This window comes from Tenrec ecaudatus, chromosome 4 (genome assembly GCF_050624435.1).
Source record: "Tenrec ecaudatus isolate mTenEca1 chromosome 4, mTenEca1.hap1, whole genome shotgun sequence".
Classification (NCBI taxonomy): domain Eukaryota; kingdom Metazoa; phylum Chordata; class Mammalia; order Afrosoricida; family Tenrecidae; genus Tenrec; species Tenrec ecaudatus.
This window is the reverse complement of record NC_134533.1, coordinates 20579429-20651517: the sequence shown is the minus strand read 5'-3', so window position 1 is coordinate 20651517 and position 72089 is coordinate 20579429. Positions and strand designations below refer to the sequence as shown.

General features: G+C 39.1%; 2 protein-coding genes and 2 pseudogenes across 2 annotated transcripts; 1 reads left to right on the top strand and 3 right to left on the bottom strand.

The window, feature by feature from the left end:
- Positions 1 to 13158: 13158 nt before the first annotated feature.
- Positions 13159 to 14081, bottom strand: LOC142446496 (olfactory receptor 4C11-like; annotated as a pseudogene).
- A 25125-nt stretch (positions 14082 to 39206) lies between these two features.
- LOC142446495 (olfactory receptor 4P4-like) lies at positions 39207 to 40145 on the top strand. Its single transcript, XM_075548243.1, has one exon. The coding sequence runs from the start codon at positions 39207 to 39209 to the stop codon at positions 40143 to 40145; it is 939 nt and encodes a 312-aa protein (XP_075404358.1).
- Positions 40146 to 53854: 13709 nt separating this feature from the next.
- On the bottom strand, positions 53855 to 54798 carry LOC142445732 (olfactory receptor 4S2-like; annotated as a pseudogene).
- A 15308-nt stretch (positions 54799 to 70106) lies between these two features.
- LOC142446494 (olfactory receptor 4C11-like) lies at positions 70107 to 71036 on the bottom strand. The gene has a single exon (XM_075548242.1). It carries the CDS (start codon positions 71034 to 71036, stop codon positions 70107 to 70109), a length of 930 nt encoding a protein of 309 aa, XP_075404357.1.
- Positions 71037 to 72089: the final 1053 nt, after the last annotated feature.

Sequence of the window (72089 nt, the reverse complement as noted above, 5' to 3'; positions counted from 1 at the left end):
TTTGTTAATCAGGACCCTGATAGAGAAAGATAGAGACTCTTTGTGCTAAAATGGGAACATCTTTTTGAGGAATGTGAGAACCATGGACCCAAATATTCTTATATCGTGGGTTGGCACCCTCATGCAAGAGAAGGATAGTCTTCCTTTGCTTTGCTGTGTTTTTGGTTTCCTGAATTGAAAATTGGTCATGAATCACTACTTACTCTCCTCCTATACTTCCAAACAGGTAACCAGTTAAGGCTCAGAAAAGCCAAAACAGTAAATTATAATTTTACTCTTTCATAAATGAGAGTATATAAGGCAATTGCAATTTACAGCTAATATTTACAAAGAGAAATGGGAAAACATTTAACTATAGAAGATGATCTTAGGAATTCCAGGAACATGGCGACTCATTATCACATGCCAGAGGGACTAGGCAGAAATCAGCACAGGAGAGATACTAAGAGGGAAATTCAACACTGGCAGATCGCAGGAGGAGCATCATAAAGATCAATAGGCACAGATCCAAAAGGTTTTGAGGGGTTAGGGGCTTTTGGCTTATCCGAGTGGAGGCTGGCTAAGTTTTGACCTTAGCCACACCACTGTCTCAGTTGGAGTCAGTATAATTTGGAACCGGTGTAGGGGCTTTATCTCAACAAAACCCAGCTTGCCTCCTCCTCAAGTCAGGGATTAATCCCTTACAGCTCCAAGGATCAGGGCTCAGCTATATTGTTACTTTTGTTTCCCTCTCTTCTCTATCCCCTTCATTCTCAGGAGGCCTAGTTGTGTTTTGTTTTGTTTGCTTTCTTTCCCTCTCTTTGTCTCTTTCCTTTTCCTTCACATGCAACTGCTGACATCCAGGCCAATCCCCTTAACCTAGGGCATTTATGCCAATCCTGACCCAGCAGGAAGAGCTCAACCCTGTGCAGCTTAGCCCAAGGCTTGGAAAAGACCACCTGTGCTCCACCAGGGGATGTTTGCCCAACTTTTTCCCAGGGAAGTCCTGCCTATGTCCTCTGTGGTCCCATGTGACTGAGGAAACTTCCTTCCACATGCCTTAATGCCTCACATGGCCTAAGGCAGCTGGCCAACACGCACTAACATTCTACTCTGCTGCGAGAACCTCTTCCTAATCTCCACAGCAATAAACATGACCAGGGAAATTTCACCCACCATTCGTGGTGCTCTATACCAAAACAGGCAACCCACCATCCTTCTGCGGCACTCCCATTGCAGGAGGTACACCCATATACCCTCTGTATCACCCCAAGCTTCCATGGGCCACATCATCACATCTTCTTGGGAGATCACCCAGTACTGAACCATCCTCGTGGGTTCACAACAATCCAACCAGTGCACCCTGAGAGGATCATCCAACTTTCCTTCCAAATAACAAATGACTGGTTAACTAGGGAAAGAGTGAAGCCACAGCAGAATATAGTGATAGACCAATTCCATAGTGAAATTAGCTGCAAGAAGTTTGAAGAAACATTCCTATGAGTCTCCCAGAGAGAGTCAGTGTTCTTTTACTCTGTGGAAAATGGCATCTGGGTCCTCTAAAACAACGCAAGGCAAACAGCAATCAGCACCAATGACCTCAACGAAAAACAGAAGAAACAAAAGGCAATGCAGAAGAGGTCCTGAACCTAATAACATGCATAGAAGCGGACATTATTCTGTCTCCCCATATCTCTATTTATGGTTTTCACTTTGAGGTCAATTTTATCTGAGATTAAGATTGCAGCCACTGGTTTTGGAATTGCTGCTTGCTTGATATGCCTTTCTCTAGACGTTGATTCTCAGCTTATTTTTGTCTGTGGCATTGATAAATATCTCCCATAGGCAGCTGATTGATGGGTTGTGTTTTCTAAGTCTGTCAGCTAGTCTCAGTCTTTTAATGCCTGAGTTCAGGTCATTGATATTCAGGATCATTACCTCCATCTGCGGACTCTGTGATGTCATCTTATACATTTTGTGTTGAGTGATTGCCTACCTTCCTTTCTTATTTGTGTGTTTCTCTGTGTGTGTGTGTTTGTGTGTGTGTGTGTGTGTGCATCATCCTTGACTGCTTTCCATCCTTAAGCCAAGACTTTATTGGGGTCTGTTTTCTCTTTGTTACCCTCTGGGTGAAGTTGTTCTATGTGGTGGTCTCATTTATGCTTGGTGAGTGTTGTTCTTCTGCCCATAGTGGGTCAGCAAGGGTCTTTTGTAGGGCTATGTTTCTTCTAACATATTCTTTGAGTTTGTCTTTGTTTGGGAAGACTCTTACTTCGCCATCTATCTTGATTGATAATATGGCTGGGTAGAGAATTCTTTGGTTTGTGTTATTTTTCTTCAGTTTCTGCTGATAGGTCTGAGCATATTCTTATGTGGGAATATGTATATGTGATTGTTTGTTTTCCCTTTGCTGCTCTCATTAATTTCTCCTTTTCCTCAAAGTTCGATACTTTAACTATTATCTGACTTGTTTACTTCTCCTTGGAATGCTGTCTAACTGGTGTTCTTTCAGCCTCCTGATTGGTTGTCTGGTTTTCATTCATTAAGCTGGGGAGTTTCCTCCAAGAATTCTCTCAGAATTATTTCAGATGACTTTGTGTTGTCTTCTTCCGGTATTGCAAATATTCTAATGTTGTTTCTCTTCGTAGGACCAACCATAGATAGCTCTAAGGTTTTATTCAGGTTCTATGATCATCTTCTTAGATATTTGTTTGTGTTTGTTAAAATCTGCTTGGATGTCCTCCAAGCCACTTGTGCGGTTCTCTGCTTCCTCCAATCGATTCTCGAGGTTCCCTGAGTATGCTACTGGTTTTTGTTATCTCCTCCCTAAATTTTTGTATTTTCCTTTGTTGTATGGACTTTATCTTCTCTATCATTTCATCTTTTTTGTGTATTGTTTCCCACATATCCTGTTTGACTCCAAGCAGCATTCTGAAAATTTCTTTTTGTGGCAGATAAAGTCTGCTTCTTCTAGTCATGTTGTTAGGTTGAGGTCACATTCTGCTATTGCCTTTTGTTTCTGCTGTTTTTAGTGAAGTAATTGGGGCTGCTATATCTTTGTGCTGCGTTGTTTTAGAGGAGACAGTTTTTGTTTTCGAGGGAGTCTAAGATAACTGGCTCTCTCAGGGAGAATTGTAGGAATGCTTCTTCCGACTGCTTACAGCTCATTTCACATTGATTTATCCTACTTTATCTCCTGTGGCTTCCTTTTCAGAGGAGTGCACCAGAAGACTGATAGGTTGCCTACTTTGGTGTAGAACACAGTGAATGGTGGGCACAATTCCCCTGGCCAGGTAGATCCCCTGTGCTGATTCAAAATGGTCCCAGCTCAGGCTTAAATAGTGGCAGGGCCAAGGTCAAACCCTATTAAACCTCCACTTTTATAAGACAGAAGCCCCGGCATTCAAAATCTTGTGGTTCTGTCCCTTCTTATCTTTAGGATGCTCCTCCTGTGAACTGGCAGTGTTGAAATTCCCTCTTAGTAATTCTCTTGCACTGATTTCTGGGAGTCCTTCTGGTATGTGTTACTCAGTTACCCTCTACCTGGAAGTTTTCAGTAACACTTATATGTGTGCTATATAAAGAATAACTTTATATCAAAAGTCATGTTATATCAAAAAGACATCTCGCCCAGCCCAACTCAAGTCTATGTGTCTGATGCTAGCCTGAGCCCTCTTCAGACTCACATAGCTGCAGGCCAATGAAGCAGCAAGGTGACGTTGAAAGGAGGACATTCACAGTCCAGTAGAGTTAGAGCCATGTGCATAAAAGTTTGATGGGACCGTGGCAGGGTAAAGACTACTCTCAGTCTCAACAGCCTATATGGAGATCCCTCTGGGGGGGAAGAACCAAATTCAAGGAAACAGGAAGGAGGAGGGCAAGAGAGAAAGAAAAAGAGGGGTTCTCAATGACTCTCTTATAAAAGGCCACTGTTAAGAGGCTGTGACTTGATTGATAGTCTGGACTGCACAACTAAACTTTCATCCAGGTGCAAGTTCATATGAAATCTAACCACTACGCTGCTCAATATCTCTTTCTCAGTAGCAGTTTCCCTTTCTACCTCTCCTCCTGGTTCTAAACAGCCTACTTAACTTACATTTCTTTTTAGGGACTCTAGGATTTACATACATTGTAGAGGCCAACTACCTTCCCTCTTTCATGAGCTACTATCTCTAAAGTCTGAAAGATCGCATATACTTGACCCTTCTTCAACCACAATACTTTTTCTTTCTCTTCTGCCACTTTGTTCCACTGTTAAGGCTACCTGTAATTACATCTAAGTCACCTGGATAACAGAGAGCTATGTAATTATTCTAAAAATATTTTATTTACAATTTTATTTTTGCACGTGATCTTAATTATAAATACTTGCTGGAAACTATTCAGATATAGATTGTGTGTCTGTCTCTACCATGTTTCCAAGTAGACTGATATTGCAAGACTTACATAGTAAGTGATTCATTGAGTTTGTAACCTACAAACATTGCCTGGGATACACTACCTGTTTGTGAGCAACAGAAAATTGATATTTTTCTCATCATCCCAGACATAATTGATATTTCTATGTAGCCCATCATTCATAAGCAGCCAATTTTATAGAAAAGATCGGGAAGAGATCATTAGCTACTTTTGAATTGACTCTTTTCATGGATAACTGTGCACAACAGAATAGAATATTTTCTGATCTTGCTGTCAGGTGTGAGTTCTTTGTTGTGGTGATTGTAGCAATCTACCTCAACATCTCTATCACCCTTGCCCATCTTATATTCATCAAGAATGTTTGATTCTAGTAATTAATCCCACCTGGCACCATGATTATATGCCTTGGAGTGCTAACTGCAAAGTCAGCAGTTCAAAACCACCAGCTTTTCAGTAGGTAAAAGACAAGACTTTCTATTCCAGTAATGAATCAAAGCCTCAAAATCTTAGGGGTGGGGGGAGTTCTGCGTCGTTCTATTGATCATTGTGAGTCAGAATTGACTCATTAGCAGTGAGTTTTGTTTGGTTTGGTTGGCTTTGCTTTCTGATATGTCCAAGAGCTTTTGGCTACAAATTGGACTACTAATCCCACAGTGAATTATTTGAATACTTCAGACACTCCACAGAAGAATGATGACGCTTTCTGAACTTGTAAAGATGCACAGCACCAGAAAACCTCAGGAATAGTTCTGTTCTTTCTTACAGGGATGTCAGAGTCAGAATTAACTCCATGATGGTTTTTTTTTTAATTAGTAACAAGAAAATGATGACATATCCAAAGCAAACAGATCAAATGGTTCCCGTTTGTGATTCACAAAGATTCTTTGCCTGAATTTCAGAAAAAGTATCTTATTTCTAGTTTAGTGTTGAAGCTCAGCAGAAATGTGTCCACCTTTGGTTAGAGGAGTATCTCCAAGATATATGGAATATAGCTTAGAAAAAAGTAATCTTCTGGTCATTCGGTATCTATTTATTCCTTCCATTTTGTGGAAAGTGATGCTTCAATGTTGTAGCATCTCAAAATTTTCAGATAAATTGATGCCATTTTTCTGCTTTTTTTTCTCTGATGGTTGTACCTTTCTCCATTCTGGAAAGCCAGTTACCTAACACTATGTTTCAAAAATACATGAAACTCTTTCAGAAATCAATATGTTAAAAATGTGAGATAATTAATTAACTGTTATATATATGAGAATACAGAAGTGATAGAAAATAACAATATTGGTGGATTGCTCACCTCATTGAACAAAAAAATTTGCCTTATTTTTAAATATGGATTTTTAATTTTTGTAATGTGAACACTTATAAAGAAGAAAAAGCAGAGTATGATTTCATCATGTCGATATTGCCACTTACATGAAAATATAGGCTAATTCATCAGCTTATAAAGACATATTTAAATGCATAAAAATAAAATAAATCTAATTGTCTCTTTCCCATGATTTTGTAAAGCAATAATCCCTATAGGCCCTATGTTTTCTTCCCTTAAGAAAATAATATTTTCTAGCTATAGGTAGTATTTCTAGGTGGTCTAAGTGTGTAAGTGCTCTATTCTTAATGAAAATTTTTTTTTGGAAGAAAAATCAGGAAATCTACTTCCTAAAGATCACAGTTATTGGATTTCCAACATAGCAGAGTTCTCTGATAAACATGGGGTTGCAATGAATCAGAATTGACTTTAGGGCAGCTTTAGTTTTTGAGTCATGAACACACACACACACACACACAACCTGCTGTGTTCTCAGGTGCTGTCAAGTTGGTTCACACCATATCAACAGAACAAAGCACCACATGGTTCTATGTCATCCGCATATATTTTTTAACAAGTACATACAACCAACTTTCTCTGGTCCTCAGCCTTTCAGCCAGGTGGGCTGTTGACTTCTGTCTTGTTCCATGGGTTAGGAAAACTGTCATCCTGCCTTATGATCTTGACACTGCTCCTCAGCTCTGTCCCAAGGCTTAGTTCAGGTCTTCTGCTTGATCTCATGGTTTCCATGTGGCAAGATCTCTGGTGTCTTTGCTGCCTCCTCCACTGCAGGTGAAAAACTTGTAGGTTCTTGGCTATGCTTTCTTGATGATCATGGTTTTTTTTGTGTTCCTGATTCTGAAGTGACTATCTTATATTTAAAGAAATGACAAAATCAACTAATCACCTCTATGAGTGTTTTACTTGCCTGATTGGCATGGTCCCACCCAATCACTTGGTGGGAGTCCCAAAGACTGGGATAGATGAACCATATTTGAATGGAAAATTTCACTCTTTTCCAAAAAATATTATGACATGAAAATAAGACCCTGACTCTAAATACAGGTGTGCTGGTAACTAGTGGTAAGATTCCTTGATTGCTAAGAATGAAGACCAGGAGTTTGAATGCACCCACTGTTAGGTGGGAGAAAGATGTGGCAATCTACAACTATAAAAATTTACAGGCTGGAAAATCCTATAGGACAGTTCCATTCTCTCTTACCAAGTTGTCATGGGATAGATTTGACTTGATAGTGTTGGAAATGTAAGGATGGTATTAAAAAGCAAGCTTTTAAAAGCATTCTAAAGAATAAGCTTATAGGAAATAGAGGAAAGAATTAGGAGGCAAAGGACATTTTAGAAATCTAAATACAGGCATGCACAAATGTAAATATATTTTATATGATAATAGGGAAATAAAACTATGTACTTATATATATTTATTAAGTATTAAGACAACAGATGGACATCGGGCCTCAATTTAAGTACTCCTTCAATGCAAGAACCCTTTGTCGTAATAATCCAGCACTCTGTGATGCTCACCTTCCTGACCCATCATCTGATGACAAAATAGATGCATAAGTAAATGGAGAGAAGAAAGCTGATGTTGCCCAGCTATCAAAAGTTATAGTGTCTGGTGTCTTAAAGGCTTGAAGGTAAACAAGCAGCAATTTAGCTGAGAAGCAACAAAGCCCACATAGACGAAGCACAGCATCCTGTGTGATCATGAGGTTTTGACAGGACCAGGTATCAGGGATCAAAGAACAAAAAATCATATCATTGTGAATGAGGAGGAGTGCCAAGTGGAGACCCAGAGCCCCTGTGTAGGCAAGTGGACATCTTTTACAGAAGGGTCACAGGGAGGATATGAGCCAGTGAGGGTGCAGTATAGCACCAGTGAAACTATCTAGTTCTTTAATGATTCCTCCGCTTCACTATCATGACCTTAATTCTACCTTAGAAATCTGACTAGACCAGAGCATGTACACTGTTACATATAAAAATTCACATCACAAGGAATCCAGACAGATAACCCCTCAGAACCAATAATGAGTATAGAGATACCAGGATGGGAAGGGAAAGGTGGGCGGAGAAAGGGGAAGTGATCACAATGATCTATATATACCCCTTCCTATGGGGATGAACAACAGAAAAGTGGTTGAATGGAGACAGCACTTGGTGTAAGACATGGGTGTTGGGATTTTTAATTTATCAAGGGTTCATGAGGGAGGGATGGGAGGTGGAAAATAAGGAGCTGATATAAAGGGCTGAAGTAGAAAAAAAAGCTTTGAAAATGATCATGGTAAAGTATGTACAAATGTGCTTGACATATGGATGAAAGTATGGATTTCATAAGATCTGTATGAACCCCCATTAAAATGATTTTTAAAAGGAAGAATAATAGAGATACATCTTAAATAATAGGGGTGAGTTGATTTTGTTGTTGTTTTTGGGGGGTGTTAGGTATTATTCAATCTTTTATCATTAACATCTTAAATCTATTTCTTATACTCCAGTTTGTGTATCTCTTTCAGTGCAGTAATTTAATTATTAATTGAATGAAGTAAACTACCTTTTGATTTAAAGAAAACTAAAGTGTAAGCTTAGAAATCCACAAGGATCTCTGTTGTTTTGCAAATTTTAAATAGTTTCAGAATTAAAAAAAAAAAAGGACGTGTGTCCTGTACTCTTTTGGGTACATTATATTTCTCCTGTGTAATCTGGACTCAACCACATCGTAAATCAGAACAAGGTAATTTAGTTTGCATTTTGGGGTGATAGGGAACATAGAGAACAGAGCTAGTACTCTTGGCCTTAGTCCGGCTCTGTTGCTTCACTGTTAATGGAGAATGTCATTATTTTACTCATAAGCATTTGCAGCCATCTAATTGAAGAATATACGTGCTATAAATTCTGCTACTTCTCCCTGAAAGGCTTGTGCCAATCCACCTCTGTGGTCCTCTGACTGATCAGAGAATTTACTGATAGAGGGAAATATGTCCTGTAACAGCTGTATGCAGATCATCACTCCTATTCACTAGCAAGGGTGGGAATGGTATTTTGGCATTCATGGCATTTGAGAGCTGTGCTGTGTATCAGCAAGCGTTATTTACATGGTCCTTATGAACCATCTGGTCACAGAGGTCCGGGAGAAAGGCTTTGGCAATCTCTTGCTGGTGGTTCTCCATTTACCTTTCTGTAACCTCAGTAAAGTAACCTGCTGCACATACAAGGTGTCCCCTCTTTTTTATGTGATGTGCAAAGGTAGTCACATTGTCAGTGTCTTATGATTAAATGATGCCAAGTTAATTCTGACTCACACTGACCTTGTGTACAAAGGAAAGAACTACTATTTATTCCTAATCATGTTCACAATTGTTATATTTGAGCTCATTGTGTAGCTACAATGGGTTACAGTTGCTGTTATTAGCTTATTGCCAATTCCAGGAGGGTGGAAGTTGTGTTTGGTGTTGTTCTATGGATTCTTACATACTTTCATTGTATCATTTGGACCCACTGCTTTGCCAAATGGTAGAGCTATCTTGACCTGTAGTTCTCATATAGAATTATGGTTTTATTTTTGTGACTCATCTATACTTCCCTTCTCCCTCCTGGAAATGAGAACAAGATTGTAAAAAGTGTTACTGATTTGCATTGGGACCATACCCATAATCTATTCCCTGAGAAAGTGGAGATGAAATTTGCCATGAGGTCCTTCAACATGATCACTCAAGACAAAATGGATGCGTAAGCAAATGTGGTGAAGAAAGTGGATGGTGCTGCGCCATCAAAAGATAAAGTGTCTGTTGTCTAAAAGGCATGAAAAACAAGTGGCCATCTAGCAGGGAACTAATAAGCCCATATAGAGAATGTTCATCAGCCTGTGTGAACATGAGGTGTTGACAGAATCAGAAATCAAATGATCCCATACAAACAATTACATTGATGTACATGAGGGGGGTTGCAGTGAAGACCCAAATCCCATCCATAGACAATTGGACATGTCCCCTTAGAATGGTTACAAGGAAGGGATAATTCAAACAGGGTTAAGTATAACACAAATGAAATACACATCTGTCCGGAGTCATGAGGCCCGGCCATTGTCTTGTTCTTTATTGCCTGAGCTCTAACTTTCCACAGTTGCTGTTTGTTCTGTGGTCATTGTTCTCAGGGAAACACCTGTGGCTTGCTTCCCCCATTTATTCTCAGGGAAACCCCTGCGGCTTGTTTCCATTTTTCTGGCCTATATAAGCTATAGCCTTTTATTCCATAAATGAGACTTGATCAGACTGCTGTTTTGTCTCCATTTCTCGTGTTTCTTGTCCCCCCAATTCCCACTCCCTCCTCCAGGGTCCGCGTTGAAGGTCCCGCAGGACTATCCATAGACAATTGGACATCTTCCCACAGAATTTTTAGAAGGAAGGGATGATTCAAACAGGGTGAAATATAACACAAATGAAATACACATCATTTCTCCAGTTGCTGAACGCTCCCCCCACGCCCACACTACCATGACTCAGTTCTACTTTACAACTGTAGCTAAACCAGAGTACACACATTAGTACAGATAAGAGCTATTGACACGTGGAATTCAAGACAGGTTAAAACCCCTCAAGAACAGTAGTTGGAGTAGCAATACAGAGAATAGGGATGGGGGACGGGCTAGGAGAAATGGAGAACACATTACCAGGTTGGATATATAGACTCCTTCAGGGGGATGAATAGCAGAGATGTGGGTGAAGGGAGACAATGGACAGTATATCATATAAATATGATAATAATATATATATATTCAAGAGGGTGGAAGGGCGAGAAAGAGAAGTTGATACCAAGCACACAAGTCGAACAAAGTGTTTCGGAAATACTGATGGCAGCATATGTCCAAGTGAATGCTGGATTGCTAAAGGAAGTGTACGAGCCTCCCGATAAAATGATTAATTAAAAAAGCAGAAAGATTTGCCATGATTCACTGAGGTAATAAGCACTATGTGCTGTTTTTATATTTTAAAAAGAAGCATGTTTTGTGTGTATGTGGGCAGAGGGTGGTGGGTGATTATGGGGGTTGGGGGACTTGGAGATCTAGAGGAGAAGTTCAGAAAGGAATCAGTTACATCAAGGAATGCCACCCAGCAGAATCAATACGCTTTTCATTTCTATTGAACTTTATTTAAAAAGGAAATGAACTTTATTTGGAGAAAACATGATGAAATTATATATTAAGTCAACGAAGAAAATCTTTGAACAAAAATTATTTGCTAGGCTTTCTTTCTAGTATTCTTTTAGCACATATCTTTTTGAGTTGTTATGAAAGAATTGATCTGCTGTTTTGCTCAGCTAATGAGTTTAATGTGTAATTTAAGAAATTCTGTTCCTTAGTACATGATGTTATTAGAAACAGAAAGTTACTAAAGGAATGCCATTTTTATCAAAAGAATACTGTGATATACCCTATGAGAATGCATATGCATAGGGTCATCGTTGGAATTGCAGGATGGTAGGTAATCACCGGCTGGAGGAAGTGTAGAAGCCATGAGTGAAGACAGCAGGAGAGGTGGAAGGCCATGTTAGATTGCGGGTGGGACAGTTCTTCGACATGACTTCATAGATCAGTGATGCTGCTTTCCTTGACCCATTTCTTCAGCTCTGCATCTAGGTCTGGGGAATTCTCCATAGGGAACAATTTAGAGGCTCAGAGGAGCCCTTGTGGCATAAAAGGACACAAGATGAGTGGCATTCCCTTCTGTGAGGATTCACGCTCTCAGAGACACTCTGGGGCAGCTCTCTTCTGTCCTACAGTTAGTGTGCGTCAGAGTCAGCTCGATGACATTGGATTTTTGTTTCACTGTGCTTAGGCTTTCTTTTTATCTACTTTAAGATCTGAGAGTTACCTATGAGAAGGTCATAACATACCCAAGATATTTCCAAGAATATCTAATTCTAATACATGTTGCATTCTACCCTACACAAATATAACATTTACCCAGATACATTTGATTGCACTAAAAATCACTTAGACAAAATGTTATAAAAAATTATGCACATTGTCTTATTTTTATTTGTGTTCTGATAATTTCATTATAAATATGGCACAAACTACCACTTATGTACCATAAGGACCATTGGACACACCTGCTTTCAAGGATCTAGGCTATACCAGATGACAGCAAAGGCCTTGGCCTTTAGGCTTCCTCATTGGAGTCAAGTACATGGAAACCCAGTAAAAGAAGCACATAGGCTTGGATCAGGAGCCCTGGGGGCACAGTGGAGTAAGCTTGAGCTGCTTCTGGTAACTGCACAGAAAGTCAGTAGTCTGTCCCCGTCATTTCCAGGGAGAAAGATGAGGATGTCTGCTCCTGTAAACGTTCTTAAAGGCACTAGACCACTATTGTGGACAGGAGACCAGTGACATGTGCTAGAGATATGCTTAGAAATACGTGGTGGGAATGATTCACTTGAGCATCAAAGACATTGATTCATTATATTTTACTATGTTGTTGTCGAGAATAGGAGTATACACAGTCAACCACACATTGATGCCAGAATTTTGGATGCATACACTGTTCTATTCTTTAAATCATGCTACCATTCTTGCTCTCCTTTTCCTAAGTGTTCTTCCATGATACTCTTAATTCCAGTGCACCCTAAGTTTCTGATACACTCTTCCTAGTGGTTTTTCTTAATTTGGTCCCACATAGATAGTTCAATGACCTATTAATATTTGTCATAAAGTTAATATTGTGCTCTTCACAATAATTTATCCTTCACAAACAGGGAGCTGACAGGTGATACCTAAGATGAAATATATGCGTTCTATTTTAAGAAACCTTAAAAATTATCTTAAGTCCGAACTATTTCTAAAATGCATTTACATTCAACATCCCTTATTTATTTAAATATCCAAAGATAACACTGAGAAATAATTAGTTTACAATATGATGCAAAAATGTCTTTGAATCATAAACATGGAAAAATATAAAATCATAAATCATTGATAAAATAGAAGGAAAGATCTAATACACTGTGTTGAACTGACCTACAGATGTCAAAATAGATTGTTTTTAAAAGCATTTTGTAAAAAATGAATGATTATAGAGAATTGAATGCTCTCATTAATGGATTTTCCCAAGTTTCCCTGGCTGTGACTGTATAAAGTACTATGTATCAAAGAGTGTAGATTCTGAGTTATGATGTATTGTTCATGGAAATCGATGGCAAAAATGAGGTTTCAGGAAAAGATTGAGTCAAGGTGATTTCACATTGGTCCATAATGATCTTACTTATTCTGTCACTGTAACTTACTCTGACATAAAATTCTAGACATCTATATTGTCAACAATAAAAACAATTGCAATTTTATATTGGTTAACTATTGTATAATGATACACACAATTATATCTGATGTCTGTCCAGATTTATTATATTATTGAACATGTCTTCATATCCTCATGTCATCATTTGCTTTATGAGATAATCTTGATGCGCCATAGCTTCCTCAAGGCATTCTTTACTTCCGCGTTCCGTAAGGTGTAGATGAGGGGGTTGAGAAAAGGTGTGACAATGGTATAAAACAGTTCCACCAACTTGTCCACGGGAAAAGTGGTTGGTGGACGTGTGTACATGAATATACATGGACCTAAGGATAAGATGACCACAATGATGTGAGAGGTGCAAGTGGAGTGGGCTCTTTTCCTCCTTTCCGCACTGTGATTTCGCAGGGAGTACAGGATGACAAAGTATGACATCATCAGAAGTAATAAACTGTGCAAATGGCCCCACTGTTGGCCACTAATTGGAGGTTGATCACATAAGTGTCCATACAGGCAACTTCCAATAAGGGCTGGAGGTCACAGCAATAATGATCAATCAAATTGGGTCCACATAAGGGCAGTTTCAAGGCCAGGAAAATCTGAGTAATAGAATGTATAAAAGAGACTATCCACGCAACAATAATCAAGATGATACAGACCTGTCTTCTCATGATGACCAGGTAACGCAGAGGTTTACAGATGGCCACGTAGCGATCAGCAGTCATGAGGATGAGGACAAAGACCTCCATGGCCCCAAATAAATGCAGTGCAAACACTTGTGTCAGGCACTCATTGTAGGATATGACCGTCTTTGCAGAGAGAGAATCTGCAAGTAGTCTCAGGGCAGTAGAAGTTGAAAAGCAGATATCAGCCAAGCATAAATAAAATAGAAAGAAATACATGGGACTCCCTAGAGATCGACTGAACTTGATGGTCACAATAATGAGCAAATTTCCCACCACAGTTCCAGAGTAGAAAACTAATAAGATTATGAACACCACTTTCTGCTTCATGGGATCCTGTGTCAATCCTAAGATTATGAACTCAGTAACACTATTTTGATGCATTGCTTCAGTAGACGTGGGGAAGTAGATATTAGAAATAATTAATCTGGAAGGAGAAATTAAATAGTTTAAAAAATGAATATTGCATTTGTAGTTCAAATACCTGCGCCACATCATGGAAGTTCTTCTTACCTGTTGGTTATTCCATCTATTTTTATTGAATTTTATAAACAAATTGAAATAAAAAATACTTAGATATTTAAATTGTTGCTTGATGTTTTGATAGGAAAATCATGAAAAATTTAGTGGTGTTTTGAAAACAATTTAACATAAATGTAATCGTTTACTATCAGTGGATAATTAAGTGAGCTAAATATTTACCTTCAGTTTTCAGCAAGGATTTGTCAGAAGTAGCCTGTTGCGCATAGACAGAAAGAGAGAGAGGAGTGAGAGACAGAGAGAGAGAGAGAGAGAGAGAGAGAGAGAGAGAGAGAGAGAGAAAGAGAGAGAGAGAGAGAGAATGTGTGACGTACTTTAAAGTACATACATAATGGTTAAACCTGATAATCCGGTTATAAAGTTTTATCATACCATATTAACAAAAGTTGCATTCTTCTCCCAGTTCATGACTTTTGGGCTTCTTTGAACATAGTTTCTTAAGAAACAGGATAGGACTTAGGCTCTAGTTAAGAAAAAGGAGAACATCAACCATATATCTGAACATCTTTTCAAAATTCCATATTCACAACTTCTACAATAAGGATACAGAAAAGAACTCAAAAGGTTCCAAGTCATACTAGAAATATTTCAATGTTGTGTTTGTTGTGTATGTCCATGGTTCTGTTAAATCTTAATTTTAAGAAAGAGAAGTCAAAGTAAAAATGTAGTTTCTGCTCTTTATGCACATCTAACTATATGTCTGATCCAGGTCATGGCAGTGCAATATCTTTTATTTTTAAATCAATGTAAAAGAACAAAGCACATTTTTATTTATGTATTTATTCATTTATTTACTTAATAAAAGTTTTTGAGGTGCTATTTTCCTACCTAGAGAATTAAATATTTGAAAAGATATTTGATTTCATTGTAATTTAAGACATCAAAATGTAAATATCAGCTAGATTTTGTTTTCAAATGCAAGTAAAGTTTTTTTAGAATATCAATTAAAATTAGCATATAGTATTTGCAAAGGCAAAGACTACTACCCATTTCACATTGTTTTTATGAGCTTAAATTGGTGATGTATGTAGACAAAATGTATTTGCAGTTTCTATCCAGAGAGTGATGAGTATGAGTATGTCTTACCACATATGACTACTGGGGTCCTGGCAGCACAGTGGCTATGCACTGGTATAACTGCAAGCTCTACAGTTCAAAACCACCAATCAGTATCAGAAACTCTCAGGGGAGTTCTACACTGTCCTATATGATTGCTATGATTTGGCACTGACTCAGTGAGGATTTTGTTCTTAAAAAATATATATCACTCATTATATATTGCACAATATTCATATTTATATCACCATATATGGACACATATTATAGATGTTACTATTCTGTATCCGCAAGTTGATTCCAATTCATTGCAATCCAACTACCTTAAGGTTTATTAGAGTATACGATTTATGAGGTTAGATCAGAGTTATTGTACTAACATTCAGCAAAATAATTTTGCCAAGTACTAAAGACAACTGAATTGTTTTCCAATAAAACCTTACCAACTTGTATGCAGAGCCTGGAATATTCAGTTGTTCTCCTTTCTTGCCACAGTCTCTTGGATGCCACACACTCAAATGAAGAAAAACAACCACAAAAAGATGCGCTTCTAAACTTCTGATTGTTCAGAACCAGGGCCTTTTCCATTTCACATTTCATTCACAAAGAAGCTAAGATTCTCCTCTGTTCACTAGAAGGCAAACTAAATTGGTCACAATATCATCCCTCATGCTCTGAATCCCAAACCCTCACACGATTTTTACTGTGAAATGCATCTCTTTTGCCTTCCCTGGAAGAGTATTTAACCTGAATGATGCAAAATATAGGAGTCTGGGGAAGATCATTCCCTAAGTGTCCCTTTCCTCCCAATTAAGAAGCCTGAGTCAGATGTACAAAAGTGTTTATCTCCACTTTATCTTCTTTTACTGGACATAAGGGGGGTGGGAGGGCTGGGGTCTATTGTTGAAATTAGACAAATTTGGGTCATAAATGACAGTTTTATTAGAATCAAAATGATGATTATCTAGAGCCAAATCTTGATTCACAATACTATTTTCCACTAAAATAACCCAGAAATTCTTGGAGAAATGGTTGTTGCTTATAAGGTTGGAGTAGGAACGCAAATTAATAATATATTAGAGCTAAAATGTATAGAAGCACTCAAAGGCATAAATATATAAGCTAATGTTTAAAAACATCATGTGTAGTGTTAAAGTTCATACAAGCACATAGGCTTATTTCAATAATAATAGTAATCATTAATAATAAATAATAATAACTACATTCATTGGCAGAGGTGATGCTGACTCAAAAAGACCCTTTAGGGTGGGGTAGAACTTCCCCTGTGAGTTCTTGAGAATATCACTTTCTACAGGACTAGGCAGCCCCATCTTTCTCTCTCTGGGAAAGTGATATCTTATCTCATGAGGGGTCCGGAGGATTAATAAACAAACAAAATATACTAAAAAAAGACATATTGTACTGGAATCAGCTAGTTCAAATAGCTGATCTTTACATCAGTCTTTTAAGCAAAATGATTAAGCCTCAAAATCTAGTAGCACTTTGAATTAATTGTTTTCACATGCTTCCAATTGCATCTTTCCTGCAAACATTGAGAAACAGTTGCACTTTAGATAACCATGTGTATTTTGTAAACGATCAATAATATAGTCCTTTATCAAGAACACATAGATTATAGGATGACTCTGATTTTTAAAAAACAAATTTGACTTCATGAAAGCAAAAATGCTCAGGGTTTTGTATTTAAGAGAGGGGGTGATTAATGGTCAATATCTGAAACTTGACAATGCATGTCTCAAACACCTATCTATACTCAATGACATATTAGAGATAAACCAAAACACAACTTAGGATTCAAAAAGAGAGCCAAATCATAAATAGAATTTAAGGAGAACATTTACTAAGTCCGAATGGGGACAAAGACAAGGCAAAGAAGAGACACATAATTCAGATAACCATTATATGTGGTCATAAGAGGGTCCAAGGATTTGTGATCAAGAAATTACTTAAGTAAAGCATGGAAGACAAAGGAAATTGTCTAAAATAATAGCTACCAAGACTGATGCCTGTAATAATTAGATAATTTAATATCAATGTAGAGATAGATTAATGTGTAGAGTCATATCCAAATTGTCAATCAGATAACTGATGCCTTCTTGAGGGTGTGACCTTCACATAGGCAGAACTGAGAAAACTTCAAGCTCCCTCTCTGCCTTCAGCTTCCTGCTTGCTGATCCCGAGAGCTGCTGGAGCCCTGCCTTGTTTGCACTGACCTTGGATCCAGGTGACTTTGCACCCACCAGGCTATGATCTTCCTGCCTTTTGCATCACTCATGTGGCTGCATGAGTCTGAAGGGCAACCATTGCTGACTTTATAGATTCTAGTTGGACTTTTCTGGAATGTTATCTTGATTTATCATTTGTTCCTGATATAAAACTCTTTCTTGCACATATATGAGTGTCCCTGGATCTGTTTCTCTAGTTAATCCATCCTAACAGAGTGGCATATCAATACATCAATTTTATAGGTGGGACTAGAGCAAAAAGAATGGACCTTGGTAGCGACACATGCATAATGTTAGAAAAGCTTACAAGATTGGTCCAGGGCTTTCTAATCTAAGCACTGAGGATAGGACTACTAAGGTATGACTCATGAATCTATGACCCACACTTCGCCCCAGGATAGTAATCATGGGATAATCAAGGACACACCCAGGTATGTTCTAAGAGAGATTGCCCCTCTCTGGAGTGTTTGTAGAGGGAGAGGCGGACATTCATTTTCCAATGGACTACGCATGAAGCAAGACTGTTGTGATCCCTAGTTAACAGTCATAAGGAATTTAGTCTTGGATTAATACACATAGGGGCAGTGCACATGGATCTGGGCCTTTCACTGTGGTCCATAGACATCTGCTCTCTGATGCCAGGGGTTCATGATGCCAGGAAACGAGGTCCAGAAACTCCTGTCACTGTTTCAGTCAAAGAGCTAGATCATGTTGATTCTTCTGATGTTTGAGGCAAAATGAAACCATAGGGGTTTCTACTGCCAAAGTGCTTAAATATCCAGTAAAAGTCAGGAAAGTATTATATAGAGAGACATACGTTAAACTAGGTGATGGATGCAGGTTGTTGTAATAATCACAGGAAGAGATTCCAAGGTTTCTACAATGCCACAGGAAGGGATTAGCAGACTTTCACAAAGACCACAGGATACTATGCATACTCTGAAATGCAGCTTTTTCAATGCTTATTAGGGATTTATTTACACATGCATTTCTTGAGGGCCCATTTAATCACCTCTCCTAAAGCCCCATACATCCTGTTTATCTAAAATTGGAGGACATGTTCATGCCTGGCCTTACCAGACCACCATTTCCTTTAGCTTCAGAGCAAGGGAGGCTTTGTGCCTGAATATTATTTTAACGGCCTTGGTAGTCCTGGTGGCGCAGTGATTACACATGGTACTGTGATTTGCATGCTCTAATGTTCTAAACCACCAGCTGCTTGGTGAGGAACTGAACTCTCCAACTAACTATACATGAAACTCTCATAACAGATACAGTCTAGGAGGCTCACAGAAGTTCTGCCTGTCCTATTGACCAGAGATAAAAATGTGTATCACATAATGCTCAAAGGATCAATAGACCAAGAACTCATAAATGTAATAAAGATACAGGAACCTAATTAAAAACCCTTAAAATTCATCAACCAAATACTGAAAGAGATGAAAAGAGAAATTACCAGATCAACAACAATAGTGGGTGACTTCAGTGCACTGTTCTCAAAGAAAAACAGATTAAAATGTAAGAAATTCAACTTAAAAAAGGAAAAGCAAAAAAACAGAATCAAAATTTTTGACCTACCAGATATTTACAGGGCTCTCCAAACAACAGCAAAAACAACAACAAAATACACATTCTTCTGTATGCACACAGCTCACATTAAAAAATAGACCACATGCTGGCCCATACAGCAAGCTTGAGAAAATTCAAACACAGAGAGCTGATTCAAGCCATCTTCTCTGGCCACAGTTCCAGAAAACTGGGGAATCAACACTCACCACCGCACATAATAGTGAAACTATCCAACTTTGAGGAAAAGGAGAAAATGAAGAGAGCAGCTAGGGAAAAACAAGCAATCGCATATAAAGATTCCCCCATAAGAATATGCTCAGACACATCAGCAGACACTATGAAGAAGAGGAGAGAATGGATTCAAATATTCAAAAAATTGAAGGAAAATCATGCAGACTGAGAATTTTTTACCCAGCCAAGTTATCTATCAAGATAGATGGAGAAATAAGAGTCTTCCCACATAAGGAAAACTTAAAGAATACATTAGAAGAGATGCAGCTCTACAAAGATCCTTGCTGTCCAGTATAGGCAGAGGAAAAGCACTCACCAAGCATAAATAGGAGACCGCCACATAGAACAACCTCACCCAGAGGGCAGCAAAGAGAAAAGGCCCCAAGGTACCGCTGGCTTAAGGGTGGAAAGAAGTCAAGAATAATACATACACACAGAGAGAGACATGCAACATAATTCACATGGAAGAACAACACCAGCCGGTGTGATCATGAGGGGCTGAAAGGATCAAGTATCCTTCATCAAAGAACAAAAAAAATCTATCATTATTTGTTAACCTTCCCAATACTATCCCTAAAGACAAATGAGTGCATAAGCAAATATGGTAAAGAAAGCTGGTGCCACCTGGCTATCAAATGATAAAGCGCCCCATGGTCCTAAAGGCTTGAGCATAAATAAGCCTTTAGGACCCCAGATGTTTTATCATTTGATAAACCAACAAAGGCTATCCAGTTCAGACATTTTATCATTTGATGGCTATCTAGTCAGAAACAACAAAACCCACATGGAAGAAGCACAACAGCCAGTGTGATCAGGTGTGTCGACAGGATCAGGTATCAGGCATCAAAGAACCAAAAAAAAATCATATATTTGTGAATGATGGGGAGTTCAGATCAGGGACCCAAGACCCATCTGTAGGCAAATGGACATTCACTAATAGAAGGGTCACAGGGAGGAGACAAACCAGCCATGGTGCAGTGTGGCAACGATGAAACATAAAACTTTCCCCTAGTGCCTAAATGCTTCCTCCCACCCACTCTCATGATCCCAATTCTACCTTACAAATACAACTAGACCAGAGGATGTGCACTGGTATAGATAGGACCTGGAAAATACAGGGAATACAGGACAGACAATCCCTTCAGGGCTAGTGCTGAGATTGGAAATATCAAGAGGGTGGAGGTATGGTGGGTAGAAAGGGGGAACTGATTACAAGGATCTACATATAACCTCCTCCAAAGGGGAAGGACAACAAAAAAGTGGGTGAAGGGAGATGTCGGACTGGGTAAGGTATGCCAAAATAATAATGATGTATAAATTATCAAAGGTTCATGATGGAGGGGGGGGCTGGGAAGGGAAGGGTAAAAATGAGGAGCTGATACCCAATGCTCAAGTAGAAGGCAAATGTTTTGAAAATGACGATGGCAACAAATGCCACAATGGAATGTATGTATGGATTGTGATAGGAGTTGTAAGAGCCCCCAATACATGATTTGAAAAAAAGAAGCTGATCTTGAATTTTTGGCAGTAGAGAAAAGTTAGGGGTAGAGAAAATTAGTATGGGGATTAAAAAAAATTTTTTTTGCAAGAGGACAGTCATAAGTGATCAGAGATTTGGTATAGTAGCAAGGACATCTGGAGAAGGATCTTTAAAGTACATGATTTATGGCATTATAATATTTTGTATTGTTGTAACAAATTATTACAATTATAGTGCTTGAAAGCAACACAGCTTTACAGCCTTAAGTTATAAAGAGGGAATATATTTAAATCGTCAGGATTTTTGCCTTACCTGCATGTATATTCAATGTTACTGGAAGCAGCAGATAAGAGATCAAAGATGCATTGCATTCTGTAAATTTCTGAGTTATTTCGCAATGTTTTTAGCTGCAAGGTCATAAATAACAGTTATTTTGCAATGGTTTTGTCTGCAAAGACACAGAGGCACAGGGGACTAATTGGTCACCCATCAATAAACACCTTGACCAGCCAAGGCCTCCTACATCTCCCCCTTCTTTATTTACTAAAAATGAGCAAAGCAGGAATGCATCTGTCTTAGGTTGGGGTAGGTTCTGATGATCTTACCCATCATTGGGTCTACTGTTATTTAAAAACAGTGTCCTGTCTTAGGTTGATGCATCTGAACTCAATCCTCTTGCCCGTCATTGACTGCCAGTCCTTCAGACTTTGCAGAGGGGAGTAACTCCATGAACTCAATTCAACTCACGGCTGTTCAGTTGAACTTATGCCATAATTCATGCCAGGATGATATGAAGACATGGCAGATAACAAGGTAATAAAATGCAAAACGTTTCAAAAATAATAAAATAAAAATAATAACATATTTCTTATAGTCATGCAGAAACAACCCAGTGTTAATTATCTCATTGTTAAGCAAGCACATTTGATACACATAGCAACTCTATCTTTTGTCAAGCCAGACATCTTTGAGAAAATTAAGCCAACTATTTCTCCCAGACCTTGCATACTTTCTTATTCTTGATAGTCTATTCAAAACGTTCAGTCACTGAAAGAAATCAGCAAACACTGACACATAAGTCATGAGAATTTTCAGCCATTTTAAGGCTGAGTGTTAATGGCCTTCAACTTCTCTCCCCCTTTTTTATTTACAGAAGATGTTTTTACTCAAAACATCAGCAGATGACTGTGCCTGTCTTAGGCTGTGGAGTCCTGAAATCGCCCTTACCAGTCATCAGTCACAGTCCTCCAGGCGACTATGACCTGTCTTAGGTTGAGAGACTCAGACTCGATCTTACCCGTCTCTGACTAACCAGTCTCCGCCTTACACCCCTGTTTGGGGAGGGGGCACAGTGCACAGATGCACTTCATGAAGCTTTGTTCCTAAGGCCAATAATTTCACCATAACCTTGCACAGTATTATACGAAGTATGCATAAGATCAACAATACACATACTCCTGCTGTGACAATGAACTCCTGCTATGACCATGGACATGTGAGGTAGACCTCTCAGATTTCTCAATGAAGGGAAAGCATCTTGCAAATGCTGGACCCAATCCTCAGCAACCTTAGCGGCATCAAAATCACGAGACTTAGCATCCTTTATGGCTAATATTTCTTGATGGAGTTGTAGTAAATCTAAAGACTCATTAGCATTGTGCCAACTACCTTGAAGATGATTCTTCACTTTACTCCAGCGATGCTGACTGCTGTTGTATTGTTTAGGTGTAACACAGATCCATGTATGTACAGTATGGCACTGTAGACTAGACCTGGCCTTAAGCCTCTGTACCTCGACTCCAAAACAGATGACCATGTCATAAAGAGCATTTACTTTTTGTTCTAACTTCCTGTCCATATCTTTTTGAGTACCCAACACATTAGTCATTATATATATAATATATATATAATTATATATAATATAATATATAATATAATTATTTTTGGATAATTCACTTACAAAGTGTGTAGTTTGTATGTTTTGTGAAAGTATAATTGCAGCTAAAGTAATAGCAGTAGCAACTAAATATAGCTAATATACTTGCTATAAGCAAACCTACAAAACACTATGATCTGGTTAATGTTTTCTCAATCTCTTGTAATACCTGTAACCTTCATTCTGAATACCAAGGCCCAGTAATATTCACTGGCAGCATAACCAAAGAAGGTTGATACAAAATAGTAATGACAATACCTTCAGGGGTCAAGGTAATACAATTAGGCAAATTACAATTATTAAAAGACATGTTAAACTTAGAATTATCATGATCTATAGTAATATTCCCTGCCAAAAGTACATAACATGATGTTATGCAGTCAGTAATGTTTCCCTGTGGTTTGGAGGAAGGGCCCATAAGCTCCACATCCCCCAAAGTAGTCTCTATTTTCCACGTTGGCAGTATTTTTTTTTTTAGTATTGTCCTGGTTGCAGGACCAATCGATGATATATATCTCTTTTGTGATATTATACCGGATGGGCTTGTCCATGAGACACGATCTCTACAATATGGTTTTATTATTCTTTCAAGTCTCTAGTCCACAAGAAGAAAAAGGCTATGGAGAGATTACATTTTCTTCACCTAGTACAGGGAGGGCGTGAATCATTAACCCACACCCTGATTTCCAGACCTTCCCAGACAGCAGGATGTAAGAGGGGTGGATCAGGAACTTAAGCCTAGTACTGCGCGATGTCCCCAGAATCACTCTGAGGCAAATTACCATCTGCATGGTTTGCAAACTTCACCAACCTTTTCGGCAGCCACTACACTCCATCAGCATCCTACAGAAAAACACAAACATGCCCTCTTCCCCACATTAATGCCGGGTCAGGACCATGCCATGAGGCAAAACAAGCCAATGATATCTCTTCATAGGTTCTTCAATGTTTGTGGAATCATTTACAATCATTTAGATTCAACAGAGTAGTATAAAAATAATCTTTTAAGTCTAAAATGGTATTGCATGTATTGGCTGGAATAGCAGAGGGGGAAGGGAGCCCAGGCTGCAGGGCTTCCATAAGTTCCGTAGAATCATTAATCCTCCTTTGCTGTTTTTCCTTGCAAAGCAGCTGCTATAGCAAGCCCCTGAGTAAAGGAAGGTCCAATGTCCAAGCATAGTCTGATATAATCAGACAGGTTGCTTTTTTTTCTAAAACGTCTCAGCAGTGCTTGGCAGGCAGTATTTGCATTTTCAAAAGCCAATTGTTTAATTTTTTAATGCAATTCCTGATTTGAATTAGACAAAGGGACAAAAATACCAGATACTTGAAGGTTACATAGTCTAAAAATGATGGCAATGTTTTTCTTGGGAGAATATTTTCATTGGAATAATTAATTTTTTAAATACTCAAAATGGTTCAACTTCAAGCAGTAATGAACACAAGCAAAATTGATTTAATTCTTTAAATAAATATTCAGTAAAACCTCTCCGTACATACAAGTGAAAGAGTATGTAATACTTTCACACTCACGCGTACACACACACACACACACACACACACACACGCACACATTGTTCACACAAACAGCTTACATCTGCTGTATTTTGACAATTCTCATGAAACTCTGATTTCCACGACAAGTCGTTGCCTCCTGACAAACACGTTTGAGCCACCTGTTTCCAGTCTCCTGCCCAAAACACATTCTCTCCTATCGCGGCTTCTAAAAACTCCATAGTAAAAGGAGCCACAGGACCATTTTGAGAACAAGCAGATTTTAAATCTTTTATAGTTTGGAATGGAATGGGGGCGAACATTCACCGCTGTCCTTGAGTGTTTTGTGCACTAACCGGGTACATCCTGGAGTTTCTAAATCTTCTCCCTGTTCTGATGCACGAGCTTGCTCCCAGCCTACCACCATTGTTTCATCCCGGCAGGACTCCTGAGTCTATTGCACCGGGTCTCCACTCCCAAGTTGAAGCTTCTCAGATGCAGCAAAAATTCCTAAGCCATCGTAATAATGTACTGACTCGTCCTCTTACTGCTGCGCATCACCAGATAACTGTACGCATGAGCAAAGAGGAGATAACTGTGTTCAGCACATTAACTTGGCATCTCCAAGAACAAGAACAGAGTCAACAGCACAATCCTTCCAATAGGAAAAGAAAAGAAATGATAAAAATTAGGATGGAAATAATTGAACTAAATAGAGAAGTACAACGGGAAAAAATTAACAAACTACAATGTTGGTTCCTTAAAACAATCAACAAAACCAACATACGGCTAGCAAACCTAGCAAAGGAAAGGAAGAAGCAGATGCCACTATATAAAATTAGGGATGAAACAGGGGAAGTTAAAAGAGACTCCAATGAAATAAAAAGAGTAATGATGTATTACAATAAAAGACTATATTCCAACAAATTAATAATTTGGAGGTCATGGAAAAATACCTAGGAAAGGAATTTCCCAATATATCCCATATGGACATTAAGAACTTGAACAGAGCCCTAACAGTAGAAGAAATAGGTAAGGTCATCAAGGAATTCCAACCCAAAAAGCGCCAGCCCAGATGGTGTCACAAGAGAATTCTACCAAGCATTCAGATGAGGGCTGACACCAATCCTATGCAAACTCTTCTAGAACATGGAGCAGTGGCTCTCAACCTTCTTCATGCCATGACCTTTTAATACAGTTCCTCGTGTAGTGGTGACGCCCAACCATAACATTATTTTCCTTGCTACTTCATAATTGTAAATTTGCTACTGTTATGAATAGTCATATAAATACCTGATATGTGGGCTATGTTTTCATTGTTACAAATTGAACATACTTAAAGCATAGCGATTAATCCCCAAAACAGCATGTAATTATAGATTGTGAAATATTATTCCTAATTACAAATAAATTAAATTTTGTCTTGAAGCAGGGTGTAGCATGGGTAACAGTCCTCATACCAGGTACTCACGTGTGGGCATGTCAGCATATGGGCAGAAATACTTGGAGATGGATAGAGAAGCAATGTCTTGGTTCCTAAGACCATCGGAAATATGTGTTTTCCAATGTTGTTAGGAGACCCCTGTGATCCCCAAAGGGGTTATGGCCAACGAATTGAGGACCTCTGACATAGGCATAGCAAATGCCCACACCACTTCTATGAAGCCAGCATATCCCTGATCCCCATGCTGAGAAAAGGCCCTGAGAAAAGGCCCCACAAGGATAGTGAACTGCACATTGATATCTCACATTAGCATAGATTCTAAATCCTTCAACAAAATCTTGGCCTATGGAATCCAACAACATATCAGAAAAAAAAAAAACAAACTAAAAACATCGTGACCATTTGGGATTCATGTATACGTGCAGAGATGGTTCACCTTTTAAAAACAATTAAGATAATCCACCACATTAAAAAGAATAAGATCTATATGAACATAAAAATTTGTGAAGAAAAAGTGTTTGATAACATCCAACACCCATAATAAAAACTCTCAAGAAGACTGCCCTGGAAGGGGAACTCCCTAGTACATTAAAGTCCATCTGTAAAAAATCAATAGCCAAAATCATACTCAATGGAGAAAAACTGAAAACATTTCCATTTAACAGGGGATCCCTACAAGGATGTCCCCTATTCTCACTCTTATTCAATGTTGTGTTGGAAGTCCTAGGCAGGACCCTACAACAACAGAGAGAAATCAAGGGAAAACAAGTGGTATAAAGAAGAAGGGACACATGCTATTTTCAGGTAATATGAGTTTATATGTGGATAATTCTTAGGTGTCCACACTTGGATAGCTGGAGTTTAATGGAGAAGTAGGATACAAAACTAATAAGCAGAAATTCAATGGAATTCCTATATACCAGGGACGGGAATATCCCAAAATTACATCAAGTAAACATTCCCATTCAGAAAATTCATGCAAAAACTGAAATCCCAAAGAAAAAACCTAACCAAAAAACAAAACAAAAGACCTGTGTGAAGAAAACTACAGAACTTTCCTACAAGAAATCACTTGGGAAATACACACGTGGAAGAATATTTCATGTTCATGGAGCAGTGCAATCCAAATCCCATCAATTTTCTTCAATGAATTGGAAAAAATGTTTATGTACTTCATGTGGAGAGAAAAGAAACCCAGGATGGACAAAGAGCACCTGGAGAAGAAGGAGAAGAAAGTAAGTGGTGTTGCACTACCTGACCTCAAAACTTATGCTACAGCCACAGATCTCAAAGCAGCCTCAAACTGTACTGATATAATGATAGACACAGAACCAATGGATCACCACAGAAAAACCCAGAAATAAAAACATCTGCATACAGACAATTGGTTTTTTACAAAAGCCCCCAAAATATTAAATAGGAAGCAGATACCCTCTTCAATGAATGGTGTTGGAAAACTAGGATATCTACCTTCAGACAAATGAAACAAGTCCCATATGTCACTCTATGCACAAAAACAGACTCAAGGTGGATCAAAGACCTAGATGTAAAACCCCAATATCTCAGGATCATCATTGAGAAAACTGGGACAAATCTAGGCGATCTAGTGCAGAGAATACACAGGCTTTCAGAAATATCAACGAAAAAGTACTCCATGGAAGACAAACTAGATGAGAGACCTATTAAAAATAATTTATAGTTTATAAGGGGTCCATGAGAATGGGAGGGTTGGGGAGGAAGGGAAAAAACATGAGCTAATACAAAGGGCTCAAGCAGAAAGAAAGTGTTCTGAAAAGGATGAAAGCAACATATGTACAAATGAGTTTGATATAATTCATATGTGGATTATTATGGGCTGTAAAGCCTGCAATAAAATGATTTATAAGTAAAATAAAATTAAACGCTTGTGTACATAGAAAGATTTCATTGAAAGAATAAAAATAGAGCCCATAGACTGTGTGAAAATATTTAGTAATCACATAACAGACAGGACTAATCGATGAAATCTACAGTATTTTACAAAACTAGAAGAAGAAAACCAGTAACCCTCTGAGACAGTGGGCAAAGGACCTGAACAGAAGACTCACAAAGGGTAACACTTGAATGGCTAATGAACACATGAGTAAATGCTCCTGGTTACTAGCTGTATCAGAAATTCAAGTCAAAACAACCATGAGGTACCAACTAATGCCCATAATTATAGCCTAATTAAAAAAAAAAACAAATGAGAACAAAAAATATTGGAGAGGATGTGGTGAGAGAGGGATTCATCCCCTGCTGACTGAGTTGTAAATATGTACAGCCACTGGGACAGATGATATGGTGATACTGGAAACAGACGGCAATTGAGAGACATCATATGATCCAGCAATACCATTATGGGGCACATTCCCAAAGGAATAAGAAACAGATCATGAACAGACGTTTGTTTCTCCATGTTCAATGCAGCACAGTTCACAGCAGCAAGAAGCTGGAGACAGCTTAAATTCTCATCAGTAGAAGGTTGAATAAAAAAACGAACAAACAAAAATAACCTGATATGTACACGCAGTGCAATACTATGCAACCCTTTAAAACCGTGGCAGAATCATGAGACACCTTGAGACACGGAGAGTTCTCGAAGAGATTATGTTGAGCAAAGTTAGTCAAACACAAAAGGACAAAAGTCCCCTGCTGTAGGGACAAGCATCAGAAAGAGCATGAGCTCAGGCAGGTAGGACACCCAGTTTTCTGGCTAAAGGGCCAGACAGCCTGGCAGATCATTCCCAATAAACCATACACCGTCCACTCCCGTTGCTTGACCACAGGGCACCTAGGGTCAGCCAGCAATGGATGGCCTAGGAAGGGGAGGGGAAAGTTGTCTACTGAGGGGCTGTCATGTAAATCTATGATAAGCCACTAAACCAGCACCACCCCATGTAGAAAGCCCTGTCAGGGGGCTAAGAAACACAAATGGGGAAGACGACTCTTCAGAGAAAGGGAGAAAAAACATCTAGCTCAGTGGTTCTCAACCTTCCCAGTGCCGCAACCCTTTCATACACTTCCTCATGTTGTGGTGACCACCCAACCATAAAAGTATTTTCGTTGCTACTTCATCACCGTCATTTTGCTACGGTTATGAATCAGGCATCCCCTGTGAAAGGCTCATTCGACCACCAAAGGAGTCACGACCTGCAGGTTGAGAACCACTGGTCTAGGGGACAGCCAGTCATGTCTACTGGTAGGAATAATGTGGGGAGAAAGAACGATTTTAAATGCTTTTGGGGACACCAGGGGGGAGGGTGACCGGTGGTATGCAACCAATGGGCCACATTGATCTCAGGAGTCCTGGGACAGTAAGCCGGGTGCCTGGATCTGTGGGGCACATGGCATGCTTCAGAGCTTATTCCAGTGGGATCTCAAGCATGAACTCCATGGAATGAAATGGACTCAGACACATTTATTCCTTGAGGAGTTAAGTCGGAACATATGTGGTGTCTGAGGAAGCGGAAGACAGCTGTCCCAACAACTGAGGACTGTTGATAACCGGACAATCAGGGTCCCGCTTTATCAACCCCCTACATGCTATGTTAAGATATGTATCATTCTGGAAAATGGGTGATGGATATTCTCCTTCATTTTTTTTCTGTTGATAGTAGCATGTATTTCAGAGGTGTTATGTCATGGGGGTTCACCCTATAGAAGTTGTGTTAGTTGTTTTTCAGAAAATGAAATCCAGAATTTATGAGTCTATCAGGACAGCAAACATAACAAGGCCAAGGTGGGTGGGTATGGGGAGGGGAGGGAGGAGTTAGTACCTGGGGTGGGAGAGGAAAAAAGAGGATGATATCAGGGAGACCTGGAAGGAAAAATACGTAGGGAAACTGATTATGGAAGCAATTATACAGTTCTGTTTGACAAGATTGAACTATGGGATGATATGCCATACACATTAACCCCAAGTAATAAGAAATTAAAAGGAAAACAAAAACCATATATTAGGAACGGATTTGGGGCTTGCACTAAATCCTAGCTCTAAGTCAGTGGTTCTCAACCTTCCTAATGCTGTGATCCTTTAATACAGTCCGTTATGGTGACACCACCCCAACCACAAAATTTTCATTGCTACTTCATAACTATAATTTTGCTACCGTTATCAATTGGGCAACCCCTGCGAAAGGGTTGTTTGCCCTCCAAAGGGGTTGCGACCCACAGGTTGAGAACTTCTGCTCTAACTTTAAAATAATTAGTTCTCATATCATGGCCACACTCGAGAGTCACCCACAGGAAGAAAACTCAGAAGATATGGGTGTGGTAGCAAAACGTGGTGAAGAGTGTAGATTGTGTCTGACTAGCAGATAAAATAGCGTCTGGGGTCTTAAACTTTTGATTCTAACAAGCAGCCATCTAAGTGAGATGTCAAATAAGTCCCCATGGAAGAAGCACACTATCTTTACTCACGAAAGGGTTATGGTTGCTAAACAGAGAGCTTTGGAGAGATGAAGATACATGGTCAAAGGCACAGATCTGGCTGGTACAGTTAAACCTTTGTCAATAGGCCACCCCTACAATGCATGCTGGGCCTGACCTGGTTTCCTAAATGGTCTGTGTCTTTGGTTTGTATTGCTGTGTTGGGCTTTTGAGTGACCATATCAGGATGTGTCTCTCAAAAGAGTCATGCCACCAGAGGTCACCCTCTTGAAGTTGTTATCATGTGTTTCTGTTTTTCAATATATGAATCCAGGATTGATGAACATATAGAGACAGCAAGTCGGCTAAGGGTTTGCGGTGGGGGGAGGGAGTTCACTGGTGGATGCGGGGGAAGGGGTGACAATGTCAAGGAGTCCATGTAGAAAAAAATGTTTGGAAATTGCTTTTGGTAGCAATTGTATGATTCTGCTTGATGTGATTGAACTGTGCAATGACTTGATATATATTTCTATTAATCAAACAAAACTATTGTAATACCAGACATGTTAAGACACAAAGACAAAGAAGAAATACATGAGAATGTGCACTATAAATATCTGTTTATGTTAATGATTATAGTTTTCTTCTTTTATTTAAGCCATTTTTCAAAATTTTAACTGAAAAAGTAGCTTAATATATTTTCATGTGAAAAGTGTGTTTTATGTTCAGACTTGTGTCATAAAATGCATTTGTTATGTAAGAAACACCATGTGTCTGTTAGTTTGTTTTACTGTGGTGACTGCTGTGTCACAGTAGTAGTGAAACTATGTCACTGATATTTGAAAGGCCAGCAGGGTTACCAAAGTGAACGAGTTTCAGTGACGCTGCCAGACAGCATAGAGTAAGAAGAAGAAATCAGTTATCCACTACTAAAAATAAGCCACTGACAATCTGAAGAATAACAACATCCCATCATCGGACATCGTCCTGGATAAGGCCCTTATATCAAAAGGCACTCAAAATATGACTGAGGAAGAGCTGCCTTCTCAATGGGACTCGGCCATAAAGATGGGGATGGAGTAAAGCCTGTGTAAACACATTGAGACCTTCATTTGCTGGTGGGAAGAAATGATTACAAACATCTATAAATATTTTAAATTGTGACATGTGAAGTATGAATCTCTGAAAATTGGAACTTGCGAAAGATGAAATGGTGTTAGTGCACTGAAATGGACTGGTGCTGGTGAGACAGAATCAGAGAGTCATATGACTGACTATGCATCAATGTTAGGCATGGAACATGAGTGGATATTTCTCCAGCTGAATGTGTGTCTAGAGTTTTCAGCAAGCATCTACTACATATTCCAAAAACACAGAGAAAATTAGAGTAATTTACTACATACTTTCTTAGTTATGACTATGGTATTGGTATCTTAACTAATGTGTTGGTGAGAAACATGTGTTTAATATTCCTCTCCTCCTTTTTTCAGACAGGGAGAGAGAAAGAGTTGCACCTTAAATTATTATGTTTATATTTAAGATAAATAACTGTGTCCTTAGTTGGTCACATACACTTTCAATTGCTCCTAATTTAAAAAAAAATGATCAAGTTGATTTCATGAACTTCACTGCACAAAAATAAGTAGACATCAATTATTTAGGACTAATTATATAATAAGGTCTTTAATTTTGAAATGCTAGATTCCCTCCCTGCCCAGGTGGCTTGACATTCATTCAAAATACACAACTTGAAAATTTGGAAATACCCACTTTGAGATACTTGGATTTACTAGCTGTTTGAACAATTTGTTTATTTTCTAGCCATGTCTGTGCACTTAATTATACTTGTGCCAATAAAGAAATTCTTGAGACATCATAAAATTGTTATAATTTTAAGCATACCAATTATCTCTCAGTACATTCATGCTAGTTTTGCTATTATTATTTTGCTAATGAGAGTGTTCTAAAGCAGAAACGGTACTCTAACAATTTCATTCCGAAGTGTTAACAGTATTAAATGATTTGAATGTTCCCATTGAGTTCCATTGAGAGAGAGGCTGATTGAAATGCAATGTTTGAAGATGAGGATGAGTCAGACCACCTGTTCAAACTGTGTTTGTTGACACAGGAGAGCGACCTGAAAGATAAAGATATGTTGTCTTTACATTTCTTTCTTTCTTTTTTGCTTAATCTCATGAACTTCTCATGCCAAGTGTACTTGCCAAAAATGTAATCTATTCTTCTGTGCCCAATGTCTTCCCACCCTTCTCTATTCTTCTCCTCTTCCACAACCTTTATTCCAGCCAGATTCATCCCTTGTTCTGTTCCCAGGACATCCGTTCCCAGTCATGATCTTGCAGGTGGCTGATTTCATTGGTCTACCTAATTATATACAAGGAACCCTGGTGACACCAACATCATGTGCTTGGCTGCTAACTGGGGCTCTGATCCCACCCAGAGGCCTTAAAGGAGAAAGATCTGATGGTCTGCTCCCTGAGATTAATTGCTTTTGTGTGGAGCCAGTATGTGGGGACCTCCAAAATCTGTGCCTAAATAAAACTAATTTGAACATGGAAAGTAAAATTAAGACCAGATCATCTCCAGTGGTGACAGGGACATTAATATGAGCAGCAGTTAGTGCCATTTGGCAGAGAAATGCATCTGAGATTAGAGCCCCATTCATACCTGCAGGGTCAGACAGGTTTATGTGCTGCTCTTCCCAATAGACTTCCTTTGAGCATAGGCATTACGTAGACAATTCCCCAGACTTACACAGGGTGCTATATTTCACAAAAATTTCAAAGCAATTTTTGGTCTTAACTGATTTTAATTTTGGCTAAATCTACATTCCTGTACCCCCTCCCCTGCCCCCTCAATCCCTGCTGGATGTTTCCCTGTAGAATAAAGATGTCCCTCCCCTTGCATCCCTGAGGATTTCAGTGGGTATGTAAAGCTGACGTCCTTTGCAAGGGGGTAGCATATCTTAGAGATATTCAGATTTAGTATATATTTGTAGCCGAATTATCCTAGGGTATATTGAAATGACTGGTTGGTGACTTTTTATATCCCGCCTGCAAAATTTGTGCACTACAGGAGAATTGAGAGAGTATCTCATGGGGAAATGCTTCCTGATTCTGCCCAGCATTATTTCAGAAGACACTGAAACTCCATGAGCGGTGAATGATCCAGCTGCTCAGGTTTGAGGAGAGCACACCAGTCTTTTTGAACTGATCACAGGCTTTTTGTGGCTATTCTGTGTTCTTTCATAGCATCATACAATTCTCTTGCAGCATAAAGTAAATTCGATGAGGATGAAAATGCTCTTGAGTGAAAATGTACATTACTAGCAGGCAGCCTTTCATTGGAGGACGGTGACCCAAAAGTGGAGGGAATGTTGAAGCTGGCAGTGAATCTGGTGCTAAAATATTGTCTTTCACCAATAACTTTCCTTACGCTCCAATTCTACAATAATGAAGAACTTTCCATATGTCATTAAAAATACCCGCTTACAATAGACTGCATATGTCTCTTTCAACTAAGGTAAGTTGGTAGCATTTTATTTTGACAAATGAGTCAGAGAAATTCATCTGTGGTGGACATTATACATTTTTCATAAGAGGAGCTATTCTTACTCTACTGAGATAAAGACAACCTGCAAGGTTTTATTTATTCTATCAGGAAAATCACGTAAACATTTAAATATATATATATGCAAAAATTTTGTTAATTCATGTTAATAAATGCCCTAAGTTAGCCAATCAAGCATCAGAGTAATTTATTTTCATCTCATGATTTGTCCAAATTGAAGTTTTATCTGATCATTAACCCGATAAATTTAGACACTGCCTTTTGTTTTGTTTTGTTCCACTTGCTTATTTCACTTGAGTATATTTGTGTGTGTGACAATCTCAGTAGTTTTTATACTAATCTCTCACTGAAAGAAGATAAGATGAAAATGTGAAATAATAAATGTGATATCAACTGTGAAAGAAAATGGGGTATTAAATCTTACCTCGTACATTCCTCAATATATTTCTAAATTCTGTACCGATATTCCAGTGGAATAGAAGAGAGAAAAGGAGCACTAAGAAGTTAAGGAAATTCTTGAATTGGTCAGTTCATTTTAAATCCTTTAATGTTTCCTCTTCTGGCCACGTAGGCAAACGTAGACTAACAACTATTTCAGTAATGATGAGCTCACGCCTTTCAAAGAACATTTCCTTACTATGTCTAAGGACAATACCTGTTACTTGTTTTTTTAGCACCTTTTCTGGCTGCCCAGAATGTTGTTATTGTCTCCAATACTTTTGTTAAGGGTAATGATCATAATAGCATGTCCCCATTCAACGTGGGTCTGAAAAACTGTTTTGTATTAAATACCGATGACTGTCTAGAAAATAAGGAGGTAGCTTTTTTTTTTAATTGTTGAGAATTGTCCAGGTATGCATGGGTGATGTGAAAGACTCTTATTTTACACAGTCTTTGGGTCTGAAGATTCAAAACAGTTTCCCTAATCCATTACTCCTTCACACCCATGCCCCTTACGCATATCCCACTAAACTCTTAAACATGGGGTGGAGCACCAGATAGAGGCAGATCAGCATATCTAGTGTCTGATGCCCATGGAATGGAAGGAAGACAGGGATTGCTACTCCAGAAAGAGTGACAGTCTCAGCAACGCACAGGACCTGTTCTACTCTGCCTGTATGGCCACAGGGGTCAACATGGACTCAACAGCAGTGAGTTGTGTTTCATTTTTATATCCACAGACTTTGCCTTTCTGACTCAGAGATATTACTCAACCCCTCTTGGTTCAAATCTCCCTCTCTTTTTAATTGTTATGGCTATCTAAAATATATGAAACATACGCAATATAATTACTCCTCTGAAATTATACAGTCCAATCATTTTTAGTATAATTTCAAAGTGTGCAACCATCATCACAGTAAATTTTAGACCATTTTAGTCACCCCACTTAAAAAAACCTTATCATTTATCGATTATTACTTCCTGGAGGAACAATTTAACTTAATAAAGCATTTCTTCTTTTAAATTATTCATCAGCCTATTAATACAAAAATTATTTTAAAATAAATTTGTTTGGCTAAATATATACATTTAGAAACTCAAAATTATACATTCTTGAGAACTAAGAATTTTCATTAGTTCTGAAAAGGAACACAGAGATGAATAGAAACTACTAAGCCCCATTGCTGCTGAAATAGTTATGACATATAGTGAACCTACAGCACCTTATTGGAAACGCTGCCTCACTGTGTTTTCAAGACTATCAGTATCTGTGGAAGCAGATGGCCACAGACGCCTGGTATGTTTGAGCTGGAGACCTTCAGTTAGTCACCAAGTGCGTAAGGACAGTGTAACCAGGCCTGCCAATAACACTCAGCCAAAGCTTTGCATCTTTTTAGCTACAGTCAAGCGTGGAACATTTTCAGCCTGATAATTATTTTTCTTGAAAATGAAGTTATTATAGGAACAAATTGAGACTTTGATGTGACTAAGTTTTGAATCATACTAAAACATGGAATTGGTTTCTCATATATGGCTCATTTTTAATGTCACACATGCCATCTCTTTGCTATCTACATATTCAAAGATTATCAACTGCACAGATTCTAATTTATATATCACTGAAGGATATGGTTTCCAGGTGACCTTACAAGAAGTCATTATGTTTTTTAGAAAGAATATGTGCTGCAGATTGTGTGACTCCACTGGGTGTGCTTTATAACAGAATTAAGCAGCCCTGGGAAGTCCATTCTTCCTATTCCACCCCTCTCCCTAAGGTCATTGTTCCTGGTTAATCAAAAGATTTAGGGCATATGTGAGTCTTTCATTCATTTAGACTTTGTGACAAATAACTGCATTGGTTACATTTGTTACAATTTTCTTTTTTAATCATTATACTGGGGGCATGTACAACTCTTATCATAATACATCCATCCATCCATTGTGTCAAGCACATTTGTATATTTGTTGCCAACATCATTTTCAAAACATTTTCTTTCTACTTGAGCCCTTGGAATCAGATTCTCATTTTTCCCCTCACTTGCCAACCTTCCCTCTCTCATGAACCCTTGATAATTTTTTTTTTTCATGTCTTACACTGAACAATGTCTCCCTTCACCTACTTCTCTGTTGTCCATCCCCCTGGGAGGGGCGTTATAGGGAGATCATTGTGATTGGTTCCACCATTTTCCGTCCACCTTCCCCTTACCCTGATATGGCTACTCTCAATATTGGTCCTGTGGCTACTCTCAATATTGGTCCTGTGGGGTTATATATCTCAGATTCCCTGTGTTTCTAGCTCTTTTCTGTACCTTTGTACATATTCTGGTCAGCTGGAATTGTAAAGTAGAATTCAGGTCTTAATAGTAGCGTGGAGGAAGCATGAAATCACTAGAGGAATGTTGCATGTTTCATCAGTGCTATACTGCAAACCCCATTGGCTCACTGTACTGTACCCTGAGAGGCTCGCTATACTGCACCGTGAATCGGTCAACTCCTTCCTGTGACCCTACTGTGAGAGCCTTTTCATTTCTGCACACATCTGTTTAGAAAAAATATGAAAACGCCAATTTCTTTAAGAAGCTATCATTAATTCTTAAAAAAAGTACTTTCCTTTACCTTTACAGACTTGAATGTTTGCATATTTTATAGCTTTTCCCTTAACGTATGAGGTAGAAATAAGAGAAGAGAATGCTTTTGCTATTACTTTTCACAACTCCAATCTCTAAATGGAATATCTTCTTTGGCTGAGTACTTTTTTCATGTAAACAAACCTACATTGGTCACTTAGGGAGCTAGTGTGTGGCTGACCCAAGCCCTGGTATTTTCAATCTCCTTCTATGAGTGTGTGAGCTGGAGTAGGGATAGGGAACACTGAGCAAGACTTGAGGCCTTTGAATTCTGATATCAGGAAACAATATTGAACATGCTGCTTTCAGAAGAAGAAACAAATCTGCTTAAATAAGTTCACCCAGAATGTTCTCCATACCAAAGATGGTGAGAGTCCATGTCACATTCGTTAGCCTTGTTGTCTGGAGAGACTGCTTCTTGGAAAAGTACATCAGGTTTGGTGAAGTAGAGCAGCAGAGAAAAATCAAAAGACTTTCAAGGAGAGGAATTGACACAGTGACTATAGAAACTTAATGTGATGCGCACACTGCAAACAGGGCAACCTTTGTTCTCTTAGGTTTAGGATCGCTACCAATCTAGACATCCAGCAACAGCAAATGCAACTTTCAATCTTTATACTCATGACAAAGAAGACAACATTCTGGATATACCCAAGTTCAGCCATTCAAACAGGTGTTTTAAGCATATTTGAATTTTCTGAACATTCATTCTCATATAATTCAGTAAAGGTGATCCAAATCATGCTGAGATAAAAGATTTTTTAATGTATACATACTGTAAACACCTATTTAAAAATCTGCAACACAATTTTTTGTATAAACTAAATTAAATAGGCAAATGTGCAGGCAACACTTGCCCATGCCAACAAATTTGGGAAACATTTATCTAGCCAATCGATAGAAAGTGAATCACATTTGTGGGTAATCCAAAGAAATGTGATACAATGGAATATGGAAAGCATCGGAAAATATTCTTAGTATCACATAATAGAATGATTCTGCTGACGATAAATAAAAAATTATTTCAGTAGTCTGTATATGCGTCACTTCCAGGAAATCAAGTAGGGTTAAGAAGGAGGTAGAATGAAGGATGTCATTGTGGGTGTCAGGGGAACCTTACCTGAAAACAAAGAAGGTCGGTGTGACATTGATTATGTGACGGCATTTCATTTTGCAGATCATAACAAGTTACAGATAACATTGAGAAGAATGTGGGTTCTAGAACTCTGACTTCTGCTCATTGTACACCTATACATAGATCAAGAGATAATCATTCAAACAAAACAAGGAATTACTACACAATTTGAAATCAGGAAAGGAGTACATCAGGGTAGTAACCTTTCACCTTACTTATTCAGTATGTAAACAGAGGAAATCATGCGAGAACGTGAACTACTTAAACCAGAACACAGGCACAGCAGAGGGGCAGACGCATTAACAGAGGGAGATTGGGGTAATCAGATGGAGCAACCTTGCTTACTGACAATGAAGAGGAGTTGGGAGAACTGACTGATCATGATCAAAGGCTACAGTGGGTGATGAATTAAATATCACATGATGAAAACAACAATTTTCACAACTGGACCAATAAGCAACATAGTTGGGTGGGGGGAAAAGTGGTTGTTAAAGATTTAATTGTCTTATATTCATATGAAAGCTGGACAATGAGTAAGGAAAAAAGAATAATTCACCCTTTGTAATGATTATTTTGGTGAAAAATGCTTAATATCATGTGAATTGAAAAAGAACAGGTTGCTCTCTTAGAAAAGTACAACTTGAATGTTCATTATAAATAAAAATAACAACAATCTTTTGCGCATGTGGGGCATGTCATCAGAAGGTACCAGTTACTGCAATAAGACATCATGCTTTCCCAAGAGAGTGAGTGAAACGATGGAACGTGAAGACCCTCCAAGAGATGGACTGATGCATTAGCTACAATCATGGACTGAAGTCCAGCAGAGCTGTGAGACAGGCGCAGTATCGCACTGTGTATGAAGGAAGGAACCAGCTAGAACGCACCTAACATGAAAATAGTACATGTGGAGGACAGCAATGTTTTCTTCATGATTAAGATGAAATTTGACTTTTACTTTAAGGTTTACTCTTAAAATTGAATAAAATGGAACTAAAATACTTCTCCATATTTTCCAGTGCTGTATGTTGTTTCCATTTTTTTCATTTTACTGCTATTTCAATGGGTGTAGATTGCAGAAGAAAGAAAAATGCATACTTAATTTCATTATAAATTTATTTCACAATAGTATTATAAAATCAGAAATATGTTAAAAAGCAACAAAAGTAGATTAATTTCATAAAGAATAATTTATACAAATACTATTGCATGCTAGTAAATTTATTAATTGGCTATTACTGTCATTATGATGTTAATTTTTCATCCAAATTCATGTCTGTTTTATTTTCAGATACAAGATCATTTGTTCATATCACACAACAAATTGACAAACATGGAATTCCAGAGAAATATCTCAGAATTCATTCTTCTGGGACTTTCTTATGACAAGAACGTACAGATATTCTGCTTTGTTCTATTCCTATTTTGTTATCTTTCTCTCTTGGTTGGAAATCTTCTCATCCTTATTTCCATTCTCAGCAGCTCCCTTTTTTACCAACCAATGTACTATTTTCTCAGCCACTTAGCCTCTCTGGACATCTGCTATACTTCTAGTGTCACACCCAAGTTGATTACTGATCTGTTATTTGGAACAAAATCCATCTCCTATTACAATTGCATGTTACAGGTCTTTACCATGCACTTCTTTGGCAGCATTGAGATCTTCATTCTTACTGCCATGGCCTTTGATCGCTATGTTGCCATCTGCAAACCTCTCCACTACATGATCATCATGAACAGAACAAGGTGCCATCTTATTGTCTTAGTTGCCTGGGCCGGTGGGGCTGCCCATGCCTTTCCACAATTGTTTATGGCAATCTCCTTACCCTTTTGTGGGCCTAATGAAATTGATCATTATTTTTGTGATGTCTTCCCTTTGTTAAAAGTTGCCTGTACTGATACCCATATCATAGGTGTTCTTTTGGTTGCCAATTCAGGGATGGTGGCCTTCGTGACTTTTGTTGTCCTAGTTGGTTCTTATGTGATTATATTATTCACCTTAAGGAATCACTCAGCAGAGGGCAGACGCAAGGCCCTGTCTACCTGTGGCTCTCATGTCACTGTGGTGTTCTTATTTTTCACTCCTGCAATATTTATTTACCTTAGACCTCCTACCACTTACCCCGAAGATAAAATATTTGCACTATTTTATACCATCATTGCTCCTACGTTCAATCCTTTAATCTATACCCTGAGAAATACAGAGATGAAAAATGCCATGAGAAAAGTTTGGTGTCAAGGTTGTTTTCAAAGGAAGCACACAATTAATTGAAGAAGTCTTCCAACTGGACAATTTTGTAAAATATAGTGGCTGGGTGTGAAATTAAATATTATAGACTTCTCTTACTTAATGTATTCTATTTTATTATGAAAGGACTAAACATAGGAGGTGTGCTATGCTAGTTATTGTCATTGCTAAAATATGTAAGAAAATAAAAAGAAACTTAGTTAATTGCGTGGTTTGCTAATAGAGTGAAAAAAGCATTTATTGAATAAAAAGAATTCTGGGTTACACCAATCAAGATGACACTATTCAACCAAAGAATTATCGTGCTAACATTTTTAATGATAATTTTATTTAAAAATGTAGGGCCAAAACTACTGGGTGACATATATTTTGTGGGTTTGAAGATGTTAAAAATCTGTAATTTATGGAATAATTTTTAATTATTCTTGCTATATTCTCTCACATTATGTAAAGTAATTTTAGGAATTTGTTGATATATATTTATATTTAGGTATCCTTATCCAGCAGTGGACTCAAATTACTAATTCTTAAAATTTTATTTGGTTTCTTAGAATAGTCAGTTTTAACATGGATCATAGGTATCTGTCATAAATCATTAAAATAATTTATGATGAATGAACTTTTAAAGGGAATCTACCCATATATATTTAATATTATGTTGATCTCTTCCTATATGTGATCCATGGACTCAATGGTGGAAGGGACCCTTAGGTTATAGTATTTGGCTTTTATGTTAGAATCAAGATTGTCTGATTTCCTTGCTGTTCCTTGACTCAAACTTGACCCTCTACATTGCTCTCTATAAAGGAAAAAATAAAACAAAGCAAACCAAAACAGAAACCAGGTCTGCGGCTATTCAATGGATTCCAATTCATGGTAAACCCCTGCGTTACAGAGTAGAATGGGATTTTCTTGACAGTATTCTTTGTGGAAACAGGTGGTCAAGCCTCTTTTTAATGATGTTGCTGGGTGGGTTCACACTGCAAAGGTTTGACTTTAGCTGGTGGTCAGAAACTGCCTATACCACCAAACGTTTCCTGGCAAAATACATTTCACTAAATAATATAAAAATCTTTAAATTAATTTTTAAATACTTTTATTGGGGACTCTTGCCGCTCGTCACAACCCATACATTCCACCAATGTGTCAATCACATTTGTACATAATTCGCCTTCATCATTTTCTAAACATTCTCTTCCTACTTGAGCCCCTGATAGCAGCTTCCCATTTCATCTCCCTCGCTCCACCACCCATCCTCCCTCATGATCCTTCATAAGTTATAGATTATTTTTTCCATATCTTGCATCATCTTCTGTTGCCCCTCACCCACTTTTCCATTATTTGTCCCCCTGAGAGGTTTCTAGTTTGATCCTTGTGATTGATTCCCCCTTTCTCCCAACAGCCTTCCATAATCCTCCTGGTATCTCTCTTCTCCTTGGTGGTCCTGAGGGGTTTATCTATCCTGGATTCCCTGTGTTTCAGGCTCTTATCTGTAGCAGTGTGCATGCTCAGGTCTAATCTCATTTGTGAGGTACAATTGAGGTCATGATAGTAGAGTACATGAAGCACCAGAGAACTAGAGGAAAGTTGTGTGTTTCCTTGGTACTATACTGCACCCTGACTGGCTCATCTCTTCCCTGTGACCCCAATGTCCATTTGCAACCTTAATTCTTGGCATATAGATATGAGCTCATAGTTCTATTCCCCCTTAATTACGTATTTGTTTACTTAAGTACATACCTATATTTAGGCCTCTATAAATGTACTTTGCCTGCTGGTTCTTTCCTGACTTTCCTTTTTACTTCCCTCATCCCACCATCATGTTTGGTCTTTATTTGGGTTTAGCAATTCCACACTGCTGCATTGCCCTTGATTGAGCCCCACTAGGCATCCTACGACCTTTCTTCCATTGATTTTAGTTCAGTTGCTGTTCCCTTGTCCAGGGTTTAGCCCCAACCCCCATCTCCTTTCTTCTCCTGTATCTTCCAGGAACCATAGGTCCCATTCTTTCAACTCTGAATTATTTATCCCAACTATCTTATCTAGATAGACATGCAGATATGTTAATAAGTGCAAAAGCCAGGCAAAGCCAAATAAAACAACAAAGGAAGTCAAGATCAACAAAACTAAAACAACAACAGCAGAATGCAAAAACAAAATTAATATAACAAAAAGAAAGCCACTGACAAAAATTTAAAAGCCTAAAAATATTTCAAGGTGTGTTTTTTGGCCTTTACGAGTGTTTGCCAGTCTTGTCAATGGGTGCCACACTGTCTCCCAAATCTAATTTTGGTATTCCCCCTGGATTTCATCAGTCTGCTCCCCCTGCTGCTCTGCTTCAGGCCCTTAGTGCCTCGTCCCACCATGATGGGGTCAGACCTTGCACTATTCCCGTACTGTGTGTCCAGTGCTGTCTCCATAGCACCATGGTTCAGTGAGGGACACTGTGTCCTGTGGTGTGGCCCACTCTACAGCCCTCCAGGTGCATTGTCTCCTCCAAGCAGGAACATTATCCTCAGGGCTTGATGGACAATATGTCCTCTCCTACCTCTCCATCCCTTTGCCTTTCTCCCATGTGCTCTAATCCGACCCTCCCCAGTCCCTAAACTGTAGCCCCAGTGCTGTCCTCTGAAGTGCATTCTTCTGAGAGTGGGGGTGACAACATAGTCAAGATTGGTTGTGGTACCGTGGATCTCTCTATGGGTTCCTTGATACATACCGGTACGCTGCAGTCATGTCTTGCATGTCTTGGCACATTAGGTTGAAGCCTGTTCTCTCTCCTCCTATGGAGATATAAACAATACCCTTCCTTTGGGTGGATTAGTGCCCTGCTCCCTGTACCCACTGTGTCTTTTTCCTTTTATCCTCCTCTTTCTTTCCCCCTCTTAATTGGTTGGCTGCATACGTATGCCTGGATTGGGTTTGGCCCCTACCATAGTTCCGGGCTCTCGCTCCAGGAAGGATGATATCCTATTCGTATCGGGATAGCATTAAACTTGTATAGTGCCTTGGGCAGAACTGGCATCTTTACTATATAGAGCCTTCCAATCAATGAGCATGGGATATTCTTCCATTTGTTGAGGTCACTCTTGATTTTTGTCATAGTATTCCATAGGCTTCGTCTTAAAAATTTCATTTTTTAGCCATGTATATCCCTAGATATTTTAATTTTTGCTTGGCTATTGTAAAAGATACCAACTTTTTAATTGCCTCTTCTGTGTTCTTGTCTGATGTGTACAGTAATGCAATAGATTTCTGTTTATTGATCTTGTATCTTGCTACTATATATTTCATCTATTACTTCCAACACTCCACTCATGGAATTTGGGGGATTTTCTATGTACAAAAACAAATCGTCTGTGAATAATAGTTTTGCCTCTTCCTTCCCTAAGCAAATACCTTTAGTCTCTTTGTCTTATGTTGTTAGCTAGGGCCTCCAGTATGATGTTAAATTGGAGTGGGGACAAGTGGCATCCCTGTCTGGTCCCCTTTTTCAGTGGAATTCTTTTAATCTTTTCTCCCTTGATTACCACATTGCATGTTGGTTTTTCTTATATAGCTTGTATAATAATGAGGAATTTCTTGAGTGTCTTAAATAGGAATGGGTGTTGGACATTGTTGAATGCTTTTTTCTGTTAATATTATCATGCGGTTCTTATAATTTTTCCTGTCTTTCTGACAAGTAATACCAATGGTCTTTCGAATGTTGATATCTGATATGAATCCCCGGTATGAATCGTACATCCCTGGTATGAATCTGACTTGGTCATAGTGAATTTTTATATGCTGTTTTATTCAATTGTCTATTAATTTGTTAAGGATTTAGCATCGATCTTCTTTAGGGATAATGATATATACTTCTCAATTATTGTGGGATCCTTGTCCGCTTTAGGCATAAGAGTTAGAGTAGCTTCATAGAAAGACTGGGAATTTTCCATCTTTGTCTATGTTCTGAAATAGTTTGTATAGGATTGATGTCAGTTCTTCCCTGAATGTTTGGTGGAATTCTCCTGTGAAGATATCTGACCTGGGGAATTTTTTTGGTAATTTCTTTATAACCTTGTCTATTTCTTCCATTGCTATGGGTCTGTTGAGGTTCTTGACATTCATTTGGGATATAGTCGAGGGAGGGATTGTATCCGAGTATTTGAACGTGTCTTCTGAGTTGTTGAAATCATTAGAGGACAAGCCTTCATAGTACTGTGTGTTTATCCTTTTGAATTCATTAGAGTCCATTGTAATGTCCCCTGTTTCATCCCTCATCCTTACTATTGAAATTTGTTCCTTCCTTTCTTAGGTTACATTTGACAATGGTCTATGAATTTTGTTAATCCTTTCAATGAGTCAACTTTAGCTGCATTATTATTTTCCATAGTTTTCTTGTTTTCCCTCTCCAGTATCACAGCTCTGATTATTATACTACTTTCCTTTTGCTATTAGGAAGATTGTTCTGTTAACTCTGCTCTAATTAATGTAATTTTTGTGCCAGCCTATCCACCAAAAATCTCTCCTCCCTTTTCATGTGTGCTTATATTAGTATCAGCTTGGCTAAATGGCTTGGCTGTATCCCAAAGGTTTGGGGTTTCCTTTTTTCATTCTCATTGGTTTTGGGAAAATTCTTGATTTCATCTTTGGTTTGTGCCATTACCCACTCCTTTTGTAATAGAGAATTATTCATCCTCTCGTTCTTTACCCTTATTTTCTTCATTGCTCTTCTGTTTATTTCCAGTCTTATGGTACAGTGATCAGAAAGAGATGTCTGTATAAGCTTGTGCTTGAATTTACTCTGAATAGACTTGTGTCCACCATTTGCCCTATCTTTGAGTAGGTGCTATCGGACTTGAAAAGAATGTGAATTTTATTATATTTGAGTGGAAACCTCTGAAAATATCTGTCAGGTCAAGGCGTCCAATTGTGATGTTTAGATGTGTACATTCCTTGTTGAGTTTCTCTCCCTGTGATCTGTATTTTTCAGAGTGATTTAATGAAGTCACCTACTATAATTGTTGAGCTTGTGATTTCTTTCGCCATCTTTGGAGTGCTTGATGTATGATTTTGCAGGTCTCTCATTGGGCGCATATATATTTATTATGCTCACTGATTCTTGCTCCATTGTTCCTTTGAGCATTATATAGTGCCTGTCCTTGTCTCTTTTTATGGCTCGTATCTTGAGATCAATTGGCTTAGAGATTAAGATTGTTACCCCTGCTTATTTTGCTTTGAAATTTTCTTGGTATATTTTTTTCCCAACTTTTCACTCTCAACCTGTTTTTGTCTGCAAGCTTGAGATGTGTCTCCTGTAGGCAGCAGATTGATGGGTTGTTCTCTTAGTCAGTTTGATAACCTCTACCTTTTAATAACTGAGTTCAGTCCATTGATATTTAGGGATATTTCATCCATCTGTGGATTCTGTGATGTCATTTTGTACATTTTGTGTTGACTGTTTTCTTAACTACCTATCTTATCAGTTTGTGTTGTGTGTGTTTGGTTTATTACTGTCATCTTTCCACTGTTGAGATAATACTCTCTTGGGGACTGTTTTCTCTTTGTTGCCTTCTGGGTGCCTTTTGCGATGGTCTCTTATTTGTCCTCAGTGAGTGTTAATCTTCTCTTCATACTGGATCAGCAAGGATCTTTTGGAGGACGGGGTGTCTTTTTATCTTTTCTTTGAGTTTTTCCTTGTCTGGGAAGACACTTACTTCTCCATCTATATTAATAGATAATTTGTCCTGGTATAGTATTATTGGGTTTGCATTATTTTCCTTCATTTTTTGGAACATGTTACTCCATTCCCTCCTTTTCTTCACTGTGTCCGCTGATAGGCCTGAATACATTCTTATTTGGTTACCTTTATAAATGACTATTCGTTTTTCCCTAGCTGTTCTCAGGATCTGCTCCTTTTCCTCATATTTGGATAACTTAACTACTATGTATTTTGGTGACTTTTCTTTGGATTCAGCCCGGCTGGTTTTCTTTCAACTTCCAGGTGTGAATAGGAAACACACAGCCAGGTGAAACATTCCAAGGCTCACCCTCTGACAGTTAGTCCAGTTTGAGGGGTCAGCTGCTGAGAGGCCTATTGCCAACAGTCCCGTCAGTGGTGGGACTGTCAGAAAGAGAATGCCAGCACATTAGGCAAAAGACCACACGGAAAGAGGGAGAGGAAGTGAGCAGAGACAAGGTTTCGGCTTTCCTGGTGACCAGGGCCAGGCAGGAGGCACCCAGGTGTCTCCAAGTGAGTCCTGGCTGGGATGGCAGTGAAGGACAGAGGGAGGTATTGGCAAAACATCTCAAGAACAATCACTCCCCAAGGCCCCTGGGGCCAACGGAAGGAGAATTCCTGCAGGGCAGCATCTTGGGCGGGAAGACTCCTGCAGAGCTCAAAAGCTGAAACCAACCTTGTTGATATAGGAAAGGAATACAGTTAAAGGAGACTCACCAGGGCGGCTGCAGGTTGGTCTTGAATACGCATGATAGTTGGGGCTAAGTGCTGCGTCTGAAGGTCCTGGAGATTTTGGGGGGGGGGGCTCTCGACCATGACCGCCAAGAATAGGGGAGCCACACAACCTCCCGAGTTTCAACGCCATGAATGTAAGATTTATAGGGTCGCAAAACAGAACCAAAGATTCAATGGGCAAAGTTTTAGAAGCAGGCTTTATTGAGAAGCTTGCCGGCGGGTTCAGCAACTCAGGGTATTGAGCTATTGAAGCCGTACAGTGGGGAGTTCTGGTGGTGTTCTCCCCCCACCCCCCCACCCCCACCACCCACTGGTGGCAGGCACAGCTGGGGAGGATCAAAACTGGGGAGGATCTGCACACACAGGTGCTTCAGAAGGGAGAAGGTCATTAATCTTATCTATATATCAGGGACGGGTGGAGTGACCATGTCTTAAAGGAACCTCCTGGCTCTGGGGATCTTTGGTTCTCAGAACTTGCGGTTTTCAGCCAGGGGAGGTGAGGTCTGTGAGGGGGTGGGTTCTGTGAGCTAAGGTGGAGGCGCCGAACTCAAAATGGAGTCCCTTGTGCCAAGACCAGGCACTATATCTTTTGGTGACTTCTTTGGATTCAGTCCTGCTGGTGTTCTTTCAACTTCCGGAGTGGTTGCCTTATTTTCATTTATTAAGATGTGGAAGTATTTCTCTAAGAATTCCCTTGCTATTTTTGCTGTTGATTTCTTTGCTGTGTCTTGTTTTGGGAAAGAAGGAAGACGGAAAAATACAGTAAATAGATAGCTGATCCCTGATCACATAAACGTGGGGCCGGAGAGTTGTAAATCCTGCCCCAATTTGGCATGTTGGTGTGCCCTTTTAGTGCAGGGTACCACCAGTGCTGAATGGAAATATCCTATTTGGCAAGATCACCGTTGCGGCCAGACTGAAGTTTCCTGAGCAGCATGGAGCTCTGCTGAGGACTGTGGCAGCTCCTTTGTGTGGTGTGAAGTGCTCCCAAGGAGGGCAGGCTGGAGCTTCCCCTGCTATTTTGGTTGAGCTTCTCTAGGCGGAGGGTAGTGGCGCACGGTACAACAGTGGTGTATGAAAGGAAAGAGAGGGAGAGAAGAGGAAAAAGAGAGAAAATGAAGAACTAAACAAAACCGGTCCTGTTGATTCTGACTGCAGAGGGAAAGAGAAGGGAGAGAGAATAAAGAGAGAAGAAAATGAGTCATAAGTAAGGAGATAACTGAGTCTTGATTGCCTAACTGTTAGGCTGGCAGAATTCCAACCCTGCCTCAAGGTAGCAGGGTGGTGTGCCTGCTTGGTGTAGGGTCCCACAGGTGATGGGCAGAATTACCCTTGAAGGCATGATCACAGCAGAGGGCATTCAGCTGTTCCCACAGCCCTGTTGAGTGCTGGAGTTCACTGTTACAGCTGCCCTGTGCTGTGTGCAGCACTGCAGCAGGTGGGTGGGGTGTTCCCTCAGCCCAGTGTAGGTCCTCAGGACAGGCAGGACCTTCCTAGCTGTGTGTGGAGGAATACTGGATGGGAGCTGGGCTTGCTGTCCTGCCTTGGGCCAATAACACTGATGCCCTAATAGCTCAGAGGTTGGTACCCTTCCTCCCCACCACCCAGCACCCCCTTATCTCTGTCCCACCCATAATACCACCTACCTGGACATCTGGTATTTAATTAAGTTATTCTGTAACTGAGACTTACTATAAGGGGTGTTTGTTATGTTGATAGCCTCTGGGCTTTGTAGCTAACTTCTGTCCTTCCTTAGAAAAGGCTCCCTTATTATTGCTAATGTTTGTTAAAGACCTTGTTCTGCCAAATGCCTTGGAGTTAACAATGTGCCTGGGATTTGCAGTTTTTACCTGAAAAAGTATTTTTCGCTCTCTTTTTTTGTTGTGCTTATGATGTGCCACCATGATTTGGGGGCTGTCATGCTGACCCCCAGAGGAGGAAATCCAACTTATCAGATATTGTTTTCATCTCAGCTAAGTAGAACTGAATTCACGCAATTCACGATCCCCCGCCCCCCCACCTATGACTAGCCACTTATTCTCTGCCACACTAAGACCAGATTCAGTAAATTTCCTTACAAATTTTCCAATTGCTCCAAATCTATGGCTATCTACCTACCCGATCCCTAGGCTATGACCCCTGGCAGCTACCAGCAGGGATAGCTCTGGTGTGTGTTACTGTGACTAGCTTTCAGAAGTTCTCCTCCTGTCTGAGATTATGTTCCCTTTCAGGTGGGGAAATCACCACTCTCTCAACTTGCACCCATGAGCCCAGCATCCCGAGCCTAGAGTTATGTAAGGTGTTCTTGGTTCATTTTGTGAGTGGAAATTTAAAAAAAAACTGGGGTTCAGGATAGACCCTAGTATCCTGATTCTAATTTCAGGACTCTGCTTACCAGCCTCTTCACCTTATCTTCTAATTTTGTTGTCTGGCAGCAGGAGCTCCAGGCAGGTGAATCTAACTTGACGCCATATTCTTCCATTTCCGACGTTTAGAAATTTTAAGACCATTACTATCAAGTCCCACTTTCACAATTTGGCCATTCCAAAAGGAGACCTGGTATATTGGGCAGCTAATGGCAAAGTAAATGGCACAAACACAGCAGTGCCTCTTTGGCAGAAAAAAATGGAAATTTTTGCTTCAGAAAGATATACAGTCTCTAAAACCCAAGACATAATATATTCTGCTCCTTAAAAATCATACTGAGTCAGAACCAACTCTATGACCATGAATTTTGATTTTTTTTTGTTTTGCTTTGGTATCTTAGATAAGTTAATTCTCAAATGCTGTGGAAGAAGTTGTTCCAAACTTGTGGCTTACATGAGAATCATTTCGTTCTTATTCATGTATTAGTAGGTCGGGACTATTCATCTGATCTAGGTTTATCTTATGTCCAGGTTCAGATTTGGTTCAGGTATTCTCTGTGTAGTAATCCTTCTCATGCATAAAAGAGAAGTTTTATCTTATTCTCTTTTGATCAGTGTATTCCAAATTGGTCACCACACAAGACCTCAAAGAGATAACAGTGAAATTTAGGAGACCTTGTCAAAAGAGACATGTTTGAAAGTTGTGAATACTATAGATGAGTAAAAGAACAACATGTGGAAGGACATAAAATATATCTCTACATATTCAAGTGGATCCTGCATGGAAATTTATTTTATTTTTTTGATGTTCTAGGGAGCAGAATCATAATTAATGGTTACAAGCACCAGGAACACAGCTTTTCATTGATTTTCTTTTTAAAATAATTTCTTTCTCTAGACAGTAAGAAATGTTGCCATTTGCTTTTATCATAGAAGGATCAAATAAAATCCCCTACATGCTCACAGCACAGTTATAATGCTGCTGTATAACATAAAAATGCAATGATAAATGTATGGATAAAATTGTTTTCATTGACATGGTTTGTTCCTCACTGGGAAAATCTTAGTTTTCATTATTCTTGGTCTTTTGTAGTAAGGAACCAAGACGACAATGTGTGAGCTCCTTGGATAGGGATTGACGCTACTTTATAAAGTTAATTATGGATACTTGTATATATTTAATAAGTTCCTCCTTACAGCCTTTAACATTCTTGAAACTGGCAAGTTCTACCTTTTAAACAAACAAATAAAAAATATCACTGTCATCAACCAAATCTGACTGATAGCAACTTTGTGGGAAACAGTAGAACTGCCCTCGCGAATTTCCAAAGCTGAAAATCTTAACTTTTTTCATTAAAATTTTTTGTAATTGCTTTATTGACATGTCTTACATTTTCAAATATGTCCATTCACATCCAATTCTGTGTACAATCCCATCTGGTGGGGTTATTCAATCATAGATGCTATACTCTCCCATCCCCTCTCCCCCCAGTCCCACTCCCTCTTCCCATACCCATAGGCAACCACTATTCCTGTCACTGTCTCTGAGGGGTCATCTATCCTGACGTTTGCACCCAGAGTCATCTTAAATATACATGTGAGCATACACAAATCTAACATGACCAATGAGGTAAAATGCATTTTAAAACCTTACTAGGACGGGGAGGAAATGTTAAAGAACTAGGGGATAGTTATGTGGTTCATCAGTGCCATATAGCACACTGGCTCTATCATCTGCTTGGTGTAGCTTTGTTGAGAGGGCCTTTTTAATCTTCTTGCAGGTGGGTTTTGATCTCCATTGCATCCACGCCTCTTCACATGGAGTTGGTTGCATGTTTTTGAACTTTTAAAACTTCTTCCCATCAACACCTCAGATCACAGAGATTGGTGTGCTTCTTCCATCTGGGCTTTGTTGCATCCCTGACAGATGACTGCTTGTTTAATTTCAAGCCTTTAAGACCCAAGACACTATCTTTTTAAATAGATAGTCACCATCAGCTTTCTTCACATTTGCTTTTGCACTTATTTTGTCTTCAGTAACCATGTCAGTAAATTTTTATGAATGCACAAAGCCTCACATTCTCTCTTGAAAGTGGTGGGTTTGAACTACTGGCCTTGCAGTTAGAAACCCACTCAGTACATGTATATGGATGTAAAGACAGTTGTGTGAACACAAATATGATATATCACTTCAGGAAAGGTGTGTATCATAATTGTATCCTCTCATCATGCTTATTTAATTTGTATGCTGAGCAAATCATTAGAGAATAGCTTATATGAAGAAGAATGAGGCATCATGATTGGATTAGGATTCCTTAAACTGCAATATGCAGATGAGAATTTTGCTTGCTGAAAATGAGGAGGACTTGAAGCCCTTGCTAATGAAGATCAAGGGTAGCAGCTCTCAGTATGGATTTCAACTCAATATGAATAGGACCCAAACCCTTATTCATGGACCAATAGGTAATATCATGATACAATAGAGAAAAGGGTGAAATTGTTAAAGATTTCATCTTGCTTATATCTATAACCAGGGTTCATGGAAGCACCAGTTAAGAGACAGAACTACACTACATGTTGCACTGGGTAAGTCTGCTGAACAAGATCTCTTTCAAGTATTGAAATGTAAGGAGGTTATTCTGAGGGTTAATATGCACCTAACCTAAGCAATGTTGGTTGTAATGGCTTCATATGTTTGTGAAAGTTGGACACACACTAAGGAAAACTGAAGAAGAATAAATGCCTTTGAACTGTGATGTTGATAAAGAATATTGAAAGTACCATGAACTACCTAAATGACAGACAAACAAATCAGTTTCCAAAGAAGTCCAGCTCCTTGGATGCAAGGGTGGAGACACTTTGTCTCACACAGTTTGGACAGGATGTGAAGAGAGACTAGTATCTGGAGAAATACATTGTTCTTCCAGCATGGTAAAATGGAGGGACAGTGAGAAAAAGGAAGCAATGGACAAGATGGAATGACACAATAATTACAGCAACAGATTGGAACATAAGAACAATTGTGAATGAAGCTGGCCTGGGTAGTGTTTAGTTCTGTTGTGCATAGGTTGGCTAGGAGTCAAACAGATGGACTTCAGGGCACCTAAAAACAACAACAGCAGTATTGCTTTAAAATTCGGGTCCAGTTTAGTTGTCTGTGTGATGGTTTTAAGAGGTGATAGGGACATATATGCAAATGTAAGCTTTTCCGTTCATTGATTACAAATGAACACACAGACCTCTCAGTTCTAACAGCACCAACTATCCTGTCACCTCAGTGTCTGCAAGTCCTCCATCACTGAATGCATAAAACTCAGCAAAGGATCTTAGTATTGATTCAAATACTTAAAGACTGTAGTTACCACTACAAAGAATGAAAAATTCCGTGGAACAGTACCTGCTTAAATATCCTCCAGGTGATTCCAATGACCAACTTAGCTTGAGAAGCACTCACCATGCACATGATAAAATAGAGGAAAGGGACATCCGTAGGGACCTACTGAGCACACGTCTAATCTGCAATAAGAACTATGAATGCATGAGGCCCCAGACCCAGGGAATCTTCATTATAGCTCCTATTTCAGATGTTTTGCTGTTTTTAAAAAAATCTTTCCTCTCTTTAAATCAGTGATCGCTTCAACATCATCAAGAATTTTTTGAACACTCACAATACATAGTCCATATATGACAAATATTTATGTGTGCACACAAATACTACATTCATAAATCGTCAAAAGGGTATGCATAATACATATAACAACTGGATAACCATAATTGTGGAAAGGGAGATGAAACAATAATAGAGAGATAATCAATGGTATGTTTACCTGCAATTGAAAAATAATATAAAACCTCCACCACGCAACCGAAGCTGAAGAAGGAAATAATGAACCAAGACAAATTATCTGCTCACCTGACTGCGTATTTGTTTTTTTGGTCAAAATCGTGACCAAAGGGAATCTGGTTAGTTTATTGAAGCAAGCAGGGGGAAAGGACTCATTGCCTTCTGTAAAGTTGCTGTGTCACATGCAAAAATGGGTGAATGCATAAAATAGTGATTTTTCCATGTAGGATGCATCACATCCACCTATTGATTGACTAAATTGAGGATAATGAATAAATGGTAACTGAATAAGAAAATTACCATCTTGAAAACCAAAGATGGTCTATTTTTATTCAACTTCTTCCGAACTTTTAAGTCATTTTATATTAACTAGGATTCTTGGGTATAGATTTGAAGTAAAAATTAGAATTAATTAGCAGCAGTATATTGAAGGACTTAGAAAAGGAACAAGCTAATCTACAATTAATAATGTTTGGGCAAAGAAAGTGAGTCGGACAGAAAGTAAGTGTCAGTTCTTTATCTTATCTCCCTAAGAGTGGAGGCCAAAAACACATATTGTGGTTTTTAGACTGGTGTTTGATCATTTTTTCATTCTCCGTGCCATTCCCTTCCCATTCCTTGCATTCTAGGCTAAGTTTCCACAAGAGTATAAATTTTAATGGGATTTTTATCAGTCTGCTATATCTTAGATCATTATTAATTTTCTTGTAGTATTACTTTTGTTGTTGTTCATACAGCATCGCAGTTCTAAACACTACATAGATTTTACTATTTATTTTACTATTTAAGGAATATAGGCACAGCTATAGAGGAGGATACAGCAAAACTGAATAATATTACGATTGCATTTTTTGATTCATAAGACTTCCCTGGCCTAGATGTAATCATAAATTAACTGATAATGAAACATTGGAATAAATTTAATGATAATAACTAATGTGCACGTCTGTAGAGAGTGAGTTAGTGTTTCATTTGTTTCTCCCAACCACATGCAAGGATGATATTGGTTCCATCATCTCATAGTTGAGTTTACAAAAAACATTAAAATCATCCACTAAAACTATCATTATTTCATACTATTTATCATTATGTTCCAGAAAACCCTCCTACCCCACAGTTTCTTCATTGCAATTTTCACTTCTGCATTTCTAAGTGTATAAATTAGGGGGATTTGACATGGGGGTGATGATGGGGTAAAATACAGCCACCATTTTATCCTCAGAAAAGGTTGTATCAGGGCGCATGCACATGAAAGTACAAGGACCAAAAAAGATGATGACCAGAACGATGCGAGAGCCACAAGTGGAGAGGGCTTTGCGCCTGCCCTCAGCTGACTGCTTTCTCAGGGACCCCAAGATGACAGTGTAGGAGATTAATAAGAAAATAAAGCTCCCCAAAACAATGACCCCAGTGTTGGCTGACATAACAATGCCAACAATGTAAGTATCTGTGGAAGCCAATTTCAAGAGAGGATGGATATCACAAAAGTAGTGGTCAATCTCATTGGGTCCACAAAAGGGTAGCTGGATCATCAAAGCCACCTGAATAATGGAGTGTAAGAACCCACCTACCTGTGTCCCCAGTAGCAATTTATCGCACCTGTTCTGGTCCATTATGATCATATAGTGTAAAGTTTTACAAATGGCCATATACCTATCACAGGCTATAACAATAAGGATGAAGATCTCAGTATGGCCAAAGAAATGTACCCCAAAGAGCTGAGACATGCACCCCACATAGGAGATTGTTTTACTCTTTGCTAAAAAGTCAACGATCATGTTGGGAATTATAACGGATAAGTAGCAGATGTCCACAAAAGACAGATAGTTGAGAAAGAAGTGCATTGGAGATGTGGAAAGGTTGCCCACACATACTGTCAGCATGATGAGAAAGTTTTCCAGTCAAATAATTGCATAGGGAAAAAAACTCCTACAAAACAAACTTCTCCTACCACTGGGTTTGAGAAAGTCCCCAGAAAATGAAGACAGTTACATTGCTTCTTTTTACCATGGAGTCAGCTTAGCAGGACAAGCTCCAAAGAGATCATTAATTTGGCTGAAAAATATAAAAAGCACCAACAACATTACTTCTGTTTTAGGGAAAGAATGTATAATCATAATACTTCAAAAATAGATGTTTTGTTTGGCATGCATAGTCAAATAAATACATTCTGTCAAACTTATCTCCGTCCAGCAATCCATTGCAGATGGGGTACCATAGTCCCAAGAGTTCAAACAAATCCCTTACACCAAACATCAAGCCAAGGATTCCATATCTCTTGCCATTTTTAAAGAGTTATTCATTTGTTTGATTTTAAACATTTGCCCAGGTCTTGTTCCATATAAGCACTAGGTCTGCTTTTGAAACAAGTTCTCTCTTAGAGGTTATCAGACACTGCAAAGAGTTAACGTACTCAGCTGCAATACAAAAGTCTACCTGTAAGTGCCTTGGGAGGAAGCCCTTAAAAATAGTACAGAAATATCCTTAGGAAAAATGTTTTATCTTGAGCATTATGCTCTTTTAAAAATCATGGGATTGCATTGACCATAACAACTCAAGGATCAGATAGGAACCACAGGGCACCGTGATTTTATGGTAATACAGGAGGAGCAATTCTGAAGAAAATCTCTCATTGTCATCAAGTCCATGGACACTGACACCTAATGACCATATAGAAAAGGGTAGAACTGCCCCTGTGAGTTTCTGAGACTGTACCTGTTTACTGGCAAATTGATTCACAACTAAAAGCATTTTACTAGTGTGTGCTTTGAGCTAGTGTGTGTTTTGCTGTATATATTTGCAACCCCAATAAAAACAAAATCATAAGATGAAAAACAAAGAATATCCTTTGATGACAATTCCCCTCTGACTCACATACATTGAAATAAGCTGTATGGCAACTGGTTGGTCTGTGTTTGGTGGGATATTGACAGTCACATTGATCTATTGGGAGTTCACCTCATGTGTAACATAAGCTTGCAATTTCCCTTCTGAATATAGATACACCTGTACTATTCTCCCTGAAAAGGCTTCTGGTTACAGTGTCAGAAACCCACAGGGGCAGTGCTATTCTGTCATATCTGGCTGCAATGAGTCGGAATCTACTTGATGGCAAGAAAAAGATTCTCCCTGAGAGATCTTGATGTGTGGGAGGTCAAATCATAGCAGCTTTGACTATTATGAAGTATTTATTTGCATCTTTGCATCAAACACTGGGCATATATGTGCCGTCTGAATCAGGTAGCCACTGTCCATACCAAAGGACAGCTTTCTCCTGGGATCAAATCCCATCCTGGAGCCTTTCTTTTGTTGCTTCCTGTGCTTTTCAAACAAAAGGATTGCTCACTTCCTTTTGGAATGTTAATGCTTAAATGAACTCTTCCTTAATCATACTACCAGATTCATAGTCATGAATCAGTGTCTTAATTCTTGAATTCTTCCAATACTTCAGAGAACCCAAGACAAAGCAAAACCTAACTCACTTCCCTCAAGTTGATGCCAACTCATGGAAAAATGACATTCAAATATATTAAAGGCGCCTTGAAATAGAGAAATTTGATTGAATTGGTATCTTCCACTGAGTTTCTATATAGATCAATTGGTTTTAAAAGAAAAAGAAATCTCACCAGCATGTTTGTGTTTTGCTTTCCTTTTTCTATCTCTTGAGAAAATTTGAGAGCAGCTTCATTGGGAATAATTAGTGCTAGAGAGTCTCTGGCCTCATAAACTCAATGGCTGAGAGAAGCCAGTCTATACAGATCAGTCACTCTCAGAATCGACCATGGCACAAGATTTTTCATGACAAATATTCTTTTCTCTCCTTTATTGCATATTTTAAAGGAGATGCAAATTTTTAATGACCCCTGAGAAACCTTTCACCAAAGTTTCTGTGTTAGACCGGGTTCTCTAGAGAAACAAAACCAGAACGCTGAGAATTTTATGTACAGTTATACAGATAGATAGATACATAACATAAGAAAAAAAGTTATTTAAATTCTAAAGCTGTACAAATGGCTCACTACAACTGACTCCCGTGGGACAGATATGAGACACTGACAGTCCTTCAAGTCTTGAGGGCCTCTGGGTAGTCCTCTGTAGAGCAATTCAGGCTATCTCAACACAGGCAGCAAACCGCAAGGCAGGTCACCAACAGTCAATTAAATGACAGGATCTGACACTCCCCAGATCAAGAGATGTAAATTCCAATGGTGTGGTGAATCAAGTCTTGAAGGAACCTCAAATTACAGTGACAGAGTACATGGATTAGGTGTCCCATGGGTAGTATAGCTTGCAAATGGTGACAGAACAAGCAAGGCAGCTCCACACTGATCTGATTATCAAAGAGCAAGAGATAAGAAAGGCAAGGCTCACAATCCATTTACCTCTCCGCCCTTCCATTAATCTCACAAGTGTTTATCCACTAGGTTGGCACAATAACCTAACTACGTCAATCTACCTCTTACCAACTTGGCACCTGTACACAATTCTTTAGCCATATATAATTTCCAGACGAAATGAAATCACACTTACACTTAACATCAAACATTGATCATACATGTAAATGAAAACACACTGAGTACAATTGTATGGGATATATCATACAGAAACAAAGGGAAGATATTCAATAAGCACATATAAAGAAAATGAACTGACAATTTCAAATCTTACTTTTATAATTAATCACTTGGTCATAACTGATAAGTAGAACGACCTTCTTCTACTACCCATTCTGTATTACCTTTGCCCTCGTCAAGCACCTCAGCTGGCTGTGATTTTTTGCCTGGTGGGGTGACAAAGACCTTCATTCCAGAGAGGTCATTTATACATCCTGTCAAGATTGGGTTGCTGTAACTTATCATTTACTTTAATCACAGGGCATGGCAGCACTAAGCGTTGGCCTATGGGATCTCCTGGATTCCAGACATATTCTTCTTTTCTTCCTCTATGTAGCACCAGTCCATTTTCTGGATCAATCACACCACTCAGTACAGTGTTACCCTTCATGACCTGTTGATCCAAAGGCATGAGAGGTCCAAAGTGGCCAGGGGGCATTCTCAGCTGCCAGTTCAGTGGAATCCGTGCTGTGTTTCCAGGTGGGAGAGCTCCTTCCTTTGGGACCAGGACCTCCAGGCCTGAAGCACATAGGGTTGCTGGGACAGGAAGCAAAAATGCTGCAAGTGGATCAGTAGGAGTAATAGTGAGTGGTGCCACTAAGCTTCCACCCCTTGGTTCCTGGACCCATGAATTCTGGCTATTGGAGACACAGCACCATATATTGGCCACTGTTTTAAAGCATATACAGCTTTCTGGAGAACATTGCCCAGCCTCACAAGTTGTTAGCACCTAGTTGGTGCAGGAATTGTGTCTTTAGGAGTCCATTGCAAGGTTCTATCAAGCCAGCAGCTTCAGTATCATGAGGAATCTATGACCAGAGCATTCCATGGGCACAGACCCTTGCTGCACTGCATTTGATGTGAAGTGAGTTCCTTAACCTGAAGCAATGCAATGTGGGATGTCATACTGGTGGATGAGGCATTATGTAAATCCACAAATGGTAGTCTTGACAGAAGCATTGTGTACAGGGAAGGTAAATCCATATCCAGAGTAGGTGTCTATTCCAGTAAGAACAAAATACTGCACCCTCAATCAAGTTGCCGGTTGATCTCCCCAAGGAATGGTCCCATATCTTGGACTTATTGTTTCTGCTGCTGGCAAATTGGGCACTGAGCAGTGAAAGTAGCCATGTCAGCCTTGGTGAGTAGAAGTTCATGTTGCTGCACCCATGCATAACCTCCATCCCGGCAACCATCTCCACTATATTCATTTGCCCATTGGGTGATAACAGGAGTGGCAGAGGAAAGAGAACGAACTGTCTCCACAGTGAGTGTCCTCTCATCCACTTGATTGTTAAAGTCCTCCTCTTCAGAGGTAACCCTTTGGCGAGCGTTCACATGCCATACAATTACCTTTACTTTCATGGCCCATTCAGAGAGGTCCATCCACATACCTCTTCCCCACACCTCCTTGTCACCAATGTTCCAATCATGTTCCTTCCACTTTCCTGACCATCCAGCCAAGCCATTAGCCACAGTCCGTGAATCAGTATACAGTCTCTCATCTGGCCATTTTACCTTGTAGGCAAATTGAACAACCATGAGCACTGCTCAAAGTTCTGCCCATTGGGAGGATTTCCCTTCACCACTGTCATTTAGGGAGATCCCAGAAAGGGGCTGTAGTGCTGTTGCTTTCCACTTAGGAGTGGCACCTGCATATCGTGCAGAGTTATCCATAAACCAAGCATGACTTCTTTGGTCTTCAGTTAAAGTATGGTAAGGAACTCCCCAGGAGGCCATAGGTGCAGACTGGGAGAAAGGAGGCAATGTGACAGGAGTGGAGACTGTTGGCATTTGGGCCACTTCTTCATGCAGCTTACTTATCCCTTCAGGTCCTGCTTTGGCCTGACCTCGTATATACCACTTCCATTTAACAATGGAGTGTTGCTGCACATGTCCAACTTTATGATTCTGTGGGTCAGACAATACCCAGTTTGTGATGGATAGTTCAGGTCTCATGGTGTCTTGGTGGCCCATAATGAGGTGTTCAGTTTCCACCAAGGCCCAGTAACAGGCGAACAGCTGCTTTTCAAAGGGGAGTGGTTATTTGCAGAGGATGGCAGGAGTTTACTCCAAAATTCCAATGGTTGACACTGTGATTCACCTATAGGGGTCTGCCCAAGACTCCACACTACATCTTTATCTACAACTGACACCTCTAGCACTATTGGGTCAGCTGGATCATATGGTCCCAGTGGCTAAGCAGCTTGCATGGCAGGCTGAACCTGTTGAAAAGTCTTTTCTTGTTCTGGGACCCACTCAAAATTGGAGGCTTTGACTGTCACTTGATAAATAGGTCAAAGTGGAACACCTAATTGAGGGATATGTTGCCTCCAACATCGTAGAGAGGTCCACTAGATGCTTTTCACACACTGACGGTGGGGGGGGGTGGGGTGGGGGGAGGGTGAAATGTAATAGCTTATTCTTCACTTTAATAGGCATATTTCAACATGCCCTACACAAATGGACCCCACAAATTTGTAGTGAAGTGGAGGGTGCCTGAATCTTTGTTGGGTTAATTTCCCAACCTCTTGTACGCAGATGTTGTGCCAATGAATCTATAGTCTTTGATAGATCCTCCATAGTGGGTCCAGTCAGCATAATATCATCAATAAAATGGACCACTGTGACATTTTATGGTAGAGACAGGCAATAAAGGACCCTTCGGAGTAAATTATGGCCCAGGGCAGAGAGTCGATATATCTCTGGGGGAGAATTGTGAACGTGTATTCTTGCCCCTGCCAGCTGAAGGCCACATTCTTCTGGTGATCCTTCGACACTGGTTTGGAGAAGAAGGGATTAGCCAGATAAATAGCTTTATTCCAAGTACCAGGAGAAGTATCAATTCGCTCAAGCAATGAAATCACATCTGGAACAGCCACTGCAATTGGAGTCACCACCTGGTTAAGTTTATGATAATCCACTGTCATTCTGCAAGGTCCATCTGTCTTCTCTACAGGCCAAATAGTTGAGTTAAACAAGAATGAGGTAGGAATCACCACCTGATACATTTAAAGTTTATTGTGCCAACCTGGCCGATAAACACATCTGGTGTTAATTGAAGGGTGGAGGGTTAAATGGTTCAGTAAGCCTCGCCTGTCTAGCTCTCAGGTCTCTTGCTTTCTGATAGTTGGACCAGGGTGCATTTGCCTTAGCCAGTTCCCTGCTTCAGCTGGCAAGGCACACTTCCTGCAAGACATCCACAAGTAGAAGCCACATGGACCTACCCTGATATAGTCCTGGATGCTGGAGCAGTCATGTGGAGACCCCTGCCAGCACTGAGATGTTTACACATTCACTGACTTGGCTTTCCTCCTGCATTTGGCATCATTGTACCTGTTTTGTGAAATGGAGGAGGCTTTTGTGGTTTGTGTTAGACATATGGACATGTGGGCTTGGGCAGCACAGGGTTGGGATGTTTTCTTTATGTGTACTTAAGCTTTATCTAAAACTCTCTCTTATACATGAGTTTCTGTGGATTTGTTTCCCAAAGTACCCAGACTAACAAACCACCCCTGAATTTTTCAAGTCTTTGATGGTGGCACTGATCTCTGCAATCCTCCCAGGAATACGATATTACTTTTTTATTTACTATTTTCCTAGGCAATGGCAGTTCTAATGGTGTCCACTTGGACTTTCCTACAATGATAGCCCTTATTCCTACATTTCAGGGATCCAATATGGGGGTTCTTCCAGTTACTAAGTATGTATGTGCCAATGATACATTGTGGAACTGGGCAAATAACCACAGAATGGGTCTAGGGGCCCACTGGAGCCACAGTGAGGCATACCTGAGTTAAAACTCCATTGATAACTTGACTTCCATAAGCCACCATTCTGACTGGTGTGCCTTCAAAACACTTTGGGTATCCTAGAATTATTGACAGTTTTGAGCCATTGTCCAGTAATCCCCCCAAAGTTTGATTATTTCCTTTTCCCTAATAAACAGTCACTCTTGTAAAAGGCCACAGGTCCCTTTGGTGAAGGCTAAAAGAAAGACTAACAGTATAGACATTTGCTGATGTAGCAGGGTCCTTCCTCAAAGGGGCCTGACCTGCTTCTCCGTATTCAAGGGGTGTGGGTTTCTAAACTGGCTCAGGTCTGGGAATCGATTGAGTGATCATGACTGTCTATTTTGTTATTCACCTGATCTACCTGTATAGATCATGTAAATATTTAGTAGGGTCCCATCTATTTCATTCCTATGGACAATGTGGCTAAGTAGCCAGTGCCATAATTCCACACGATACACGTTGCCTTGATTATTAAGGACACTTTTTTGTCTATTATAACCATGCCCACCCTGTCTCTGTTGATTCAGTGCTGAAACCAGTCCTCTACCATCCTGGAGCCCAATCAGCCCCATTGTAGTCAAATGTTGGTGTTTGCTCAGGGCAGTTCCCACTGTTAATTCACGTGCACATAAAATAGCAATTACAGGAGTCTTAAGAGATGCTGGGGATCACTTCACAAACGTGTTCCCTATGGTTTGGTAAAGGGTGTATCCTTAGGACACCTTCTGGTGTATGGGAATATCCTGACAGACCCATTCCAACATACCTATTTCCCTAAGCTTTTGGATGCCTTCTTCTACGGTGTACCAAGGCAGTTCAGGTACTTCAAGTTGGTCGAATATAGGCTATCTGGAAGTTCATGCCTCAGCGAACTAACCAAATAAAGAATTAGATCCTCTTTTAACCTCTCTCGCAGAGACATTGAAAGAAGAATCTGACCTTAGGCATCACATAGCCAGAAACTTAGACCGGTCTTATATTACATTTCATGTACCAGTATCCCTCACTCTTAGTAACCATTCCTAGGGATATTCCCCAGGCTTCTGCTTCTTGTACTTATTTGAAAACTCGAGCAGATATTGTGAGTACAGCACACTTCTTCTTGAGTAGTTATCTCAACCTCACCTTTAGAAGCTTTCTGAGACTTAATTTTAGTTACAGATGTAGAGGAAAAAATGCGTGGTGAATGTGTTTCCCGGGTGCTCTCAGCAATATCTTATAAGGCATCTCCCTCAGTCAATGTTGCCGATTCAGCCCCATCCGGAATTTCAGCTTGAAGAGTTTGGCTAATCTGCTCAGGTGTGGATTGTTTTATTGATAATGAATTAATACCTTCAGCTGGAAAGGTTGGAAATATGACTGGCCAATTGTTTCTTGGGGCCGAATACACTCCTCTTCCGGATCAGCAGCCCATATGTTCCCATCCCATAATTCAGGCTCCTAACTTTTTCCTATCCATGCCCTCACTTTGGTAGCAGACACGGCTCTAGATCTGCAATTCAGCCAATGTTGTCATTCATGTGTTAGACAGGGTGCTTTAGAAAAACACAACTGGAATGCTAATAATTATATATATATATATATATATATATACACACACACACAACACATGAAATAAACAGCTTATTAAATTACAGAGCAGTACAAATGGCTAAGTAAAACTCACTTCTGTGACAGTTGTGAGATACTGGCACTCCATCAAGTTTGAGGGCCTCCAAGTAGTCCTCTGTAGAGCAATTCAGGCTCTCCCAACACAGGCAGCAAACAGCAAGGCAGGTCACCAACAGTCAGTCAGCTGAAAGGGTCCGACACTCCCCAGATCAAGAGTGTAGCAAAGCAGGTCTTGGTGTAGCAATGGTGTAGCACCATGTACACCAATGGTGTAGCAAAGCAGGTCATGAAGGAACCTCAAATTACAGTACCACAGTCCACAGGTTAGGTGTCCCACAGGTAATATAACTTGAAAATTGATGCACAGAACAAACAAGGCAGTCACACACTGGTCTGATGATCAAAGAGCAAGAGACAGGAAGGCGAGGCTGTTCAGGCCATCCAACCATTCATCACTCCGCCCTTCAATTAATCCCACATGTGTTTATTGGCCAGGTTGGCACAATAATTTAACAACCTCAGTTTCCTTTACAATTAAGACTGTAACGCAACTGAATGAGCTTTAATCTCTAGATATCTTTACACTTCTTAAAGAACATTTGTAAAAATAATATCTTTACTCAATATAAAGCCCAATCACTTGCCTTTGATTTCTCCAGCTTTGGGGGATGAATCAGAGCACAGCACCTTGAAATCTCTCTTATTTGACCTCATCCACCTCCGTCTTTGGCTTTAAAGAACTCTTATGAGTAACTAAGGCTACACAATATCCTTGAGTTGATTACAACTCAGAACACCTTAAGGACAAATTAGAAAATGACTATCTAATCTATTTTTTCTCTGTGAGTACCTTTAATTTATTTGCATGCCATTGTCCTCAGAATTATGGGAAAAATGAAAGAATTGGAATTATTTTGTTTGAAGTCCCTAGTGTTTCTGAGATGGTAAGTCTTCATGAATAGAGACTGCCAGGCTCTACTACTGGCTAGCTGGTGAGGCAGCAGTCCAATGTTTAACCCATTCAACTTCCAGGAGTCAATTCACCTGGATCAACCAGTGACTTCAACAGACCAATGGTCATGAGATGGTCCAGGTTTGGACAATGTTTCTTTTTGTTACACATAATGTTGCCATGAGTCAAAACCAAAATTAGCAACAGGTAAGAGCAAGAACAATAGCTTTGTAACATACAGCACATGCAAGGAAATACTTATAATGTGTGAATTTTCACAGATATTTGAATAAAGAATAAAAAATTTTCAGCAACTCCCAAAATTGACCTTGTGCTCTTTCGTGGTCACTTCTACCTAGCCACACTCACATGTAAACTTTATCCTCTGTTCTAACAGCGTTGCTTGGTTTTACCTGCTTTTATAGGTGATCAAAATGAATCAAAACAGTATGTACTTAAGATGACCCTGGTTCTGTAGAAAAATGTCTAGAAAATATTTAGCAAAGGTACACACTAATATGGTTTGGGGAGTGCAGGCCTAAGTCAGAACTAGACAAGGAGGAAAGAGTGTAAATATTAGGGGGGATGTGTTAAGGTAGCCTCTGTGTGATAGTAACCATACTTATCCCCCTGTACCTCACTGGATCTTTTAAATGAAAACATAGCCTTTCCTAATAATTGTAGATAGAAAATAAGAAATGTATCCATTAGCTTTGCTTTCATTGGTCAGTTTGTGGCCAAAACACTGGTTTTTTCCAAGTAGAGGAGAAAACAAAGTTCAAATTAGCATCAACATGAAGACGAAGCAAAAAAAAAACAAAAACAAACCCAAATAAATATATAGTTGCTTGAATCAGGTAGTAAACAGGGGCATTCTAGATTCTTTATGTGGTAATATGGAGAAGGACATTCATTTCGCAGTTCTTCATATCACAAAAATGCTTTAAAGGGAGGAGGAGTTATTAATGGCTGCTTTCTAATATCACAGTGATCAATACCGTTCAGTAATTTCCAGGCCATTTCCATTGTCTGTTAAGTGTATGGCCTTCCTCATGCATTGCATATCATCTTGGGATACTAATGTCGACAGGAGATTTCTGAGTGTCGCTAAGAAGTAAAAGAAGGGTGATTATAAGATTAGTTTTAATTTGAAAAATTACTAAGAAAATAATATTGTTGGAATTGGTAAGGTTTCTTTGACAAAAAAAATTACAAGCAGTGTTAAAATGGAATGGAGTCTGACAGTGGTAGAGATGCGTTGCACAGTTCATGCCATAGCCCGTGGCACGCAGAGCAAATGTGCTATTTTTAATCTGCTATTCCAGAAGCGTGGCACCAAGCTTCTGTTGACAGTTCCAACTTGGGAATCTACACAGCCCTTCTAACATCAACTTCCAGCTGTATTTTAATTGATTCTTCTTACTCTTCATACCCATAGAAAAGTCTCTTGAATGTCAATGATTATTTCACAGACACAATCAATTTTTAAATGCAATAACATCATACCATAGGATTCCCAAGAGTCTAATTCGATTTGAGGTCTCAATAATGAGCAAATTCCCTAACACATGTTCCAGGTAGGAATTAAGAATAACATGAAATAATACCACTCTCCTGGGGCATGGGTAATCACTTAACTTTATTGAATTTTTTCATTAACGTACATAAAATAGAATTTGTAGTACTTATTCAATCTATTTATTTGATTGCACAAGAGGGTGAACAGGAAAATAATAAAAAATTATTGTTCAGATAAAATAAACATTAATGTGGGGGATATTTTTATGAGTAGGTGACTTTGTGATTGAATGTGTTCCTACAGTTTTGTTGTCTTTGTATTGAGACATAATCTGTAATGAAGGCTGTAGCATTTGATTCGCATTAGCCAGTGGATGAAGTCCTCTTTACTTTCAACAAGCACGATTCTGTCACCTGCAGATTGCAGCTGTTAATCAATCTTCCTCCAATATGGATGCTACATTCCTATACATAGAGTCCAGCTTCTCAGGTTATTTGATCGGCATACAAATTGAAGAGTTATGGTGAAATGATAGAACCCTGATACACCAAATTCAAAATTAAACTCACTGCCATTTAGTTGATGCCAACTCATAGTGACTCTATTTAGACAGGGAAGAACTACCTGTATGTTTCCCAGACTATATCTCTTTAGAGAAGCAGAAAACCGCATTATTGTCCCTCACAGCAGCTGGTGCATTGGAACTGCTGTCCTTGCAGTTATCAGCTCAATGAGTAACCTCTATGCTCCCAAGGCCTCTGACACAGACCTTCCCTTATTTTAAACCACTTTGTCTCTCTTTGTTCTGGTGGAAGAACTGCCTCTTGATTTACATGCCGATTCTACAGGAGCACATTGAAAGCTTCTGTAATTTTTTATGCTTTTTTATATTAACCAATTATCCTAGGTTATCCTATGCAAAAACCTTAGGTATTTCACATATGTGTGTGCGCATATTTGCACCGAGATAAAAACGAAACCAAATCTACAGCTATTGAGTGGATTCAGACTCACAGAGACGTTATAAATCAGTACACCGAGTGTTTCTGAAGTTGTGAACCTTTGTTGTTGTTGTTAGGTGCCACTGAGTAGATTCTGACTCACAATGACACTATGCACAATGGAAGGATACACAGCTGGTCCCTGAACTCTCCTCTTCATTATTCGTGTTTCATTATACATAATTATTTTTATGTTTGAACCAATCCTTGTAGTGCCGGAGTCAATCCACATTATCAAGTGTCTTCCTCTTTTTTCTTTCTTCTCTACTTTATCAAGGATGATGGCCTTCTCCAGGCGCCGGTCTCTCCTGACAATATGCGAAACTTTCAAGGAGCTGAAAGCAGCATCCTTTTCACAAGAAGTGACTAGTGAGTTTGAAATGGTGGCTTTGAGACCAAACATAAAATCTACCATAAACAAACATAAAACAAACAAAACAACAACTACAAAATATACTAAGTTGAAATCGAAAGTAGAATTCTTCATAAACATCGTGTTCTTGCTGATTACAATAACTGTATTTGGGCCGTTGAATTTGCTGTTGGGTGCTGTCAAATCAATGGTGACTCTGCATGTAATAGAAACCCCATGAACAGCAGAATGATGCACTGCCTGGTCTTCAACCATCCTCACCATTGTCACGGGTAAGCCCATTGTTGTAGCTTTTGTGCTATAGCCACAGTTACTGGTTAAAAAACCACAACTCGAGTCTATTTAGATTTCTAAAGACCCTATGGGACACAGTAGAACGGACCCTGTAGCTTTATGAGACTGTACATCTCTGTGGATAGAGCACCTCATCTTTGTCTGCAGAGCGGCTGGCGGTTTGGAGGTGTAACCCTCTATGCCAGCAGGACTCCTAGGGAGTGTTTGCCTTATTGTCAGGGAATAGTGGGAGTTGTGAATTATGCTGTTGTTCTAGTGGATTCTTATCTGCTTACATTTATAACCATGGGATGCATTGCTGTGCAGGGTGACACAACACTTCCCTTGGCTGCTCTTCTCATGGATGGCTATGGTTTTATTTCACTAACCTGTATCTCTGGTACTCCGGTGTGGTAGTGAAAGGAAGGGCAAGAAATGTCTGTGTTTTATACTGGGCTCTCCGTCATGATGGATCTCCTCATTGAGTTGAAAGCATGAACTCAAGTGGCACATTAAGAAACAAGGAAGTGATGTAATAACTACTGTGTACTTGGATTTTTCAAAATACTAAACACGTGTATGTGGGATGATTATGGCCTTGAAGTACTGAGAGGTACTGAGGAGGGTTTAAGGAGAAGATCAGTCATATCAGGGAATGACAAAAAACAAAATGATATTTTCCCCCAAGTATCATTGACTTTTTTTTAAAAAAAGAGGACACAAATTGTATTCACAGGAAGGAGATGAAGCTATATATTAAGCCAACGAACAAACTATTTCAATGAGACTAATTGCAGGTTTTTTCCCTGGCCTTCTGTTTCCAGGCCTTCGCACAATGTTTGATCTACAAACTGTTAGTGAATGTGTGAAGAGCTGATCAACTGTTTTGCTCAGCCCTGGTGCTGTCGTGGATTATGCCTTGGGATCCTAGCCTCAAGGTCAGCAGTTATAATTTTCAGGAAAAGATGAGGCTTCACCTTCCTAGAAGACTAATGATCAAACATATGTGGAGAGTAAGAAAAAGAGATAGAGAGAGAGGACGCTAAATTTCAGTGTGTGCCAATAAAATCATTGATACTCTTTCTGTTTGTGTCTATATTTTTCCCATATTAAAAATTTTGTTTTTTGTCTTTTTTAGTTTACAGTGAAACCTGTCCTTTTGCCAAGGGCACAGGAAAATAATGTCAGTTTTTTTTTCTCTCTTGTCTCCCATTCTCTAACAATCTATTCCAACAAAGTTAGCCAGTAATAAGAAGTGACCTGCATTGGCGAGACTTAGTATTATGTACTTCAGACATGTTGTCAGGAAGACAAGTCCCTGGACAAGGACATCAAGCTTGGTGAAGTAGCGGGGCAGCACAAAAGATGAAGGCGAAGGCCTTTGACAAGTTGGATTGACATGGCGGCTACTTCGATGATCTCAAAAATAAGAGCAGTTGAGGATGGCACAAGACTGGGCATTATTTCATTTTTAGATACATAGGATCCATACGACTCAAAAGCACCTACCAACACAATAGTCATGAACTTACAAGTCACCTATTTCATTGTGCTACCTACTTCTACACACCTATATCACTCTGGACAGGGATCTGTATTTTGACTATAAATGCCTGTCTATGTTGCTTTTTGGCCATCTTAAGTTTCCTGACAGTTGACATAAAACTAATTTTATGTTGACAATTTTTTCTACTGTTCGTCAGTTAATAACGCCTGAACTAGGCAAATGCCAAGACAGAAAGGAATGCTGAGTCTGAAATATCTAAGAAGCACCAGTACAAGTAAGATAGATAGAAAATTGGTATCATCTGGTAAAGATCTCTACAAAAAGACATCAGGAATATGTTTTTTTGTGAAATTAACACATATATTAATTACTTTTTAGTAGTTTATTTGAATTTATTTTTGTTGAGAATATGAATAACATAACACATACTCATTCAAGAATTTGTACATGTGTGATTCAATTACAATTGAGAATATTTATATGTGTTATTCAGTTACAATTTGTGCAACTGTTCTTAGCTTCCTTTATTTAATTATCCTTCTACCATTAGCAAAGACCTACTACCTTCTAAATTTCCTACTTCATCTTTGAAGTTACTTCTGTCAATTTGACCCCTTATGGACTGTTCAAAGAATCACAATTTTACATTTTCACATACATTTATATTCTGGTATGGCTAATTACATTTCCTTCAGATATACACATGAAACAGATGATCCTTAGGATTAACTATACATGTTCTAATAATCAAGAATTTCTGAAAAAATTTTGTTATTCAGAATACCATATGGCAGTGAGGATAGTAAGATTGTATATCATATATCTTGGATTAGTCCCTAGAGAAGCTAATCACGGCTGGTAAACCAGAAGGTCAGCAAACAATGAACTTCCCCAGTCAGTACCTGTAGGAATGGCCTCAAACAGCTATATTTAAAGGGACAAATTTGCAGTTTATCTATTATCTACTATCTCTCTAATTATCTCAATATCCATTGGAAACAATGATAAATAACATCAGAATTAGCTTAGATTATCAGAATGAAAACAAGCACTACAAAAAAGCACAACTTCTGAATCAGAAACATGGGCCTCTTCAAACATGAATTAGATAGAATGGATGATAGAAGGGACGATCTAGAGAGAATAGATCTATATTCTAGATAGAATAGAACAGGTCTAGATAGAATAGAATCTACATAGAATGGTTGATCTGATAGAGGGAATTCAATTGACCTGGAAGAATCAAATGGAATGTATTTGGATGGTGATAAGAGTTCTATGAGCCCCTAATAAAATGATTTTTTTAAGTAGAATTTAAGACCAAAGAGAGTTGATTGCAATATGTTTGCAGATTTTCGCAAGGTGGCATGGCTGTGATTGTATGGTAGTGAAGACTCAGAGCTAGGATGTATAGTTTAGGGCCAGCGGGGCAGAATTGAACTTTCAGTGAAAGATTGAGGCAAACTTATCCATATGTATCGAAATCATTCTGACATTATTTCTAGTTGAAATACCAAAAATTATGATAGACATTCATAGTATGTGGTAAGTAGAAAAAATGCTCAATTACTCACTCCCATATACATGATTAGCCATTATACAATAATAAGCATCATTGTATTTGACGTCTCTACAGATTGTTCTGTTATTGAATACGTCATCATACTCTCATTCATCATTTGTTTTGAGAGTTAAATTTGATTCTCCACAGCTTTCGCATGGCACTCTTTACTTCTGCATTCCTTAGTGTGTAGATGAGAGGGTTTAGTAAAGGTGTCCCGATGGTATAAAAGAGAGTCACCATTTTGTCCATAGAGAAAGTGGTTGCTGGACGTGTATAGACGAATATACATGGGCCAAATGATATGACGACTACAATGATGTGAGAGGTGCAGGTGGAAAGCGCCTTCTTCCTGCCTTCTGCACTGTGGTTTCTCAGTGAATGCAAGATGACAAAGTATGAGATTATCAGAAGCAAGAAACTAGTCGAACAAAGAGCCCCACTATTGAACACCAGTAGGAGGTTGATCTCATAAGTGTCCATACAGGCAAGTTTCAACAAAGGCTGCAAATCACAACAGTAATGATCGATCAGATTGGGTCCACAGAAAGGCAGTTTCAAGGCCAGGGCAATCTGAGATATAGAATGTATAAAAGAACCGATCCAGGCAATAATAATCAAGATGATGCAGACCTGTCTTCTCATGATGACTGGGTAACGCAGAGGCTTGCAGATGGCCACATAGCGATCAGCAGCCATGAAGATGAGGACAAAGATCTCCATGCAGCCAAATAAATGCAGCGCAAAAACCTGTGTCAGGCACTCATTGTAGGATATGACTTTCTTTTCAGAGAGGGCATCTGTGATTAGTCTCGGCGCGGTGGAAGTTGAAAAGCAAGCCTCAACTAAGGACAGATAAAATAGGAAAAAGTACATTGGACTCCCAAGAGTTCGACTGAACTTGATGGTCGTAATAATGAGCAAATTTCCCACCATAGTTCCAGTGTAGTAAATTAAGAAAATTATGAACACCATTTTCTGCTTCACAGGATCCTGTGTCAGTCCTAGCAGTATGAATTCAGTGATGCTTTTGTTCTGATGCATTGTTTCAGGAGATGTAGTGACAGTAGAGGTGAGGAAGCCTTCATCTGAAAGGAAGACATACAGAGTTTTGTTCAATGAATACTGTGCATGTAGTTCGAATCCCTGTGCCTCGTGAGGGAACTGCCACTTACGTTGAGGTAATTGCTTACGTTTGTTTCTCGTTTGTGAATAAAGTGAACCTCTAATACTTCTATAGGTAAGTTGTTTAAAAATAGTTTGTAATACAAAATCATGAAAAAGAAAACGACTCTATCACTGATCAATATTAACGTTAAGTAATTGATATGAGAGGATCATTTCCCGAGTTTGATGTGTATTTTCAGTTTCCCACAAGCATCTTACGGAGTCCAAGTGCTGGAAAAAAATAGAGAAAATTTGAATGTGACTTACTTCAAGGCTCTTTCATAGTTTGTGTCTGGAAGTCCAGTTATAAAATTTGATCCTACCATGTTGTCAAAATTAGTCTTCTCTTTAGTCATGGTTTTCCTGGATCCTTTCATATATTTTCTTAGGAAAGAGGAAAACACTATGGCTATAGTGAAAGGAAAAGGAGAGGAGTGTTAGCTACACACCAGGGCATCTAGTTCTATTTCAAGTTCACTGCTTCTAAAATAAGGATCTCACAAAGCTCTAAATTCTAGCAGATGATTCTCAGTGTAATTCTTGTAGCATTTATTCTTTATTTCTTATATCCTAACTTTAATTAAGAGAAGTAGACCTAAAAAGGAAACTTGTACTATTCGTTTTATCAAACTACATGCCTGACATAGGTCAAGATGTTTAAAATGCCTTATATGCATGGACAGAGAATACACTGGAAAATGAATTCGGTAGACTAAAGAAGACTTGAGGCATTTTAACTAGGGCATTTTTGAAGAATATTGGATATATAATGGACAGCCAGAAGAACAACTAAAATCAACAATCGCTAACATAGACTGCTTGCACAACATTGACTATCACCAATTAAATGCCTTTGGGGGTCGAAGTTTAAGTAAGTACAATCTCAGAGGGTGTTATAGACAGCATATTATATCTCTGTCAGTCACTGGT

What these genes read in the sequence shown, in the direction of transcription:
- LOC142446495 (XM_075548243.1), top strand. Translation starts at nt 39,207, where the DNA reads ATGGAATTCCAGAGAAATATCTCAGAATTCATTCTTCTGGGACTTTCT.
- LOC142446494 (XM_075548242.1), bottom strand. Translation starts at nt 71,036, where the DNA reads ATGCATCAGAACAAAAGCATCACTGAATTCATACTGCTAGGACTGACA.